The 70485-nt window shown below is 53.4% G+C and overlaps 4 protein-coding genes across 4 annotated transcripts; 2 read left to right on the top strand and 2 right to left on the bottom strand.

The window, feature by feature from the left end:
- The first annotated feature begins 10158 nt into the window (after positions 1-10158).
- On the top strand, positions 10159-11734 carry OTOS (otospiralin). The gene is made up of 4 exons (XM_062194022.1): positions 10159-10241; positions 11032-11114; positions 11208-11234; positions 11550-11734. Exons 2-4 carry the CDS (start codon positions 11057-11059, stop codon positions 11732-11734), a joined length of 270 nt encoding a protein of 89 aa, XP_062050006.1. The 5' UTR covers positions 10159-10241; positions 11032-11056.
- A 1810-nt stretch (positions 11735-13544) lies between these two features.
- On the top strand, positions 13545-17982 carry COPS9 (COP9 signalosome subunit 9). The gene is made up of 3 exons (XM_062194033.1): positions 13545-13641; positions 14829-14901; positions 17736-17982. The coding sequence occupies exons 1-3, from the start codon at positions 13579-13581 to the stop codon at positions 17771-17773; spliced, it is 174 nt and encodes a 57-aa protein (XP_062050017.1). The 5' UTR covers positions 13545-13578; the 3' UTR covers positions 17774-17982.
- A 24583-nt stretch (positions 17983-42565) lies between these two features.
- Positions 42566-43516, bottom strand: LOC133763753 (olfactory receptor 9S13-like). The gene has a single exon (XM_062197508.1). It carries the CDS (start codon positions 43514-43516, stop codon positions 42566-42568), a length of 951 nt encoding a protein of 316 aa, XP_062053492.1.
- Positions 43517-56231: 12715 nt separating this feature from the next.
- On the bottom strand, positions 56232-57182 carry LOC133763742 (olfactory receptor 9S13-like). The gene has a single exon (XM_062197504.1). It carries the CDS (start codon positions 57180-57182, stop codon positions 56232-56234), a length of 951 nt encoding a protein of 316 aa, XP_062053488.1.
- Positions 57183-70485: the final 13303 nt, after the last annotated feature.

The following is a 70485-nucleotide window of genomic DNA, read 5'->3' as shown; positions in this document are numbered from 1 at the left end:
GTCCTCCTAGCAGACCTGCCTGGCTCCAGGCCCCTCCGAAGGCCCCTTCCTGATGACAGTGGGTCCCAAGCAGAGCCCCAGGTCCCCTCCGGCCCCGTGGCCAGGGTGGGGACATCTGCTCCCTGTGTGCCGGGTGCATTGAAGCCCGCACAGGCAGCAATGCTGTGCCCCCACCCCCCCGGCCCTGCTGGCCCCGTGTCCTTCCTGGGGTCAGGTGGGGTCAGCTCACATGCCAGGGTCCTCCACCGAGGAACACAGGAGGCTGGACTGCGGCTCAGGCTGCCCGGATGCAGTCGATCCTCTGGGCCCTGCCTTGCCGCGACCACTCGGGGCAGCCAGCGGCTGCCTGGCCGACCCCAGCAGCTCAGCTTCCACAGGGGCCTGGCTGGACCAGGAGCTCTCTGTCACACCAGCCTGGGGCCACCCAAACCTTGCACCACGCACCAGAGCTGGGCCCTCGGCCGCCCCTCCCACCACGGGCACCTGTCAGGACCGGCAGGGGTGGGGTTGCCCGGCTCCCAGCTGGCAGATGCTCAGGTGCCCTGAGCCCCTGCGGGCGTCTCACTGTCTCCCACTGTCTTCTCGCCCACTTCCTGTCAGGTGGGGTGGCTTCCTGAGCCGAGACAAGGCCCGCCCAGGGCTGACGTGGGGGCCCGGGGCTCGGGGCGCTCACACAGGAGACACAATTCTCGTGGCTAACATGAGTGCCTCTACCTGGGACCTCACAGGGCGGCCCCGCCACACCACGCCTAGGGGGAGGCGGATGCACTGCAGAGACTTGGGCTCCACGGCCCCTGGGGTTTGTCACATGGGGGACGCCTCCATCAGATCAGCTCGTCCCTGTTTGCCTGGCATGCGCCGTGGTTCACGTGGACGGACTCACCTGGGACGGCCACTGGAAGCAGCTTCTGGCTGGCCACTCCCGGCCCCTGCACCTCGGGCGTGGCAGCAAGTGGCACGCGGCCCAGCAGAGGTTCACAGGCACTGACCCACGGCCGCTCGCCGGGATCCGGGATCCTGGCTCCTCACCGTGGAGGCTGCCCCAGGGGGCCTGTGTCTGGGGGTGTCTGGGCTGTGCTGACCCGCGATGCCGTGGGCCTCCAGGGGGCAGAGGCTGGAGATGCAACTGAACATGCTTGGCACAGAAGGGCTGCACCAGCGAACCGCCGCACCCCGAGACCCAGGGCGCCAAAAAGGACGAGGGACTCTAACACACAGGGGCCTGGCAGGTGCAGGACAGGGAGAAGGGAGAGGGAGGGGGAGGAGAGGGGAGGGGAGCAGGAGGGGCTGTGGGGTGGTGGGTGGTGATGGTTAGGCTTCCCCCAGGCTTGGCCTGAGAATGGGCGATCGTCCCCTGGGCAGCCTCAGGGTGGGTGTTCAGGGAGCCACCGGGCCTCTCACCGGGAGCAGCAGGGCCCCTGCGGGCCCTGCGCCACAGCTACAGTCCCTGCTTCCTGGATGAGGGACAAATCCAGAGTCTGGGACTGGCAGCCCGCACTTCCAATCCCCATTCCCACCAGGGCCAGCGAGTCAGAGGGAGGAGGGTGGGCGGGGTCTGTGGGGGGTGGAGAGGCCCCTGAGTCAGAGGGAGGAGGGGGCGGGGTCTGTGGGGGGGCAGGGAGGCTCCCTAATCAGAGAGGGGGGTCTGTGGGGGGCGGGGAGGCCCCTGAGTCACAGGGGGGCGGGGAGGCTCCCTAATCAGAAGGAGGAGGGGGCAGGGTGTTAGGGGGGTGGGGAGGCTCCCTAATCAGAGAGGGGGGTCTGTGGGGGGCGGGGAGGCTCCCTAATCAGAAGGAGGAGGGGGCAGGGTGTTGGGGGGGCGGGGAGGCTCCCTAATCAGAGGGAGGAGGGGGGCGGGGTCTGTGGGGGGCGGGGAGGCTCCCTAATCAGAGAGGGGGGTCTGTGGGGGGCGGGGAGGCCCCTGAGTCACAGGGGGGCGGGGAGGCTCCCTAATCAGAGAGGGGGGCCTGTGGGGGCGGGCAGGCCCCCAGCAGAAGCCCCCAGGGGGCGGGCAGCGCTGGGCTGGGGTGCGCTGCCTGGGCTGAGAAGCACTAGCAGCCCAGGTTCCCATCAATTCGGCTTTTATGCTCCGTGAATGGGGCGGACAATAGACCGGCTCCAGGCGGCCGGAACGGCCCGGCCTGGCCTCCCCGTGCAATTAGAGGCCTGGCTTGGCAGGTTCTGGAATCGGGGCCCTGCCTGGGGTGGGGAGGGGGGTCCAGTGTCTGCTGCCAGCCAGGCCCGGCCGACCACAGGGGGCGTGCCATTGGCAGTGCCAGCCGCCAATCACTCGGGGCCCCTCCAGCCACACCTGGCTTCTCCCAGCCCCACAGTGCCAAGAGGGCCCGCGTGGGGCTCCAGCAGACTTGGTCCCCCCAGGGTCACAGTCAGAGCCTGGAATGACCTTCGTGAGGCTCTGGCCTGGCCCCTCCTCCCCTGGGGGGGCGCGTGGCAGAGGCCTTGCTGGCTCCCTCACTCGCTGGGGTGTCCCCTGGCTGTTGGAGGGAGAAGCCAGTCCAGCCAAGCTGAGGGCGGGCTGGGGGCGTGGCCTCCCTAATGGACAGCACGGGTCTAGAGAGGGACACTCTGGGCACCAGGAGGTCACTCTGTGGCCCCGGAGGTGTCCAGGTGTGCACTCAGACAGGCGCACGCTGCCGTGAGTAAGCCCAGGATAGAGTAAACGGAGACGACGCCAGGGGCTGTGACATCGCCGACCCCATCCGTCCGAGCCACCTGCCCCTCTGCTGGCCACCCTCCTCCCCCACACTCCCCTCCTCCAGGTCACCCCAGGGCCCTCCCCAGCCCCACACCAGGCCTGGCGAGGCCCCGGGCCCTGGGGAGGGTCTTGTACCTCCTCCAACCCTGGGAGTCACACCTTCCCCACCGTATTCCAGGGAAAGCCTGTGTGTGTGGGGGGGAACTTTGAGACCAGGAGTTGGCAGAAGGCTGGGTTAGCCTGGGTGGGGTCTCGGGTGGGCGTGGTCTCAGTGTGGGTGTGGTCTCAGGGTGCCTGGCAGGAGGCAGGCTGAGGAGGGTCAGCCTGGGGAGAGGCTGTGTGTAGCAGGGCTCTGTGTGGCCGGACTGAGAATGGCCCCGACCTGCCCGTGCCCCGTGTGTCCAGGCACCGTGCCCCTGACAGGCGTCATAGTGGACAGGTCCAGCAGGGGCCCGGGAGAGCCAGGTGGGCAGACAGGGGGTAGGCAGCGGTGTGTCCAGTGGGCTGACTGTGGCCAGCCCCTCCTCCGCTTGTTCTTGGGAAGAGAGGTCGCCAGGGACAAACCACATGGGTGAGTGAGCGCACCTCTCACTTTTGGGGTCCCTGATGCCCACTTGCTGAACACCCAGGACTGGCCCCTCCCCTGGGGCTGCCTGTGAGCCTCTGCTGGGCTTGGTTGGCTGTGGAGGGGCAGAGCCCTGCACGGTGGGGGCTTCCCCGGCCAGATACCCCTGTGGCTCCCCGACCCCCACCCCCTCCCGGCTCAGTGAGCGGCCTGGAAGCTGCGCAGACCCAGCCGCAGGTGCTTTGAGTGACTGTCCGAGTGCCCTGGCCTCACTGCGTCTGTCTCCCCGCGGGTCTTCCCAAAGCAGCAGGTGGAGACCCCCGCTTTCCCGTGTTTGACGCCTGCGCAGTGGACAGCCCCGCCCCCTGCAGCCTCCCTGCCGCCTCCCCCCCCCCCCCACCCCGCTCACAGGGCGGCCCTGGGTGCACCTGCACCTGAGCCCCACAGCCCTGGGGGACAGCAGCCTTGGTGCTGACGCAAGGCCCCGCCCCAGGCCTTCCCAGGAGACTGGCAGGTGACAGGTGTGCACACCTGCTCTGTCCCAGGGGAGGGGTCAGCTACCTGCCCTCGGCCCACGCCAGAGGGTTGCGAAGGGCGGCATGGAGTCGCTGGGGGTCCAGGACACCAGGGAGGGAGGCATAGGCCATGGTGACACTGGAGCCCTGTCTCCAGATGAGGTGGGCACAGCTGGGAGGAAGCCCCAGAGGTGGGATGACCCCCAGTGAGCCCCAGACCCTGGGTCACCGACCACTTCAGGCAGACACGCATGGCAGAGCTGTGAGCCAGGGGTCATGCTGGGGGACTGAGGGCCGGACCTACCCTGGGATGCGCCGTGCCCACCTTGCTCCGTGGCCCTGGCTCCAGCCATGCTGTCCTGCCGATGCCCCCGCCCCACATGAAGCCTCCCTCCCCCACAGCCCCCGTTCCTCTTGGGCCCCTCTGAGCCGGTGCCAGGGGCCAGCAGGAGCCTCGGAAGGGCAACTGAGGCAGGAGCTGGGGGTCACACACCTGTCCCCTTGGCCAGGGCTCACATGCCCTGGGCCACGTCCAGAGGCAGGAGCCAGGGGTCACACGCCCGTCCCCTTGGCCGGGGCTCACAGGCCCTGGGCCGCGTCCAGAGGCAGGAGCCGGGGGTCACACGCCCGTCCCCTTGGCCGGGGCTCTCACATGCCCTGGGCCGCGTCCAGAGGCAGGAGCCGGGGGTCACACGCCTGTCCCCTTGGCCGGGGCTCACATGCCCTGGGCCGCGTTCAGAGGCAGGAGCCGGGGGTCACACGCCTGTCCCCTTGGCTGGGACTCACACGCCCTGGGCCGTGTCCAGAGGCAGGAGCCGGGGGTCACACGCCTGTCCCCTTGGCCGGGGCTCACACACCCTGGGCCGCGTCCAGAGGCAGGAGCCGGGGGTCACACGCCCGTCCCCTTGGCCAGGGCTCATGCCCTGGGCCGCATCCAGAGGCAGGAGCCGGGGGTCACACGCCTGTCCCCTTGGCCAGGGCTCACATGCCCTGGGCCGCGTCCAGAGGCAGGAGCCGGGGGTCACACGCCTGTCCCCTTGGCCGGGGCTCACAGGCCCTGAGCCCTGTCCAGAGGCAGGAGCTGGGGGTCACATGCCTGTCCCCTTGGCCAGGGCTCACATGCCCTGGGCCGCATCCAGAGGCAGGAGCCGGGGGTCACACACCCGTCCCCTTGGCCAGGGCTCATGCCCTGGGCCGCGTCCAGAGGCAGGAGCCGGGGGTCACACGCCTGTCCCCTTGGCCGGGGCTCACAGGCCCTGAGCCCTGTCCAGAGGCAGGAGCTGGGGGTCACATGCCTGTCCCCTTGGCCAGGGCTCACATGCCCTGGGCCGCGTCCAGAGGCAGGAGCCGGGGGTCACACGCCTGTCCCCTTGGCCGGGGCTCACATGCCCTGGGCTGCGTCCAGAGGTCCTTGCAGGGCCAGGACCACAGCCACAACACTTGCCTGCTCCTGCCTCCATCTGCTCTTCCCCAGCAGGGCACGTGCACAGGCAGACTCACACGTACACACAACACACATGTGTACACAGTACACACGTGTAAACACATGTCCATACAACATACCCCAGCCCTACACGTCACACATGTGCACATGCACAGACTCACACGTACACATGTGCACACAACACACGTATACACAGTACACACGTGTAAACACATGTCCATACAACACACCCCAGCCCTACACACGTCACACATGTGCACATGCGTTCACACATATACAGTACATATGTGCAGAAACACCACAATGCACACATGCACACCACATACAAAATGCAACACTCTACACACAAGCACAAATGAATACGACCACATGTGTAATACACATGTGTGCACACACCACATGCAAAACCCACCCAACATCCATGCACACACACAAATACATGTACATGCACAGGTAGCACCCCCTGCCCCTGCACCCATGCACAATACATACACACCACCCACCTCAGCATCAGACACACGCCACCCACATGTACGTATGACACACACACATGCCTGCACGCTATGCACATGGACGCCTACACACTGCACACACATGCACACGCCCAGGCCAAGACAGCACTGGTTGAGTCTTGTGACCGGGCAAGGAGCTCTGGGCACCCTGGAGAGGATGCTGGACGGGGAGCCCCACGGTCCGTGCCTCCTGCTGCTGCACTGGGGGACCGAGGTCTCTCCTGGCCCTGGTCCCCTTCCTCCCCTCCAGGCCACACCTGGGACCTGGGACCTGCATCACCAAGGTGCTGAGGCTGGGGCCATGCCGGTGGCCGGTGCTTGCTGCCGTGCTGGGCTTGAAGCCAGACCTGGGCGTGGAGCCCCCGACCAGGCAGGGCTGTGTGTCCTGGGTGGGGGGTGCCGAGTCTGTCGTTAAAGCCACAGGTGAAATGGGGGTGCAGTCAGCCTGGCAGCATCTGGGACACACGAACTGGAGACCCAGGTCTGGCGGGCACCGGCAGGAGGTCCTGGGGTCCCCTCCACCTGCGGCCAGGGTCCCCTGTCTCAGGAGAAGCCCCTCTGGAGTGCATTGGTTCTTGTCAGTGAAGCCGCCCCCCGCAACGCCTGCACCCACGTGGGCGCCTGTTCTAGTCCCGGCTGCTCCACTTCCGATCCAGCTCTCTGCTATGGCCTGGGAACGCAGCGGAAGATGCCCAAGTGCCTGGGCCCCTGCACCCACGGGGGAGACCTGGAAGAAGCTCCATGGCTCCCCGTGGCAGCCATGTGGGGACTCAGCTTGCACCAGGAGCTCCTTTTCCCCCTTCCTGTGACATCAAAGACCCCTCTGGGGGTGGTCCCACAGTCCCCAGAGTCCCGGGAGCCTGGCGCCCCCTGGAGCCAGCTTGCGGTAACGCGTGGTCCCAGTTCCCAGGCAGGCTCCTCAGGAGGGAGCCAGCGCCTGAGGCCGGGGCAGCAGGAGGTCGCCCAGCCCTGCGCTGTGGCCCTTCAGGCCCCTGAGCCAGAACCAGCCCTCGGCCCAGGCAGCCGGCCCTGGGGCTCCCGGCCTGCTGGCAACCAGCTCCCACCAGTGTTTCTTCCAGGTGCCGCGGCTTTCATGATATTCAATTACGTTCTTTTATTACAGCAGTGAACCTGGGGGTTGTGAGCAGAGGTGGTGGTACAGGATGGAGCCCCTCCCCTGTGGGGTCAGAGGGCAGGTGGCCCCTTCTGGGGCGGGGGGCAGGGCCACGGAGCAGATCAGAGTGAAGGGGGATGGGTTTGCGCGACCTGGGGTTCGGCCAGGACGGCAGGACATTTCCACACACAAACCTGGCCATGCACCAGCCCCTTGCCAAGCCCTGCCCACCCACGCCTGGACGGACCACGCCCGGGACCCCCAGGCGCTCGCAGGGAGCTGCAGGAACAGGGTCAGGCGGGATGTAGCTGAGACCAGGGAGCCAGGGCAGGGCCACAGGGCTGGGTGCTGGCAAGGAGGCCTCGGCCGCAGGGGGAGGGCGGGCGCTGGGTAGAGACCCGGAGGCCTCACAGGAGCTGGGCCCATCCTAGGGGCATGGTGGACCCTAGGGAGAGGTCAGCAGCCAGAGCCCAGGGCTGGGGGGTCAAAGCCAGGCCATAAGCCATGTGGACTCGTCCAGAACCCACACCATGGTGGGCAGCTGGGCTGATGGCGGCTGTGGGAAGAGGGCACGTGGAGCCCAAGTCCCCGGAGACCTGTGGCTTTAGGATTTTAAATCGGGAGTGGGCATCTGTGCTTGTTTTGGGACAGCTCAGAGGACAATGACCAGGTGGGCCTACCCTGGATGGAGAACAGAGGTGCTGGCTCCCAGGGGCTCAGAACAGGCCACACCTAGTTCTACCACCAGGGGGTGCCAGAGACCGCCTTATCTTTTCCAACACGGTGCGCCGCAGCCCCTTGGTCCAGCAAGACCGGCCTCGGGCAGCCTAAGCAGGAGCGTGTGCAGGGCAGGGGCCAGCCCAGCCTCAGGGCAGTCACCTGCGAGATTGCCCGGACCCTGGACCTGCTGCCTAAGCCTGCACCTTAGCGGGCTGGGCACGCCCCACCTTTGCGCGAGGACCCGGGTGCAGCCACCCCTGAGCTGTGGCTTCACACTCTGGCTCTCAACTCCGGCCCGGCCCACTCAGCCACCCTGCAAACGCGTTAGAAATGCAGATTCCCGGGCCGGCCCTCGAGCTCCCGAATGCGACTCTGGGTGAGGGGCAGACAGTGCCCTGTGTTTCAGCGTCATCGGGGGCCTCCGCGCCAGCCCAGGCTGAGACCTTTGTTCCTGCCGGGCCCGGGGCCAGACAGGCCGAGTGGCCAGGGCACTGGGACAGCAGTGGGGCGGGGGCTGCTGTGGAGCCGGGCGGTCGGCCCAGGATGGCAGCTGGGATGAGGAGTAATGGAGCCGTTGCTGCCATTGCCCTCACACAGACCAACACGGTAAGCCAAACCCTGGGGCCCGTCACACAGTTCGTGGGAAAATATCATTAGAAGTTAGGCTGTGGTGTGGCAGGTAAGGCCCCGCCTGCAGTGCCAGCATCCCATACGGGCACTTGGTTTGAGTCCCGACTGCTCCACTTCCGATCCAGCTCTCTGCTGTGGCCTGGGAAAGCAGTGGAGGATGGCCCAAGTCCTTGGGCCCCCACACCCAAGTGGGAGACCTGGAGGAAGCTCCTGGCTCCTGGCTTCGGCCTGGACAAGCCCAGGCCATTGCAGCCATTTGGGGGGTGAACCAGTGGATGGAAGTTCCCTCCCTCCCTCTCTCTTCCTCTCTTTGTGTAACTCTAACTTTCAAATGGATACATAAATAAACCTTTAAAAAATCCATTAAGTTTACTTTGGTGCAGAATATTTAAAATCTATGCAGATTTTCTCTTGGTATCCATTTTCCATGAACTTCAAAAACTTCTACCTGCTTATCTGAGAGGGAGAGAGACAGACAGAACTGCCATGCACTGGTTCGCTCCCCAAATTCCTGCAACGCCTGGGGCTGGGGCCCGGAGCCAGGGCTCAGTCCAAGCCCCCCCCCCCGCCCCCGGCCACCTGGGCATCACTGCTGCCTCCCAGGCCTGCGTCAGGAAGCTGCGTCAGACGCAAAGCCGGCTCTGTGGCGCGGCAGGCGGGCGCCTCGGCCGCTAGGCCCAACGGCTGACCCCCAGGACCTGGCTGAAGCCCCCTCACACAGGCATCTAACGGGAAGGAAACACATACACATACACACACACATACACACATGCACACATATATACACAATACATCACACATATACACATCACATGTACACACATCACACATACACACATCACACATACTCACATCACATACACATATACACAGACACACAAATATCACATACACACAAAGATACACATATACACACATCACATACCCATATGTACATACACATATACACACATCACATACACACATACATACAAACAAAAACACACATCACATACACAAATACACCCACATCACATACACACACATACATACGCACATACACACATACACACAAAAACACAATCACATACACACATACATGCAAACATACAAATACACTCACATCACACACACATACACACATGCGTACATACACACATGAGCACATACACACAACACAATCACATACACACATCGACGCAAACATATACAAATACACTCACATCACACACATACACACATGCGCACATATACACATGCACACATACACATGCACATCACACACATGCACACATAGATACACGTATATACACACATACATCACACATATACACATACACACGTACACATACACACATCACACATACACATATACACATCACATGTACTCACATCACACACATACACACATACACACATATACACACAAACCACATACACACAAAGATACACATATACACACATCACATACACACAGACACACAAACAACACACATCACATACACACATACACAAATACACCCACATCACATATACACATACATACACACAACACAATCACATACACACATACACGCTAACATACACAAATACACTCACATCACACACACACGTCCACCTCACACCATCACTGCCTACTACTTCCAGGATCCTGCGGAAAGCTGCATGGATGTGACATTTTAGTTCACTTTTCCAACACCACAGGTGTGTTTTCAAACCACCTTCGGATGCCTGGCTGCTAAGGGATGGACGCGGAGCGCTGGGAAGGGACTCTGTCCCTGGCTCTCCCCAAGCTCTGAGCGCCCGGGCTCCTCCCACTGAGCCATGGGGGGGTGGGGGCGGGGGAGGGTGGAGGTGGGAGGGTACGGGGTGGGGGGGTCTCGGTCCCCTCCGCTTGCAACACCGCCCCCTGGCGGGCGGCCGCGTGCTCGCACAGGTGGCCCCTCCCGGGCCTGGGCAACAGCGAGTCCCCATCACCGCGCTGGGCACGCGTGGGGACGCAAGATGAGGCCGGGGACTTTGGGCCCCGATTCAGAGAACGTGGGGGTGAGGAAGCCCCTTGCGCCCTTGAAGACCCTGGGGCTCCCTCTCTGGACACGGGGTGCCCGGACGGCCATGGGGGAGGGGACCTGGGGCGGGACCACGAGGCTGCACCTACTGGGAGAGCCCCTGGGCCCCGCACAGCCCCGCTGCTGGCTGCGGTGTCCCAAAAGACAGAACCCAGCTGGGCCCCACCGCGCCTGCTCGGCGGCCTGCGCCTGGGTGCAGGTGGTTCCCGGGGTGGGGGGCGTCCTGCTCCCCGCAGCTCCGGGGAGGGGGCAGCAGCCAGCCCAGCCTCCGGCTCCGACCGCGTCCGTGGGGAGTGGAAGTCGGCCGCGTTCCAAGCGCCGACACTGAACTCAGTCCAGCAGTCTTAGAAGCGGCCGTGAGAAGATGTTTTTCTCGTGCTCGGGTCCTGGCTCAGATTCCCAAAGGGCACGGGGTCCGCCGCCCCCAGTGGGCACGAAGCAAGCGGCCCCAGGCTCCAGCCACGCGTTTCCGTCCTGTCCTCAGCCCTGTATAAAGAGCAGCCTGCGCGCGGGCGGCCACCCCATCCGGGCCGCGGACGGGCAGGCGGGCAGCAGGGCGGCCCCTGAGAGGTGAGCCGTGGCCTGGGGCGGGCGGGCGGCCCCGGCCCGGGCTCTCACCCCTACGTGGGGGTCAGGACGCCGACACGGAATCTGGCAGCACCACGCCGTGTCCCCGAGTGCCCCCACGTCGGGGCAGGGGAAGGTGCTGCTCCGGGGTGGGGGGGTGCGCTCCCAGCCCTCGCCCCGGGTCGCCCCCTCTGCTGCAGGTGCACCCGATCACCACCTGGGAAGATGTCGTCCTGCCTGGTGCCTGGGCTGGCCCTCTGCCTCCTGCTGGGACCCCTCGCAGGTGAGGGGCTGGGCGGGGCTGATGGGACCTGGTCCTGTGCCCGGGCAGCGTGGTGCGGGGGCGGGCGGCTGACGGCCCTCCCTCTCCCCACAGGGGCCAGGCCGCTGCAGGAGCAGGAAGGTAGGGTCTTTCCGTGCGTCAGGGCTCTGCCCAGGCGGGGCGGGAGGATGGGGGCAGGGCGCCGGCGGCTTCCTACCCGGAGCGCAGCCGGCCCAGGGGGATCTGCACAGGCCCCCCAGCAGCGCCCCTGACCTCCACCCTCCGCCCTGCAGTCCAGCCCAGGGTGGACACCCCCCCCACTGCCCTGGACAGGCCTCCTCTCTCCCCAAGGACCGGAGCCGCTGTCCCCCCGCCCCCGCTGCCCCTGGCTGGCCCAGGAGGGCCCAGGCCCTGCGCTGGGCAGACGGCGGGGCCACCGCGCGCCCTGTCTTTCAGACCCCTACGCGGAGCCGCCGGCCATGCCCTACTGGCCGTTCTCCACGTCGGACTTCTGGAACTACGTGCAGCAGCTGCAGGCCCTGGGCGCCTACCCCCAGCTCGAGGACCTGGCGCGCACCTTCTTCGCGCACTTCCCCCTGGGGACCACCCTGGGCTTCCACGCCCCCTACCAGGAGGACTGAGCCGTGGCCGGCGCTGTCCACCTCCAGGGGCGCGGGACCCCTCCGCGGGCTGGGCCCAGCCTGGCACCCAATAAAGGCCACCGGGCGAGCGCGAGCGCGTCGGGGCTTTCTTTCCAGACACGGCTGCGCACCGGGGCCACGCACGGAGCCCTCGACCAGGGCGCCCGGCTGGCGGTGTAGCCCGGGGGGAGGGGGCGCAGCCTCCCCAGGGTTGAGACGAGGACACGGGGCAGCAGACGCCCGGAACCGCCAGCCTCATTGAGGTCGCTGTCCCCATGCTGGGGCGGCCTCGCTGGCACAGAGCCAACTGCAGGGAGCAGCAGGGAGCCGGGCGCTCAGGGCAGCAGGGGGAGGGGCCGTCGCCCCGGGCAGCCCTGCAGGAGTGGAGGGGTAGGGGTGGGGACTTGGATGGACCCCAGGGATGGGCTAGACAGGGCGGGAGCCCCCTGCACGCAAGGTGTGCAAGCCTAGCAGACCCTGGGAGCCTGCAACTCACACTCTGTCACTCACACCCATCACACACCCCTGCCATCAGACCCTGTCACTCATCCCGTCACTCACCCCTGTCACTCACACCCTGTCACTCACACCCTGTCACTCACCCCTGTCACTCACACCCTGTCACCCACACCCTGTCACTCAGACCCCTGTCACTCAGACCCTGTCACTCACACCCTGTCACTCACCCCTGTCACTCACACCTGTCACTCACACCCCTGTCACTCACACCCTGTCACTCACACCCATCACAACCCCTGCCACTCACACATCTCTGCCACGCAGACCCCTGTCACTCACACCCTGTCACTCACACCCTGTCACACCCTGTCACTCACACCCTGTCACTCACACCCTGTCACTCACACTCTGTCACTCACACCCATCACACACCCCTGCCACTCACACCCCTGTCACTCACAACCTGTCACCCACACCCTGTCACTCAGACCCTGTCACTCACACCTGTCACTCAGACCCCTGTCACTCACACCTGTCACTCAGACCCCTGTCACCCACACCCTGTCACTCACACCCTGTCACTCAGACCCCTGTCACTCACACCTGTCACTCACACCCCTGTCACTCACCCCTGTCACTCACCCCTGTCATTCACAGCCCTGTCACTCACACCCTGTCACTCACCCCTGTCACTCACACCCTGTCACTCACAGCCCTGTCACTCACACCCTGTCACTCACACCCTGTCACTCACCCTTGTCACTCACACCCTGTCACTCACACCCTGTCACTCACCCCTGTCACTCACAGCCCTGTCACTCACCCCTGTCACTCACACCCTGTCACTCACAGCCTTGTCATGCGGCCAGCTGGGGAGAAACTGACGCAATGGGTGGCTTCTCTTGGCCACCAGCAAGTGACAGTTCATTGACCGGCTCGGACACGGCAATGGAGCCACGTGCGTCACCAGGTGGCCGAGGCTCCCGCAGCCAGGGGCGTCCACTTCTCCTCGCCCGGCTCTGTGCCCCTGGCCACGTTCCCTGACCCCTGGAGCCACCCTGGCTCTCACCCCCACCCGACCCCAAGCTTACCTACGGCTCAGCGCTGTGCCTACAGCCCTGGCTGCCTCCGCGCTGACCACTTCCCTGGCCCAGTCTGTGGGCGACCCCCGCCCACCAGGAGGCCCCAGTAAACCAAGCAGGCGCCCGCCCTCCCGCTGCCCCCTCGGCCCCTGCGCAGCCCACTCTGATCGACAAGGGGGCTGGAGGCGGGGCCGGCCGGTGCGACCATAGAGTCGCGGTCCTCCGGCGCCTAGAGCTGCCGGGCAGGCGCGCACCGGATGTGGCTTGCGGGCCGGAAGTGGGCGAGAGCGCCGCAGAGCCGAGATGAAGCCGGCGGTGGACGAGATGTTTCCTGAGGGCGCCGGGCCCTACGTGGACCTGGACGAGGTGGGCGGAGGCCGAGCCCCCGGGACGCCGCGGGCCCGCGGGGTCCCTGCTCCGGGCGGAGACGCCGGCGGGCGCCCGGGGGCGGCGAGCGCGCTGCCGGGACGCGGGGGGCCTCCCGTGGGTGCTGAGGAGGCCGCGGGGGCCGTCGCCCCGCCGGAGGTCCCGCGCCTCGCCCCTGCCCGGGTCCCCTGTGCAGCCGTCCGGCCCCGCGGGGTCCCCGCGCTCAGCGGCCCGGAGGTGCTGGGACGCGGGGCCCCGCAGAGGTGACCCCCGCGGCTTGGGGCCGATCTGCCGCCCGGTGCTGGAGGACCGAGGGAGGCCGCCTGGCGGGAGCCCGCGCCCACTGGTCACTCGGGGGCAGCGGGAGGCGGTGGGCAGGGAACCGACGGAGGAGGGGCCTGCGGCGGCGCAGACCGGAGGGGCCCCTCGCACCCCGCTCAGCACGCGAGCGCACGGATCCGGCTTCTCCCCTAGGGAGCGCGCAGCCACGGGTCGGCGCTCCGCAGGGTCACTGGAGCGCGGGTCCGGGGGTGAGGGTGGACGGCGGGCACCCACTCAACCCAGTGGTCACCGGGGGAGGGGCTCGGAGGGATGAGGCGAGATGCCCAGGACCTGAGCACCAAGCGAGCAGCCTCGGGAACCGCAGAGCCGGGCCGAAGCAGCAGCGCCCTGGGCCGGGGGTCCAGGGAGGCCGGGTTCCACCGTCACTGGGTGACAAACCCGGATCCAGGTGTCCCGGCTTGGGTGGCCGCCTGGTTCGCCAGCCCTGGCGTTGTGGCCGTGTCGGGTCTTGTGAGGGGAGCCCCTCCGGAACCTCAGGGCTGCTGCTCAGAAGGGTGGGGGGTGGGGGCACCCAGAGCAGGCATCAGACTCGGGGCTGCTCCGCCCTTGACCTCTGGCGGCTGCACCGGGGCCTGGAGGTCTCAGGTTTAGAAGAAGGGGCACCTAGGGCCACGGCAGGCCCTTTGTAGGGGGAGAGGAGGCTGCAGGGACGCGGGAAATCAGGAGACTTTAATGTCCTCGAGGCCCCTGTCCCATCCCTCCCACGCCCACAGCGTCCTCTGCGTGGAACTGGCATTGACTCCAGCTCGAGCATGCTCCGTGCCAGCCAGTGACCAGCCAGTGACCGCTCCCCTAGGCGGTGTGGGCGCTGGGACACACCTGACAGCTTCCCACCTCCCCCGCAGGCCGGAGGCAGCACCGGGCTCCTCATGGACCTGGCCGCCAATGAGAAGGCCGTTCACGCAGACTTCTTCAACGGTAAGGGGCCCGGGCCCACGCGGGGTTTCTTCCACGCGGTAGTGCAGTGGGAAGCTTTGTGACGGGAGTATTGGGTGGGACGGCAGTGACGCCCGGGCCCTGGGCTGGTCTGGAATACAGCGCGGCGTGTGCAGTGACGATGCCAGCTGTGGCCCAGCCGGCAGCCACGTTTCCCCGGCAGACGTGGCTCCCAGTCCCATCCGTGGTGAAGTTCAGCAGGGGTTGGCATCGCCTGTGGACACCCGAGATCGCAGGTGGGGCCTGCAGAGCCCGGTCTGGCGCTCTGGCCCCTGCTGTCTCCTGAAGGCTCTCTTCCCTTCCTTTCCCTGGCCACACCTGTTTGCCCGCCTGGATTCTTGAACCCACGGCTGCCTCGGCACGGCCGCAGCTGCCCTCCAGCTCTCGTCCTGCCCCGACCTCTGGATGAGGCCATGGGACACACAGCCATCTCGGAGTTGGGGCTTTGGGGCTGGTTACAGGAGCGTGGGTGAAGTCTCACCACTCAGGCAGTTAGAAGGTGGACCTGTGTACCCTTCAGACACTGGAGGACCGCCTCCCTCCTCTCCGCGGGGTGTCGGGGCCTTGTCCCCGTAGGCGCGTCCACTCTGCTGAGGGTTCCGTAGGAGCGCACCGCAGGCCGGCTCCTCAGGACAGCAGTGGCATTGCTCCCCCTCTGTCGTACTTCAACCACCAGTGCTCGCCCTACAAACACCTTTTGTCGTTGGTTAGGCACAGCTGGGACGTGGTCTTGCCTCCTTGGTCTGTAACTTAGCTAAGACTCTTTAAAGCCCCGAGGCCTTGCTGGTCTGTCTGGCTGATGTCCGGGTGTCACTGCCCAAGGAGACAAGCCAGGCTGCTAAATTCGGGGCCATCTTCTGAGACAGCACCCTGGCGGCCACACCTGGCGTCAGAGCTGGGGGAAGTGACGTTGAGCTGAGGGTGTGGGGAGAAGGGTGTTGCGCCCGAGGGAAGAGCCTGGCACAGCGCAGTGTGCTCCAGTGCTGCCTTTGGGAGCGCCCGGGCCGGGCAGGGCCACCCGAGCGGCTCCGAGGTGGGCAGAGCGGTGTGATTCCCACGTGGCACGAGCGACACCACGACTGGATGGCCTTCAGCAGCCCTCTCTTCTCTGCCAGCCCCTCGGTTTGGAGGGAGCGGCCATTTCGAGGTTGGAGTCTTGTGATTTGCAAAGACAGCCCTGGATCTCTGATGGGAAGTGTCTGAGAGGACCCGGCCTGACCTGCTGGGTGAGCGTGCTCTGCATGGGCAGCTGAGGGGCGTTCCTGTCGGAGCAGCGGCCAGGAAGGGAAGGGATGGAGACGACTGGGCGGCTGCTGCCTGCCCGCTGGCCAGGCTCCTGCAGTGTGCTGTCCCGGAGGCCGTGCCAACCCCATGTAGAGGAAGCCGGCCACCCTGAGGGGTGGGGCTTCTGCCCAGGCCTCCGCTGGGCGCCGAAGCTCTTACCACGGGTAAGACCTCCTGTTCTCTCGTGTGTTTGAGCCGGTGGTGGCAGCTGGCAGCGTAGGACCACGAGGAGGGCCCGGTGGTGTGGTGGTGTTGGGCCTTGGAGCACAGCAGAGGTGCCAGCTCCCAGGGGTCTCATGGTGTGTGCAGTGCCCCAGGCGTGGGCTCTGGGCAGAGGTCAGGAGGCACGAGGGCATGGAGCATGTCCCTGTGCAGTGTCCAGAGACGGGTCAGGGACACTGCCTTCCCTGGGAGGGCTGGGGTGCAGGGCTGGGCGCAGACCTGGCCCTGCTCTGACCACTGAGGAGTCAGGCTCCCGCAGGGCTTCCGTGCACAGCACGTACAAATGGGCTCTTAGTTTTTGCTTTGCCCACTGTGAAAGGAGAACTTGCCCATGCCAGGGAGTTTGGAAGACAGAAAAATGGGACAGGGCAACACAGCTGTGGCCTTGCTCACCCGAAGCAGCAAGCGCACGGTGTTTGCTGCGTTTCCTCCGTGTTTCTCGAGCCTGGCTGTATCTCAGACTCCCTTCGAGGGCCTGTGACGTGACATGACGTGACGTGACCCGACACCTCTGCCACCTTCTCCAGGACCCCCCTCCCGAGGGCCTGTGACGTGACGTGACGTGACGTGACACGACACCTCTGCCGCCTTCTCCAGGACCCCCCTCCCGAGGGCCTGTGACGTGACGTGACGTGACACGACACGACACCTCTGCTGCCTTCTCCAGGACCCCCCTCCCGAGGGCCTGTGACGTGACGTGACGTGACGTGACACGACACCTATGCCACCTTCTCCAGGACCCCCCTCCCGAGGGCCTGTGACGTGACGTGACACGACACCTCTGCCGCCTTCTCCAGGACCCCCCTCCCGAGGGCCTGTGACGTGACGTGACGTGACACGACACCTCTGCCACCTTCTCCAGGACCCCCCTCCCGAGGGCCTGTGACGTGACGTGACGTGACGTGACGTGACACGACACAACACCTCTGCCGCCTTCTCCAGGACCCCCCTCCCGAGGGCCTGTGATGTGATGTGACGTGACGTGACACGACACCTCTGCCACCTTCTCCAGGACCCCCCTCCCCCCCTGCCCACCGGCATTTTCACTCCTGGAGCAGACAGGGCTGCCCACGAGTGCTGAGCGCTCAGTATCCATGTGGGCGGCCCCCACTCCCTGACATGAGTTTTTTCTTGATCGTCTACTAAGTAACGGCAAGATGCAAGGTGCACGGTCGGCAGCACTGCCCCCGGGCTCTGAGTCCTGCTTGTAAAGCTGTGCTGCAGAGTCTGCTTCAGTCCCTCCGAGCTTCCCGGGGACTCGCTGCAGCTCGTCCTGGGTGCCGTCACGTGTGACTCTGTTCCCTTGCCAGATTTCGAGGATCTCTTTGATGACGATGATGTCCAGTGAGCTTCTGTCCAGCAGCACGCGTGGCCACGCCTTGGAGCAGTGTGGTGGCCCTGCTCAGAGGAAGATTTCAGATGGTTTTAACGAACTTGTGGAGACCCCTTGTGATCAGGACGTGGTTAACCGGGGAGGAGAATGGTCGTAGCCCCCTGGCTGCTGCTCATCTTTGAAGCTCCTGTCCTTGTTTGTATTAAAACAGCAACATCATCGCATGCTGGGTAATTTTAATTCTTGGATTTCTGAGTGAATGTTGCAATCCCTAGGGGTATGTGTGTCCCACGCTGAGAGACCTGGCTTTGTCAGCACCACAAGCCCGTGTGCAGCACACCCCGTTGATGGCTGGTGATGTGTGTGTCAGGGCAGTAGTTGGTACAGCCGTGCATGGATGGTTCTGCCACAGCGCTCTGAAGAAAGACCCTGCTGTGGGCACCCCGTCTCCATGGGTCACTGTGTTCTGTACAGTCCTCACCCCCATAGCAGGCCTTGCCCTCACCCCCCCCCCCCAGGCTCCGTGTCGGGGCAGCTGCTGGCACAAACCTAGGGCCTGAAGAGTAGGGTGACTGGCTGTGACCTGGGGAGAGCCCTCCACATGTTGGCCCATTTCACAGGAGAATGTAATTTGTGGGGAATTTTTTAATAAGTTTTCTTTTTTGGCCCAGTTCTGTAATTGTTAATAGCTATAAAGACAAAGATTGCTACTGGATGTCAGCCTCCGTCTGAGACTGTTCTGTAGGCCGGGGACTGCTGGTGCCACCTGGTGGCAGCAGTTCCCATGCTCAGAGGTAGCTGGGCCCTTATAGAGAAGCAGGCTGTGCCACCTGCTGCTGGCGTGGCCTTGAGGCCATGTTACTGAGGGTTGGGTGAGACTGCACAGAACAAGCTGTGGTTCTGCCGCGGGTTCTTGTGAGTGCCCAGGTTTGCAGCACGGTGCCCTGGTAGCGCTTGCGTGGCAGCCGAGGGCCAGCCAGGAGGAGCCAGTGGTCCACTGTGGTTGCACTTGTGGCAGCCAGACTAGTGTCAGTGGGATGCAGGGTTAGGGTGGATACAGACTGCTATCTGAAGCCTGACTAGGCTGTAAGTCAAGGCCACACCTCTGTTGGAGACTCAGGTGGCCCAGATCTGTGGGTGAGAGGCACAGGGTTTTTAAACCCAGCTGCGAGGTTAGAGTGGTGGTTCTCAGTGCTGTGTCCCTGGGGCTGGTTCACAAGAGTAGTTTTATAGTTTCCTAAGTGGATTCCCCAAAACAGGCATAAAAGGCTTTGTGGGGAGCCACCAGGGATTTGGGTGAATTTTTTTTTATTTGTTTGAAAGGCAGAGTTAGAGGCAGAGAGAGAGAGGTAGAGACAGAGAGAGGTCTTCCATCTGCTGGTTCACTCCCCAGATGGCTGCAATGGCTGGAGCTGCACCAATCTGAAGCCAGGAGCCTGGAGCTTCTTCCGGGTCTACCACGTGGGTGCAGGAGCCCAAGCACTTAGGCCATCTTCTACTGCTTTCCCAGGCCATAGCAGGGAGCTGGATCGAAAGTGGAGCAGCTGGGACTCAAACCAGCGCCCATATGGGATGCTGGCACTGCAGGTGGAAGCTTTACCCACTATGCCACAGCGCTGGCCCTGGGTGAATTCTTGAGTGAGCAAGTGGACCGGCCACAGTTGTCCATCAGTTGAGGTTTACAACTAGAATTCCACAGGGTTACAGTGCAGTTGGTGGACAGTATGCCAGCTACGCAGATGCCAAGTGGGCTCAGATGCCCCACGTGCAGCGCCGCAGTGGGCTGTGGTCCTGCTGAGTTGGACGCACCCTGTGTGCAGTGTCACAGCGGACTCTGGTTCTGCTGTGTCACTTCCCTTCTTTAGCCTTGGTCTTCCCGTTTGTAAACAAGAAGAGTGGTCTGAGGTCTTTAGTTCTTGAATTTCCAGTCTTTGGCAGGGAAGAGTGATCCAAGGTGAGGGAAGGAGAGCTGACGCAGAGACTCGGCGGTGTCCTGGGCCTGGGGGACAGTCTCTCTGGCCAAGGCCTAGGAATGTTTGCTGGGAATTGTAATCTGCACTCCCGTGCAATGTCAGTGTCTTCACACAAAGGCAGTCTGCAAAGAGTTCATGGAAAATGCAAACTGCAAAAAAATTTGCATGGATTTCAAAATCTTTCTGCACCACAAATAAACATTTAATTCCATCTTTCCAGCAACCTTGACGTGCCCTTGGGTTAGACCCATGCAGCCCCTCTGTCTTCCCAGACACCTGTAGCTTCACCACGCTGGGGCCCAGGGACAGCACTCGTCTTTTCTCCGTGCCTCAGACCGTCAGGGGTTTACACCAAGTGGCAGTAGCTTTTGCTGCTTGTCCTCACGCCCTTGGCAAAGCTGTCGTTTCTAGTAGGTTTTCACCGACACTGACAAAGACATATCTTCCCACCTGTTGCACCTAGCTGCCTTGTCAGAGCCTGTGCACCATCCGCTACCACATGAGAGAGCTGTGGAAGGTTCTGCACCAGCAACCAAGGGTCTGGTTCGGGTGGGAGTGCCGTTTGGAAAAGAGCCAGCTGAGGGGAGGGCGCCTTCTGGGGGCTTGGAGAAGACCTCGCTCAGAAGCAAGGAGGCACTTACATCCTTGGAAGTGAAGCGAACTCATTGGAAGGCTTGTTACGGGAAGACAGCTGACCACAGGGCTCCTGTCTGCTTTGTTCTGTCTGCTGGCTGCTTTGATCTAGGTAGTCTTCACGGCAGAGAGCTTAGTTCTGGGAGTTCTCATGCTTTGGGATCCTGCTCCCTGGGGAGGAGTTGTGTGTCCCCTAGGAAACACTGCCTCCAGTCCCACCTCCTCACCAGTCAACAGCAGCTGAACTTTAGGGTGTTAAGAGACACGCCTCAATCAACCCCCATTGGGACGGGCCCTTTTCCTGCAGTGGGCAGGGGGCAAATGGGTGCCACCGTGAGTGGCTAGGACTGTTTATGTCAGTGATACTTTGTGCTAGCATGAAGTGGTTTGGGGGTCCTTGGCCAGTTTTTTTTTTTTTTTTTTTTAATGAATTACTTATTTATTTGAAAGAGTTACACAGAGAGGAGAGGCAGAGAAAGAGGTCTCCCATCCAATGGCTCACTCCCCAATTGGCCACAGCGGCCAGAGCTGCGCCGATCCGAAGCCAGGAGCTTCTTCCGGGTCTCCCATGTGGGTGCAGGGGCCCAAGGACTTGGCCCATCTTCCACTGCTTTCCCAGGCCACAGCAGGGAGCTGGATCAGAAGTGGAGCAGCCGGGACTCAAACCAGTGCCCGTATGGGATGCTGGTGCTTCAGGCCAGGGCATTAACCTGCTGCGCCACAACGCCGCCCCCAGTTCTGGTTCGTAGCAGCAAGAACACTAATGAAAACACGCACTTTCTAAATGGTGTGACGCCGGTTACACCAGATGTGGCTGTAGCGCTTGTGGATTTGGGGGTGACTGGAGAAGAGCAGTTGTTTCCATGGTTCCTATGCTTGAGCAAGGCCTTTGAAGGAAGCCTGTTGTTGCCCTGCCTCCAGGCTTCTTGCTGGGCAGGGCACCGATGCCCATCCACCCCCAGTGGCTCAGCACTGCCCAGCCGAGGGGAACTCTCGAGCTCTTGACCATAGCTGAGGAGTCAGCAGGGAGAGCAGATGAATTCCTTGGCCAACAAAGAGAAGCCAAACAGTGACACTGCCAACACAAGCCACGTTTCTGAGGAAGGTGACATTATTGCTTTTAAAAAATGCCACTGCTGTGATCATTGGTTGGGGCCACAGTGAGAACACACTGAGAAATGAGGGCTTAAAAAAGCCTGTTTGTCCCTCAAAAGGCCAAAGCAGGCTCTGCAGGAGCAGGGCCTTTCTTCCAGCTCGAGACCCAAGGAGTCTGAAGTTTAGACCTCAGCAAGGTGCAGGTGACCCTGGGTGCTTCTGGGGATGAGACGTCTAGCCCCGGTTGGTGTTCATGGGTTCTTGGGCAGCACTGAATGGTCATAACTACACCAGGCTCAAGTTTTGCATGAAAGAGTTTTACCCCTGATGAGTTGCAAAATGCTAATCTTAAATGTGGCCTTTGTGGCTTCTAATGGTTACTGGGTCATTTTTGAGAAGAATGAGAGTGCTGTCATTCTGAGGAGCAGCAGCAGTTAAGTCCAGGGGCAGTGACGAGTTGCTCAGGGGACAACCAGGCCCCTTTGTCCCCAGCATCAAGCAGAGCATCTGGCATGGCACATGGTGAGTGTTCAGTAAATGCCTGTCAAATGTGAGTGACAGCCTGCCTGATAGAACAGCATATCTGATACTGAAGATGACCCAGTCGAAGATCTTTCTGATGAAGATAGAATCCAACCCCAAGAGGTGCTGAGTGCTGCACACCTTGGTGACTAATTCCTGAGTACCTTGGCCACAGGGCACGGGTATCCTGCAAAGGCAGAACTGACTGGGGCATAGGGTCAGGACCCCCTGAATTGCTTAGTTCTGAGTGTGCATGATGCTTGGAAACCTGAGTTTGTTTCTGTTCTCAAGCCACATTTGGCCAGAGTTCTGCCCTAAAAGTCTCCTTGACTCAAAGACCCCAGAGTGGGGCAGGGCAGGTCTCACGTGGATCACGTTAGCTGAACAGGCACAGCCAGGCCATGCTGCAGGAAATCAGCTTGACGCGAACACGGCCGCCTTGACGTGACTGCCTCTTGTCCTCTGGTGGTCTCGGAGCCATTCCAAGCCCTTTGATGGGGTGAATGACAAGAAGAAACCTGCCCCCATACCTGAAGCTCAGAATGTCTCTCACCTGAGGCCTGGAATGTTAATATTTTTTTCCAAAAAGAAAAAAAAAAATCAAGTACATTCTGATCAGCACAGGCCCCTTTGTAAAATCCTTTGCCTCGTGGCATGGGAGCCATTGTCGCATGGCCACCAAGACTATGCTTCTCTGTAAACCCCCTCAATAAATCACTTTGTGTAACTCAACATTGTCTGCCTCTTCTTTGGTCTTGTAGTCCCTTTGGCAGCTGCTGCTTATACGTTGAGTTTTTGCTAAACAGGCCCAGCCACGCTGACCCTGACTGGGGGATGGGGCAGAGGCAGATAGGACCTGAACAGCTCTGGGCCTTGTCCCTGATTCCAGGATGCTCAGCAACACTTTCTAGAGAATTCCCCACTCCTGTTTTGCAGGCAACAGGCCACGTGGCAGCCCTCCCTGCTGCTCACCTCTGACACCCATGCAGGTCATTAGGTCCGGTTGATCCTGACCCAGAGGCTACATGAGCAGAGAGACAAACCTTGTGGCCAGAGCAGAGCTGCAGTGTTGGTGGGGCTGCTCAAGCCATGTGAAAGGTGAGTGACCAGGGAAACCAGGTTGTGGGTGAAGAAAGCAAAGGACAGCAGCTGAGCATCAGGGAGCAGCACCAAGAGCCCGTGCACCTAGAGCGGTGGCTGAGGGTTTTCCTCAGTGGAAGACCCCAGCTTGGTTATGTGCACTTGTATCCATCACACGAGCTCTGCTCTTACGCTTGACTTTCTCATTCTTTATTCTTAACACCTGTAGACATGCCTGCTTCTTGGACAGCATTATTTGTCCTGTGCCACTCAGAATTCCAGAAGCAGATACACCAGGCCCCTCCTGAAGCCCAGAGCTGCACTCCTCAGAGGTCAGAAACAGTGTTGGAAGAGAAGTAACAGATTGGAGAAAGTACTGACCACACAGGTCATAGGCAAAAAACTGAAGGAACACGGACCAGATACAGAGAACCTTTGCGAAGTGGCATGGATGAAGCAACATGAGAAAATGATCGGCACTGGATACTAAAAAATAGTTTGCAGAAGAGCCGATGTACGGTCAGCAAATATTTAGATCTCAAATCCTATAAAGTTGCTGAACTGTCAAGTAAGGCAACAAGACAGAACTTTCCACTCACCAGAAGTATAAGCAGTTTGAGTGGTGACTTGCAGCCGGCGCCGCAGCTCACTAGGCTAATCCTCTGCCTGCGGCGCCAGCACACTGGGTTCTAGTCCCAGTCGGGGTGCCGGATTCTGTCCCAGTTGCCCCTCTTCCAGGCCAGCTCTCTGCTGTGGCCCGGGAGTGCAGTGGAGGATGGCCCAAGTGCTTGGGCCCTGCACCCCATGGGAGACCAGGATAAGCAGCTGGCGCCTGCCTTCGGATCAGTGCGGTGCGCTGGCCGCAGCACGCTGGCCGTGGCGGCCATGGAGGGGAACCAATGGCAAAGGAAGACCTTTCTGTCTCTCTTCTCACTGTCCACTCTGCCTGTCAAAAAAAAAAAAAAAAAAGTGGTGACTTGCGGCCGGCACTGTGGGAAGAGCATGAATAGAGATTTGTCTAACAAATATGCAGTCAACAGCGTAGCACCTACATGTATAAAGCAAATGTTGATGGAGAAAGCAATACAATAGTAGGAGCCCCACGCCCAGTAACAGTAATGAGCGTATCATCCAGACAAAATCGGCAGATCAAGGGGATCAAGTGGACATCAGAACTCATGTGCTCCTCCAACACCAGGAGGAGACAGTCTGGAGGTAGCGTGGCACATGATGGAAACACCTTGTAATGCCACGTGGATGTTGCCCCTCCCCCTTTTCATGATGGCAGAACACAGAAATGAAAGAAATGCCCCTGAGCTTAGGAATCGATGGTGCCAATACCACTGGGACCCTGAGCCAGCAGTGAGCCGGAGCTGTGATACGGATGTGGGGGCACTCCCCATGGCCCTGGGATGGAAATGGTGGGTGCAGAGGTGTTACCTGATGCATTAGTACCTATGGACACACAAATAGGATGTACTTCACAGGTGAGTAAACATGCGGTATAGACACACAAAATACATACACAGCTCACCTTAGTCCACGGGCTCAGGTCCCATACCTGTGTATACGATCACACCTTTGTCTGTGCTTTTATGAAGATCACACTACAGCCCTGTGGGGAACGATGAAAAATAAAGAGCTGGTGTGAGGTCAGGTTCTCTGGGAGCAGGAGGCAGGCCCAGACCCGCTCTGGAGGAAGCACTTGGAGATGAGCCCTAGAGGGAGATTGGAGAGGAACTTCAGGAGAGGGTATACTGTCCCAAGGGAGGTAGAAGGGTGGGTGGCCAGCAGGTAGTCCCCCTGCGTGGGCGGCTGGGAAGACATGTTTAGGAGGCTCCTTTCCCAGACCTGAAGCCTGACCCAAGGTGGGATCTTGATTTTCTCTGGTTTTCTGTTCACAGCTGAGGCAGGGAAGGCAGAGCTGGACTTCATGCTCGAGGACCGTTAATTAGCACATGCTGTCAAACAGACAGATTTCCTGTGTCACCGCTCCTCTGAGCTTAGAGGCAGTGTTGCCAGTGTTCAGGCCCTGTCTGGGGTAGCTTGGGAGGGGGTTTGCCTGGAGAATAAGGGGCTCTGGGCTGTCTCAGGAATATCAGATGGTTTCTACCCTGCACATCAATGTTTTCTCAGCTGAGAATTTGCCTACATGATGGCAATATAGAGATGGATTTCTACAATTTCTAAGTCATTGTGGGTCTGTAGAAGACTTCCTGTGGGGCAGAGATCCAAGATGGTTTGTTACAGCCAGCAGTCCTTGTAATGTTTTTGTTTTTTCCTTTTGGCGACTGCAACTTTAAAAACTTAATTTTGCTAAGACTTAATTGTCTGTCACTTGGAACATTCACCTCCGTGTCCCCAGTTGCCCAGTGCATTTAAGTAAATGTTGAAAGAAACTGAACTCCTGCTGAGGCAGGAAAAACAAAATCTGCCAAGAAGATCACATTTGGAGCAGTCAGTAGATTTGTTATTTATTTAGCATCTTGCTGATGGTCATAATAATCCCCAAGGATTCTCTTCAGTGAAAGCCAGCACTGAGCCTAGCATTTATATTGTCATTTGGTTCTCCGGAGGACGTGGTGTGCTCACTTTGCAGATGAACCCACTGGAGCTCACCGAGAGAAAGGACTTGCCAGAATTGGCCCTGTGAGGACTGGGCAGAGTGGGCTGTGCCCTCAGCCAATGCAAGGCCATGTCCAAACCTGGGAAACAGGTTTGGATCACAGCTTCACTTTGTGGATGTATGACCTAGGGAGTTATCTAACCTCTCAATGTGAGTTTTGCTATTTGCACAGTTAAAGGAAGATTAGTGCTACATACCTCAAGAAAAAATTAAAATTTCTGTTTAGCAAATGATACTATTGAGGATATAGTCAGCGTTAGAAGAAATATTTACATATATCTGACAAAGGACTCATTTTGTCAAGAACAGTGTATCAAGAACTCCCATAAATAATTGACAAAACATGCAGCCTAAATAAAAAGTGGGCAGAAGACATTTCACTTATAATATTCATATTTATTCACAGCGGTAGGTGTTTGAAAACACAGCGGTAGCAGTTAAAAACCCTGGTTGGAATTCCTAATACTCATATTGGGGGCCTGGGTTTGAGACCTGGCTCTGCGGATTCCAGGTTCTTGCTAGTTCACACTTATGAGAGGCAGGTGATGGCTCAAGTCATTGGGTTTCACTTCCAGGACAATAATGAACTCATCTCTCAGACGAAAGAAATGTTTGGTAGGGGTTTCAAATCAAATCTGAAAGATCACCATATCAACCTAGTAGGCATTTGGACCATTTCCAGAAAACATTTGCAAGAATTAGTCCTGCGCATTTTTCTGGTTGATCCTTCTTTTCCCATGGGCACAATTCAGCCAACTGAAACCCTTCTCAAACCCCTGCGGACCATATTCTCTGCCAACTCTGTCCACTGCCTATTGTCATGTTCTTGGCTATGTCCCAAAACTCTTGGGAAAAAAACCAAAACAACTGATGACCTACAATAAACAAAAAAGGATGAACCAGTTTCTGACTAAAGGCAAAATTAGCAGTAGCCACATGGTGTCCAGACACCCAAAATGCTTGTCCTAGACTTCAGTGGACTCCACTCAGAAAAATCATTCAATAAAATTCATCTGTCTCTTCCTGATGAAGACCATGAATAAATTAGATATCAGAGGATCATGCTTCAACATAATGAAGGCTTAGATTCAGAGCTATCATCATGTAGGTTGGGGAAAAATTCAAAGTGTTTCTTTTATGATCTGAAGTCAGGGAATTCCACTGTCACCATTCTTGTTCAGTGTAGTGCTGGAAATTTTAGGGAAATTCGGCAAGAGAGTTGAAAGGCATAAAGGTGGGAAGAGAGGCAGTCAAGTTATCTATTTACTTATGATTCTGTATGTAGAAAAACCCGAAGACTCCAGCATGAGATTATTAATACTGATAAATGAACTCAGTAAGGCTTCAAGATAAAAACAAAAATCAGTAGCATTTTTATATCTCACTAAAGAACTTGCTGAAAAAGAATTCATAAAAGCAATCCCCTTCACAATAGCTACTAATATAGTGCTTAAGAATAAATTTATACAAGGAAGTAAAAATCTCTATAATGAAGATTACAAAGCACCAATGCAAAATTGAACACACAAACACACTCAAATGGAAGGACCTTCAGTGTTCTCAGATTGGAAGAATTCATATTGTTAAAAAGGCCGTATTACCGAAAGTAATTTACAGATTTAATGCAATCTTGAAAATATCAATGATGTTCTAAATAGAACTAGAAAAAAATTCTTATGAAACACAAAAGACCCCAAATAGCCAAAGCAATATTGAATAAAAACAACAAAGCTAGAGGCATAACAATACCTGATTTTAAGGCATACTACAGAGCAATAAACAAAACAGCATGGCACTAGTATATAAATAGATTAATAGAATTGGCTTCCTAGGTATAAACCATGCAGCTACAGCTGATTCTTTCTCTTAAAAGTAAACTTTATTTATTTTAAAGATTTATTTATTTGATGGTGCTCGTGCCATAGCTCACTTGGTTAATCCTCCACCTGCGGCGCCAGCATCCCATATGAGTGCCGGATTCTAGACCTTTCTGTCTCTCTCTCACTGTAACTCTACCTGTCAAATAAATAAAAAATAAAAAATAAATAAAAATTATTTATTTGACAGGCAGAGTTACAGAGAGGGAGAGAGGGAGAGAGAGAGAGAGAGAGAGAGAGAGAGAGGTCTTCCATTTGCTGGTTCACTCCCCAGATGGCTGTTACAGACAGAGCTGAGCCTATCTGAAGCCAGGAGCCAGGAGCTTCTGGGTTTCTCACATGGGTGCAGGGGCCCAAGGACATGGACCATCTTATACTGCTTTCTCAGGCTATTAGCAGTTATCTGGATTGGAAATAGAGCACCCAGGACATGAACTGGCACCCACATGGGATGCCAGTACTGCAGACAGTGACTTAACCTGGTATGCCACAGTGCCAGCCCCTATAACAGATTCTTGATAAAAGTGCCAATAATATACAGTAGGAAAGTATAGTCTGTTTGATAAACGGTGCTAGGAAAATTGGATATTGAAATGCAGAAAAAAATAAGCCTTTATTTCTTACTGTATGTGAAATTCAACTCAAAATAACCAAGACTAAATTTAAGAACTAAATTTGGTCGGCACCGTGGCTCACTAGGCTAATCCTCCACCTGTGGCGTCGGCACTCTGGGTTCTAGTCCCAGTTGGGGCTCCAGATTCTGTCCCGGTTGCTCCTCTTCCAGTCCAGCTCTCTGCTGTGGCCCAGGAAGTCAGTGGAGGATGCCCAAGTGCTTGGGCCCTGCACCCGCATGGGAGACCAGGAGGAAGCACCTGGCTGCTGGCTTTGGATTGGCACAGTGCGCTGGCCATAGCGGCCATTTGGGGGATGAACCAATGGAAGGAAGACCTTTCTGTCTTTCTCTCTCACTAACTCTGCTTGTAAAAAAAACAAAAAAAACAAAAAAAAACAAAAAACCAACCAACCAACCAAACAAACAAACAAAAAACTAAATTGAAATTACCAGAGAGGAGCAAGGAAAATATTTCAAGTCATTGGTATAGAAAATGATTTTATAGATAAGGTCCCAAAAGCACATGCAACCAACCCAAAAATAGGAATTTCATCAAACTAACAATCTTCTGCATGGCAAAGGAAACAATGAACAGAATGAACAAACAGAGAATGGGAGAAAATATTTTCAAACTATATATGTGGCAAGAGATACCCAGTATATATAAGGAGTTCAACAAACAGCATCACAACCCAATTAAAAAAATGAAACGATCTAATATGACATTTCTTAAAAAAAATACAAACAACAAATGTATGAAAAATTTTCAATATCATTAGCCATCAAGGAAATGCAAATCAAAACCACAATGGGGAACTATATTACTCCAGTTTGAATGGCCATTACTTTTAATTAATTAATTTGAAAGCTAGAGTTATAAAGAAATAGGGGGAGAGAGAGAGAGAGAAAGGGAGGGAGGGAGGGAGGGAGGGAAAGAATGAATCTTCTATTCACTGGTTCACTCCCAAATTGGCTGCAACAGCTAGGACTGGGCCATACCGAAATCAGGAGCCATTAGCGTCTTCCAGATCTCCCACATGGATGCAGGGGCCCAAGCACTTGAACAACCTTTTGGTGTTTTCCCAGGCCATTAGCAGGGAACCCTGGATTGGAAGTGGAGCAGCCGGAACTTGAATTGGCATCCCTAATTGGGATGTCAGAGTTGCACATGGTGGCTTTACCCACTACCTCACAACACCAGCCCCTAGAATGACTATTATTAAAAAGACCATAAATAACAAATACTAGTGAGGATGTGCATAAAAGTAGCTGATACACAGTTCTCAGTTGATGGGAACATAAATTAATACAGCCATTATGGAGGGAAGTGTGGAGGTTCCACAGAACACTGAAACATATTTACCATATGATTAAACTCTGCCAATTTCGGGTATATATCCAAAAAGAAGGCCGGCGCCGTGGCTCAATAGGCTAATCCTCCGCCTTGCGGCGCTGGCACCCCGGGTTCTAGTCCCAGTCAGGGTGCCGGATTCTGTCCTGGTTGCCCCTCTTCCAGGCCAGCTATCTGCTGTGGCCCAGGAAGGCAGTGGAGGATGGCCCAAGTGGTTGGGCCCTGCACCCACATGGGAGACCAGGATAAGCACCTGGCTCCTGCCTTTGGATCAGTGCGGTGCGCTGGGTGCAGTGCACCAGCTGCGGTGGCCATTGGAGGGTGAACCAATGGCAAAAGGAAGACCTTTCTGTCTGTCTCTCTCACTGTCCACTCTGCCTGTCAAAAAAAAAATTGGCAAAAAGAAATTAGATCAGCCTAGGAAAAAGGCAGCTGCACTCCCAAGACAGGACATTAACTGAGGTGTCTACAGACAGATGAAGAAATAAAGAAAATGTATATATTTACCGTGGGATATTCAAGCATACAGAATGAAATTCTGCCATGTGCAGCAACATGGGTGGAACAAGGGGGAATTAAGGTACATGAAGTAAGACAGCACAGAAAGACAAATACCGCATGTCCTCTCTCCTGTGTGAAGCCAGAAGAGAAGTTGATCTGAATGTAGACTAGTGACCAGGGGATGGGAGGGAGGTGGGGGGGAGGACAGAGGAGGTTGGATAATGGGAACCTTAACACATTTAGATAGAAGAAATGTGTCCTGGTGCTGCACAGCACTTGGGGGACTACAGTCCACCATAGCCTACTGTAGATTTTATGATAAACTAAAAAAGAAGAGCCAGAAGGCTGCAAACAGGGAGAAAGGAGGAGGAGATGGAATGCTGATCACTATGATTTAATCAATACCTGCTGGATAGCCTTCTTGAAATACAACATTGTACTCCATAAAAATGCAGTTATCACTTGTTAAGCAACCATATAAGAACTTGTGGAATATAAAAAATATATAAAAGAAATCTTAAAAACAGACACAATCTAGGCTAGGAAACTGCCAATCTAGCCAATAGTTTTCAAAATATGCCTCTCTGGAATAAGGAATATTTTCAGTTGGTTATTTTGAGACTCTTTTACAGGAAAAATTTACATCTGTAAAAGAAATTTCCATTGATTAGGGTGTCTGCTTTCTGCACCTGGAAGGCAGGGAGGGCTGAGTGGCTAAGAGCTTACACAGTGGGCAGGACAGAGACCTAACTACAGAACAGGTGCCCCTCTGACCACTGTGGCCTCACTGTGCTTCCTCCTTAGGCCTGATTTGTCTCAGCAAATAATGCTGAAATAAACCTGAATATAAACCTGAAAATAAACCTGAAACCTAAGTTCTGTGCCTTGAGTTAATAAATAATTTTATCATGTTTTTCCTAGGAGACATCCTTTTGGAAGTAAAAACTTAGGGTGGAAAATTTTTAGATCAAAGGGTTACTTAAAATATGGTGAATAAAATGAAATAGTGGTGAGATTAACACAAAGTTCTTTTTTTTAAAGATTTATTTATTTGAAAGTCAGATTTACACAGAGAGAGAAGGAGAAGCAGAGAGAGAGAGAGAGATCTTCTACCCGCTGGTTCACTCCCCAATTGGCCACAACAGCTGGAGCTGTGCCGATCCGAAGCCAGGAGCCAGGAGCTTCTTCCCAGTCTCCCACGTGGGTGCAGGTGCCCAAGGACTTGGGTCATCTTCTTCTGTTTTCCAAGGCCATAGCAGAGAGCTGGATTGGAAGTGGAGCAGCCAGAATTAGAACTGGCGCCCGTATGGGATCTGGCACTGCAGGCAGCAGCTTTACCTGCAACGCCACAGTGCTAGCCCCACAGAGTTCTTAATACAGCATTACTGAAGGTTGGGTGGACCAAAGGAGCTACAGGGCCCCAACTGGGATACTCTGCTTACCTTGGTTTGGAATAATGTAAAAAGCAAGGCAGAAGTTACAATGCACAACCCAGCTAAAATCACTTAGGGTTATATCAGGAGGGTCACCAAGACAGTGGCCAGGCACCCTGAATTCATCTCCCAAACTGTGACTGGCAGAAAACCTCAGGGATCTTCTCCAGCATGTGTGCCAGTGGGAACATCCAGACAATGGGTTGAACTGTAGGCAGAAAGGTTTATATTTGGGTTAGCCAAGCCAGTAGCAGAGGTGTCAAGTGACCAAAACCCAGGCTCCCACTCAACCAGGAGTTATACATTGTCCAGGGCTCGCTTTTAGGGAAGTTGCAATATTTATTAAGTTTGGGGCAGTTCTGAGATGGAGTATATATATGCAAAAGGGGCAGGTGCCTGTGTCCACTTCCAGGAGTTCATGTTCAACTGGGGGTGGAGATTTGTTGCTGTGGATTCGTTCTGAGAGGAGGAGTGTGGTGGGGGCAAGAGGTGCAGTGTCACCACAAAGACACCGGGAGTTGGGTGAAAGCGGGCCAGATGTGAGCAGCCTGCAGACTCGTTTATTTCAGTTGGTGCAGCAGCTTATATAGCTGAGGCAGCCAATCCGGTCAAGGGACAATTTATGCCCTAACCAATCACAGCCTGTTGACAGGCAGGCTCCGTTGCCATGTGGTTTCCGAAGCCATCCAATCACAGCTTGTTGCCAGGCAGGCTCCTTTGCCAGTGGCCATCTTGGCATGGCCTTCTCATTCCACCACAGAGATTTAAGCCAATGATGGGTTTTTTGGCTTCCTCTGTCACAGGTGCCGCTTATACACAGAATCTTTATCCAGCTTCAGGTGGGTCAGGGCTCAGGCTTCTCATCCAGGGGAGCTCAATGCAGGGATGTCTGCATCCAGTCAGTTGTGATGCGCATCCACCTTTGGGGACATCTGGTTGACTTAAACAGGATTAAAACAGAGTTGGGTCATTTTCTTTGGGGGAGGTGATGTTAGTGATGGAATGGGGGAAATGACCAGGGGGTGAAGTAAAGGGATGTCCTCAGAGAAAGTGTTTCTTGGGGAAGAAGGGATCCCTAGAAGAGCAGGTGGTGGCTTGTGATGATGTCTGTCTGGTGGACTTCTGACCTCCTCTGTGTGATAAGAGTTAGTCTTCAGAGGGCCGATGGTGGGATTTTGGTAGGATCTATAGGCAGATGGAAGGCAACTCAGAGGACCCTGCATTTTGCTCTTTTTCAAGTTCTTTCAGCTTGAAATAATCAACATACCAAAAATATGTATTTCTTGTACATATTTGTGGTGGTATTTCCTGAACTTCAATGGCTGGCTTTGTTTAATGAGCAATTCAAGCATAATCTTTAAGAACAAATAAATTGGGTGAATGTAAATGCAATAAAAAGCTTATAAATGAACTTGACTCAGTTTTGAAATCTTGTCAGCAGTTTGAGAAGTGCTGTGTTCTCAAACTGTGTAAAATTATATTCACTAAGTAATGGATCATAAATTATATATTAATTAATAAGTAATTCATAAATCATCTGAGCCATATATAAAATATTGAAACATTAACTTGATAAACATAAGTTTAATGTGTTAAGATGTTGACATTTTTATATGGTATAAAGAAACTGATCATTATGAAACAGAACATTTTTCTAAGAGAAAGCACATGTTTCTAAAAATTGTGTAGTGCTTTTTTCAAAAAGTGTAGATCTATATCAGACAGTTCAAAACTACTTTAATTCCTCACTTTTCACTAGAAATTTAGGTTATTACAAAGTTCTGGCTGCCAATCCTACAGGCACCCTGGCTGGGGGACACCGTCATGCTGGGAAAAACGTTCTGTATATAGAACTGAGGAGAGTGACTGAAGGAACACTTCAATAAAGTGACCAGACTGCAAATGGCACAAAGACTGAAAACCAGCAGATGGGGGAGAGAGAGAGAGAGAGAAATCATGCTACCATTACTGCCTGCAGCTGCTGCCCACCCCTCCTACCCTACCTCCCAGCTGGGAGATGCCATCTTGACAGGAAAAGGGTTCTGTATATAAAAAACTAGAAGTGAGGAGAAACTTCAGTCAGGAGGTGACAGGATCTGCAGATGGCACAGAGACTCTGAGGGCAGCAGAGAGGAACAAACAACACCTGCTTCCACTCCTTTCCCAACTCCCCTGCTGGTGGACACCGCCTTTCTGAGAAGAGGTTAGCAGAAAGTGCCATAGCCCCACCACTGCTGTCACAGCTCCCGCCACTGCTGCCATAGCCCCATTACTGGTGCCACAGCTCCTGCCACGGATGCCATAGCCCTACCACTGCTGCTACAGCTCCTGCCACAGATGCAATAGCCCCACCACTGCTGCCATAGCTCCTGCCACAGATGCCACAGCCCCACCACCGCTGCCACAGCCCCTGCCATGGATGCCATAGCCCCACCACTGCTGCCACAGCCCCACCACTGCTGCCACAGCTCCCACCATTGTTGCCATAGCCCAACTGCTGCAGGTGGGCAGCCCTAACTGCAAGAAAATCCCACAGTCCTCTCTGACTTTAAACCAAGTCTATATGGCTGACAGGAGCCCAAGTGACTACTGTGCTTGAGAGAGAACCCACATTGCCCTCCTTTGCCCCTCTGACTCTGGGACTGGGACAAGATGACCTTAACATATCTCAGGGCTGTCACTCAGGTCCTTGGTGCTATGAGCCCCAGCATTAGTCACACCCACATAGCAGGACCTGGGAAGGGACTTATCCACATCATATAGTCTGTGGTCCACAGCTACTGGTGACACAAGCCCCAGCATCCCTCACATTGGCCTGTCAGGACAAGGGTACAGCCCACTCTGTCCCATAGAATCAGAAACAAATCCACAGCCATCAAAAAAAACCCTATTGTGATTCGAAACACAGCTGTGGGGATTAAAGACATACTGTTGAGGGTTCATGCACACTTCAAAGTCATACTATTACCTCCACACACTGCTGCAGATTGACAACTGTGGCTCCTGTAGACTGCTGACACTGATCACTACTGAAGAAACCACTCAGTTACATTTGCAGGGCTCACCTAGAACCAAAGCCAAATCAACCCTAGTGATACCCCATATTACATCTAAACAAAAGTCTTTTCCAACAAAACCTACTCCATTAAAAAAATTAGGAACTATAGATCTACAGATATGTAGATGTCATCATAGGGCCCAGGAAACATGAAAAGGAAGCATGACACCTACAAGAGAACACAACACTTCTTCGGAAATAGATCCTGATCTGAATTAAATCTGTGAAATGGCTGAAAAAGAATTCAAAATAACATTCCTAAGGAAACTCACCGAGATGCAAGAGAATACAAATAATTTAAATGATTGAACAAAACAATAGATGACATGAATGAAAAAATCAATAAAGAGGTAGAAATCTCTAAAAAGAACCAAATTTTGAAACTGAAAAATCAATGGAAAAATTCAATTGATAGTTTCAAAGGCAGAATCAACAAAGCAGAGGAAAGGAGTTCTGATCTGCAGGGCAGACTTTTGAAATAACCAAGTCAGACAAAAATAAGTGGAAAAGAACTAGAATGAAGAAAGCTTAAGCAATGTATGGGATATGATTAACTGAAAAATTCATATTATAGGGATATCTGATGGAGAATAGAAGGAAAAAGGCATTGAGAACCTCCTGAATGTAATAATTATTGAAAACTTCCAAAATCTTGAAACAGATAAGGAAATCCATTTACAGGAAGTTCAAAGGACCCCACCCAGACTCAACAATAACAAAAAAGATCTTCTTCAAGGCATAATACAGTTAAACTGCCAAAAGTTAAGCACAAGAAGAGAATTTTAAAGACAGTAAGAGAAAAATGTCAACTTAGGTATAAAGGAAAGCCAGTTAGACTAGGAACAGATATACCTGCAGGCCAGAGAGGGTGGGATGATGTATTCAAGGAATTGAAACAAAAAAACTTCCAACCAAGATTATATCTGGCAAAACCATCCTTTAGAAGTAAGGAATAAAAAAAAATTACCCAGAAAAGAAAATACAATTAATCAGGAGACCTGTGTTATAAATTCCTGAATGGAGTTATCCATCGAATTAGACATGAAGATACATGACAGTGCCAAATTCACCAACAGAGCAGATGAAATCAGTAACCAAGCAATGAAATGTCAGGAGTTAGTTCTTATATGTCAGTGTTAACTGTGAATGTAAATGGATTAAATTCTCCAGTCAAAAGATATAGTTGACTGAATGGATTAAAAAAGACACAAGACCCAACTACATGCTGCCTACAGCAACCCACTTCACAGGTAAAAATACACATGGAAAGTGAAGGGCTGGAAAAAGATACACCATGCAGATGAAAACCAAAAATGAGCAACAGTAGCTTTATTCATATGAGATAAAACAAATTTTAAATAAGAAAAAACTCTAAAAAGATAAAAACACTCAACATAAGGCTATATATATATGCAAATATATACGTACAAATATTATGAGACCTAAAAGTGAGAGATAAACTCCAAAACAACAATAGTGGGGGACTTCAACACCCCACTGTCATCAATGGACGGACCACCCAGACAGAAAATTAACAAAGATACATCAGAGTTGAACAGTACTATTGAGCAAAAAGACCTTACAGATATTTACAAAACATTTTACCCACGCATCTATAGAATACACATTCTTCTTATCAGCACATGGAATATTTCTAGGATATACCATATATTAGGCCACAAATCAAGTCTCAGTAAATTGACTTTTTAAATTACTGCTTTAATGTGTTATGGACCTGTTTAGATTCTCTATATCTTCTTGATTTAATCTTGGTAGGTTATATGTATCCAGGACAAGTAATCTGAATAGCCAGTTCTCAAAAGAAATAGAAATGGCCAAAAATTCATGAAAAAAATGCTCAAAATCACTAGACATCAGGGTAATGCAAATCAAAACCACAATGAGAAAGCGCCTCATCCCTGTTAGAATGGCTATTCTCAAAACAGGAATAACACAGGAGGATATGGAGAAAGGGGAACACTAACACACTGTTGGTAGGGATGTAAACTAGGGCAGCCACTGCAGAAAACAGAATGGGGATTACTTTAACAACAACAACAAAATAGAAATGCAGCTTCCATATGATCCAGAGTCTCACTCCTGGGTGAGCCGTGAAAAGATATGGTATTAAAGAGATACCTATGGGCCGGCACCATGGCTTAACAGGCTAATCCTCCGCCTTGCGGCACCGGCACACCAGGTTCTATTCCTGGTTGGGGCGCCGGATTCTATCCTGGTTGCCCCTCTTCCAGGCCAGCTCTCTGCTATGGCCCGGGAAGGCAATGGAGGATGGCCCAAGTGCTTGGGCCCTGCACCCGCATGGGAGACCAGGAAAAGCACCTGGCTCCTGGCTTCGGTTCAGCGAGATGCGCCGGCTGCAGTGGCCATTGGAGGGTGAACCAACAGCAAAAAGGAAAACCTTTCTCTCTGTCTCTCTCTCTCACTATCCACTCTGCCTGTCAAAAAAAAAAAAAAAAAAGAGAGAGAGAGAGATACCTACTCCACCATGTTTATAGCAGCATGGTTCACAATAACTAAAATATGGAATCAGCCAAGGTGTCCATCAAAGGTGAATGATAAAGAAAATGTCCTATATAGACACAATGGAATACTATTCAGTGGTAAAATAATGAAATCCTGCCATTTTCAGCAAAATGGACAGAACTGGAGAACACCATGGTCAGTGAAATTACCCAGACACAGAAAGACAAATACTGCGTACATGTGGGAGCTAAATTTTTAAAAAACCCCTATCTGAACACAGAATGTTGATTACTAGAGACTGGGATGGATGGGAAGGATAAAAGTTTTTTTTTGGACACAAAAACAAGGAAGCTGGTTGTGGTTCATTATTTGTGACAAAGATACTCATATGAGATATTAATAGGGGACATGGGGTGAGAGGAATATGGGAACTCTTGCATTAGTATCTCACAATTTTTGTTTTGTAAATTTAAAATGATTCTGAAGTGAAATGTTTTTAAAAGTTTGCAGAAAATGTAAGCTTATTTTGGTGCAAAAATGAAACCCGTGCATACAGGGGGTATTCACAAATTCATGATAAATATTAAGAAACAAACTATATGACCTACAATTTTTTTTGCCCAAAACTGACTCTCTCTCTCTCTCTCTCTTGAAGTGTGACAGAGAGAAGAGAAAGAGAGACAGAATGCAGAATGAAATTTTCCATCCCCTGATTCACTCCCCAAATACCCACAAAGAACTGGGGCTTGGCCAGGCTGACCTCAGAAGCCCAGAAATCCATACAGGTATCCCATGTGATTGGCAGGAACCCAAGTACTTGTGCCATCATCTGCTGCCTCCTGGGAACATTATCAGTATCTGGATTAGAAATAGAAGCCAGGGGACTGGCGCTGTGGCATAGTAGACTAAGCCTCTGCTTGTGGTGCCAGCATCCCATATGGGCACCGGTTCATGTCCCTGCTGCTCCTCTTCTGATACAGCTCTCTGCTAATGTTCCTGGGAGAGCAGTGGAGGATGGCCAAGTGCTTGAGCCTCTGCACCCACGTGGGAGACCCAGAAGAAGCTACTGGCTCCTGATCAGCTCAGCTCTGGTGTTGCAACCATTTGGGGAGTGAAATAGCAGATAGAATATCTTTATCTCTCTCTCTCTCTCTCTCTCTCTCTCTCTCTCTAATGCTCTCTCTCAAATAAATAATAAAAATTAAAAAAAAAAGAAGTACAGGTGGGACTCAATTCGAGGCACTGTGACATGGGATGCAGACATCCCAAGTGGCGGCTTAACCCACTGTGCCACAACACCTGCTCCAAACTTATCCTTTAATTCTGTTTTACAAACAACATTCTGAAATATCTTCAGACTACAGAGATGTGAGGAACAAGAGAATCCCCCTTAGGGGCATCATGACTTAAATGGCATGAAAGAGCATAAAGCAGGATTAATGTGAGGTTTTGGGAAAAAACAGGAATTGTTAAATGCCCCAGTCATCAAAGGAGAAGGAACTATCAAAGAACAATGGGCTACCAATACCCACGTTCTCTTGAAGACATTGCTGATAAAGGCTGGGACGTGTCCTGAAGATGCAGAGACGGGAGCAGAGTCGAGTGTAAAGGGGTGGGCGGCACAATGGAGAACTGAGTGTGCAGTCCTAAGACATCTATGAGGAGTGAGAGCGATGCTCCGATTACAGAGCTGTATGAGCTGAAAAGAAGAAGAGATTTGGATATACTTGGAGCCTGACGAGAATGAATCAGAAAAGAGAAAAGTCAAAATTAAACAAGAGAGAGGATGGTTGTTGGCCAAGAGTCAGGAAGGAGCTTGCAGGAATGGAAGTGGTAGAATTCCGATCCCATCCTGTGGAGCTGGGAAAAATCCGGGAAAGGTGAGCTGGTGAGGACGGAACAGAGGTGTTCCTGTGTGAGGGCCTCATGTTGCTGTGGACGAGTCAGTCTGGGCTGGGTGATTCTGTTCAGTTCAACACTTAACTGGGGGCACTACAGGAACAACTGACATGTGATCTCTGCACTGAGGTGTGCACACACACAGCACCACCACCACCACCACCACCACACACACACCACCACATACACACACACCACCACACACCACCACCACCACCACACACATACCACAACACACATACCACAACATACACACACACTACCACCACACACACACCACTACATACACACACACCACCACCACCACCACCCACCCATACACACACATATCACCCACATATACACCACCACCACCCACCCACACAGCACCACCACCACACACGCACACCCACACACCACCACCACCACCCACCCATACACACATCACCCACACATACACCACCACCACCCACCCCCATACCACCACCACCACACACGTGCACACACACACCACCACCACCACCACACACACACCACTACATACACACCACCACCACCACCACCCACCCATACACACACATACTACCCACACATACACCACCACCACACACGCACACCCACACAGCACCACCACACACATGCGCACACACACACACAAACCACTACATACATACCACCACCACCACACACACATACTACCCACACATACGCCACCACCACCCACCCACACAGCACCACCACCACACACGCACACCCACACAGCACCACCACCACACATGCACACACACACCACCACCACCACTTTAACATGGGAAATGCACCTGAAGTGTCTGCAGTAGAGAGACATTATGGGAGAAGATCAGGGGGCTGATACTGGGACTGCACTGGAGACGATAGAGAGGAACCTGGTAGAGGTGTAGGCTCAGGCTGTGAAGAAGTTCTGGGCATAACTTTAGAGTTCTTACAAGAGAAATGCTGACCTTTGTGGAAAGAAAGGACTATGACTGCCCAGACAGAGCGAGCCCCCTCTGAGCCTAAGGCAGAGATGCAATTAGAAGACCTTTACAGAATGTCAGATAAACACCCTGGTAGGGGCTATAGCAGCCACAGGAGGCAGAGAGATGTGGTGGCCAGGGGCACTGAGGAGCAGACTGAATGGACTTTAAGGAGCAGAAAGGTCAGGGCTCATCTAGGGTCCACGCATCACAGGTACTATTGTGCCCTTCAGTGTGGAATGTTGCAGCTACGCAGGGCATATCCCTTTTCCTTGTTCTAATTTTTCAGGATACTTTGATTATTCTTAAAACAGACTCCTACACAGAAATTTCAGAATCAATTTATCTTCCAGTTCTATTAAAAATCCCGTTAGGTCTAAGATATCATTGATTGTATCAGCTAGGTTGTCATCAGGATCTTTATAATGTTGAAATCTCTCATCCATGAACATGGTATGTGTCTCCATTTATTCAGTTCTTGTCTTTTAATAACTTTAAAATTTTTATTTCTTTCTTGCTTTCTTTCTTTATTTGACAGGTAGAGTTGTAGACAGAGAGAGAGAGAGAGACAGAGAGAAAGGTCTTCCTTCCGTTGGTTCACTCCTCAAATGGCCGTGATGGATGGAGCTGCGCCAATCCAAAGCCAGGAGCCAGGTGCTTCTTCCTGGTCTCCCATGCAGGTGCAGGGGCTCAAGCACTTGGGCCACCCTCCACTGCCCTCCCAGGCCACAGCAGAGAACTGGACTGGAAGAGCAGCAACCGGGACTAGAATCCGGCACCCATATGGGATGCTGGCGCTGTAGGCAGAGGATTAACCAAGTGAGCCACAGTGCCAGCCCCTAAAATTTTTATTTCTATATTTATTGCACATAATTATTGTATGTATTCATTAACAATGAAGACTTTATGACATTTTACTTTTTAAAAATCCAAGAATACACAAATAGAACAGAATTAAGACTCAAGAAGTAGAGCCACTTCTGTAGAGACACTTGGATTATGACAATGTGATATTATATAACACTGGGAAAAAGATATCTAAAAAGTCAGTAGGGTAGCCATATGAACAATATGAAATTTAACCACTACCTCGGAAGAACAGAAAAATTAATTGCATTTGAATAAAGACACAAATATGAAAGACTAAACAAATGATCACACACTGAGAAGGATGTGCATATCTCTCATAGCTGCCATAGGTAAATATTCCCTGAACATGCCGCAGAATGGAGTATCCATCAAGGAAGTGACCAATAAGCTTACCTTAGTGAAAATGTTTAAGAAATCGTTAATAAAATCCTAAATCAATACGAATATGGAAGCTATATAGTGGGAGGTATATTTGAAAATCATATAACCAAAATAGGGATCATACCAAAAATGTTTGAAGAATTTCTGCAATCCATATGAGAAATAACAGAGTAGAAAAAAATGGAGAAAAATATATACTTCCCCCAAAAGAACATTCAAATGTCTCTTAATATTTAAGCTCATTTGCAACTGGGAAAGGGAAAATGAAGATCACAGTAGCAATGACTTGATGCACAGCAGAATGGCTATGATTTACAAAACAGGCAACATGGCTTGTACATGACAATGTGCAGAAACTGAAATTCATTCACTGTTTCTGGGAACAAAAATCTCTACAATATTTTGGAAAACTATTTGGAATTATCCAGAACAATAAACAGGGTGCCGGTTCATGTCCAGCTGTTCCACTACCAATCCAGCTCCCTGCTAATGGCCTGGGAAAAGCAACAGAGATGGCCCAAGAGCTTGGCCCCTGCCATCCATGTGGGAGGCCCCAGATGGAGTTCCTGGCTCCTGGCTTCACCATTTGGGGAGTGAACCAGAGGAAGATGCTCTCTCTCCCCAAGTCTAGGGACATGGTGCCAGGCCTCACGTTCTGTGCCATGGTCCTCAGGAAACTGCCTAATTCCTGTCTGTGGTGTGATGGAACAGAAGGAACCCTGGCACGGAGGGCCCAAACGGAACCTCCATATTTTTCCCAGACCTCCTTGTGAGAGGGGCACTGTGGTCAGGTCTGGGCCACTCACAGTCAACACCATTCCTATTATACGGAACTCATTCTGGGGAAGCTGTGGCCTGATTTCAGAGACTGTTTCCGTGGGATTTCTTTGGGATGGTGAGGAAGAAGAGCTGAAAAGGGGCACAGATGGAGGCAGTGGCCTTTCCAGTCACTGCTCATGGTGGGCCACCAGGACAACACTCAGCCACGTACCTGGGAGGAATCTGGTATATTTGCAGAGACGTTATTTTCCTGACACGTTTGATCAAGACGTACAGGTATCTGAGCTCTCTGATGCTAACTCGTGGGGTGGCTCAGAGAGCATGAGGACTCAGAGACAGCAGCACTGGCCCCGGCGACACCAGGATGTTGCTTTGCCCGTAGTCTCCACATGGCGGCTGCCACTGCTCCGTGGGACTTCACAGGCAGAACACAGTCCTGCACTTTACATAATAGCATATAATAGCATCCCGTCCCATCTCACACAGACTGCCTGGCCCAAATACACCTCAAGAAAGGATTCGGTGGAGGACAAACCGATTTCTGAACACACACCTCATGTGGAAGCAAGAAGGGTGGAAAGCCAGTCAGTGCCCAGGGTCTCTCTCTCTGTCTCAGACCTGCTCTCCAGCCCCCTGGGCTCTGTCACAGCCACTGTCTCATGTGGCTGTGCATCTCTGTCCCAGCCTCCCCAGGGCTTCCTTCACATCCTGGTTCCGCAGACTATAGATGAGGGGGTTGAGCATCGGGATGACGAGGGTGTAGAAGACAGACACCACCTTTGCCTGCTCCATGGACTGCACAGCCCCTGGCTGAGCATACATGACAAAGACAGTCCCGTAGAACATGGACACAGCCGTCAGGTGGGAGCCGCAGGTGGAGAAGACCTTGTGTCGCCCCGATCCAGAGCGCATCCTGAGGATGGTCACTGTGATGTAGCCGTAGGAGATGAGGACTGCCAGAGTAGTGCCCACGATGATGAGTCCACACATGGCGAACATGACGAGCTGGTTGAGGGCCGTGTCGGCACAGGCCAGCCGCAGCAGAGGGGGCACATCACAGAAGAAGTGGTCAATGTGGGTGGAGCCGCAGAAGGGCAGCTGGAAGGTGAGGCTGGTCTCCACCAGGGAGTTGAGGCAGCCCCCACCGTAGGCACCCAGCACCAGGCGGGCACAGGCCGAGGGGCTCATGGTCACCGGGTAGCGCAGGGGGCTGCAGATGGCCATGAACCGGTCATAGGCCATCACGGCCAGGAGCAAAGCCTCAGTGGTAGCCAACAGGGAAAAGAAGAAGAGTTGAGTGGCACAGCCGGTAAAGGTGATGACCTTGGAGGAGGAGAACATGGTGGCCAGGGCGTTGGGGGCAATGGCCGAGGAGTAGCACAGGTCCAGAAAGGACAGGTTCTTGAGGAAGAAGTACATGGGGGAGTGCAGTCGGGCATCCAGGCTGATGACCACGATCATGGTGAGGTTGCCCAGGACGCTCACCACATACAGGGCCAGGAACACAGCAAAGAGCAGGGCCTGGGTCTGCTCATCTTCCCCAAACCCCTCTAGCACAAACAGCCCCCAGGATGCCGCGGAGAGGGTTGTGTTTCTGTGCGTGGGCATGGCCCTGACTGGGGCAGCTGCAGAGGGAATGAGAGCAGTGAGAGGATCAGGCCATAGTCCCTCAGTCACTTGGCCCAAGGAGCTAGGGACCTGCTGGAGCCACGCTGCCTGCTGAGAGCTGCCCACTGTTCCTTCCATGGACTCAGCCTGGCCTGCAGAGGGAAAGTGACCCTGACTCACTGGACCCATGGACGTGGTGGGGCAGACTGCACTGGGGCTCTCGGGGGCTCTGGGGAGGCAGCAGTGAGTGACTTGGTGAGGGCAGCCTCCCAGCCTCCCTGTCCTGCTCCTCAGACACCTGCTTTCCTGCCCCAGGGCTGCTCCTGGGCTGGGCTGTTTGCACTCCTTGTTCCTTATCTCACCCCATCTCACGGCAGGACCCTGGTCCTCTTGGCTTCGCCTACCCCGGCCTGACCACAGCAGCATGTCATCCCAGCCCCCTGCACCCGAGTATCTGGAGAAGCCCCTCGTGTCTGCATGTTGGTCAGCCAGGGGTCAGCTGAGGCTCCTGGACTGAGAAAGTCAGGATAAGCCCACGCAGGTTTATAGGATGACCGTGCCCTCCTGCAGTCTACCTGTCCTGTGCCCTGTGCCCTCCCCACTCAGGGCTGGGGCTCAGCCAGGGTCAAGCCCACGCAGGTTTATAGCATGACCGTGCCCTCCTGCAGTCTACCTGCCCTGTGCCCTGTGCCCTCCCCCTCAGGGCTGGGGCTCAGCCAGGGTCGAGCCCACGCAGGTTTATAGCATGACCGTGCCCTCCTGCAGTCTACCTGCCTGCCCTGTGCCCTCCCCCCTCAGGGCTGGGGCTCAGCCAGGGTCAAGCCCACGCAGGTTTATAGCATGACCGTGCCCTCCTGCAGTCTACCTGCCCTGTGCCCTGTGCCCTCCCCCCTCAGGGCTGGGGCTCAGCCAGGGTCGAGCCCACGCAGGTTTATAGCATGACCGTGCCCTCCTGCAGTCTACCTGCTCTGTGCCCTGTGCCCTCCCCCTCAGGGCTGGGGCTCAGCCAGGGTCGAGCCCACGCAGGTTTATAGCATGACCATGCCCTCCTGCAGTCTACCTGCCTGCCCTGTGCCCTCCCCCCTCAGGGCTGGGGCTCAGCCAGGGTCAAGCCCACGCAGGTTTATAGCATGACCGTGCCCTCCTGCAGTCTACCTGCCCTGTGCCCTGTGCCCTCCCCCCTCAGGGCTGGGGCTCAGCCAGGGTCGAGCCCACGCAGGTTTATAGCATGACCGTGCCCTCCTGCAGTCTACCTGCCTGCCCTGTGCCCTCCCCCCTCAGGGCTGGGGCTCAGCCAGGGTCAAGCCCACGCAGGTTTATAGCATGACCGTGCCCTCCTGCAGTCTACCTGCCCTGTGCCCTGTGCCCTCCCCCCTCAGGGCTGGGGCTCAGCCAGGGTCAAGCCCACGCAGGTTTATAGCATGACCGTGCCCTCCTGCAGTCTACCTGCCTGCCCTGTGCCCTCCCCCCTCAGGGCTGGGGCTCAGCCAGGGTCAAGCCCACGCAGGTGTATAGGATGACCGTGCCCTCCTGCAGTCTACCTGCCTGCCCTGTGCCCTCCCCCCTCAGGGCTGGGGCTCAGGCAAGGCCTGCTCTTTCTTTTTCAGACAGCAGAGGGGGCTCTGCCCAGTTCCATCTGCACACTCCTCACCCATCTCCCCTCCTGTCATTGTCACCACGCTGAGCTGGGCTCTGCTGGTCACCAGCAGAGAGGCCCGAGGCCACTGTGTACAGAGCCTGGCTGGGCGGGGGCTGCTATGTGCTCCAGGCAGTGACTGGGTGCCCTGGGTGGGCGGGCACAGCTGCTGCACCCCTCGGCAGGGCTCACCTTCACACGTTGGAGGGTGCTCCACCCCACCCTCTACCCAGCAGCTTTTCCCACTGTGAGCTCACGGGTTTGAATGAAATGGTCTGGTACTTCTTACCCTGGGCAAGGCTTTCTCATGTCCCGTCTCAAAATACTGACCACGCGAGTGTCCTTGCGATGGGTTGAAAACGTAGAGAATCCACCCCAAAGCCAAGGTCTAGAGTCTGAGTGTGAGGAAGAACGGGTGGGGCCCCTGCTGTGAGAGGCTCAGCTGCTCCCTGGGTCCCTGCAATGAGAGCTCTTGGGCAGCTGCAGCTTCTGCCTCACCTGGCCCTGCCCGCACTCCTGACCTCCTGCTGGACAGGGAGCCCTCAGCACCTGGAGTGGTGAGTGCAGGGGCTGCTCCCTGGCCCCACCCTGCACTACCTGCAGACTCGGAGCCTGGGCTTCACAAAGCACCCTGAGGGGTGGCCTCCACGTGGAGTGCAGAGGCTCTGCTCATGGTGACCATAAGTCCCAGCCAGGCCAGCTGCCTCCCCTGCTGAGTGCAGGCCCTGAGTGCTCACTGTATACCCCAGCTCTGCTGTGTCCCCATGGAAATGGCCGCCTTCAACCCTGGGGGCCCTGACGGGTGAGCCCCTTGGTCTTTCCTTTCCCAGGTGATGGTCAGGTCTCACCCAAGGCCACACAACCAGGTCCTACCCACCCAGAGTCCCTTGCACTGCTGACGTGGTCTATGCTGAACTGAGTGAAGTGGGCACCAAGGCCCTCTGTCCCTCCTCTCTCCAGCTGAGACTTCCTGGTAGGGAAAGGACTGGGGGGGGGCAGAGGTGGGCACAGGAGTCCCAGGGAGAGTTGCTGGCATGCAGTTCTGGTTGCCTGAAGCCCCTGGGTCTTTGACAGGAGAGGGGACAGCTTGCTCACCTCTGCCTCCTGGCCTTGTCCTGCCAGCGGGGCAGCCGGGCAGCTGGGCAGTGTGCGAGTCTGCTGCCCTTGGCCTCACTCTGCCAGGGAGGACTTTGTGCACCTGGCAGGGCTGGGACTCAGGGCCTCCCATGGCCAATTAGGGGTGACTGGGCCCTTGCTGTGCGCTGGGACTCCCAACTCCCTGGGCCTCTGGAAGCTGCTGTGCTGTGGCCAATCTGTGTCTGATCATTATCCCTTCCAAAAGCCGCTGTGAACTCACATTCCCCAGGGACCCCTGGAGTGGCTGCAGGGCCCAAAGCGCACACATTTGGAGAGACCAGCGGCCTTCACTGGAGAGGGCTCAGCAGGGTGAGGGCAGCTGGGACCTCCTGGACATCCACCGCCTCCCTGTGCTGCTCCAGCCCTGGCCTGTTGGGTGAGGATGGTGACGGGGCCACCCGTTCCACCTGACCCCTGATGCACCTGCCCAGGCGCTGACCACACACATCATCACCCCATGTACAGTCGGGCAGTGTAAGGCACCCGCCTCTAGATTTCCTTTCTGAATCTGTCCGTCTCTCTCTCCCTTTCCTATTAAAAATCAAACACACACATGCCTGGTGATTCCATCAGCTTGGAAGTGATAAGTACGGATGAAGCTCTTCTCTCTGAGCCCCTTAGGAGTTTTCTGTGTGCTCCCTGTGAGCCTGTACTCTGTGGGCTCTTGTCCGTGTCTCCACAAGCCAGCCCACCTGAGCCTTGGCTGAGCTGGGTCTCCCTGAGCATGCATCCCACATCTTCTTGCTCACGTGTGGGTTGGACGTCTCTACCACTTCCTGTGTGTGGAACATGACTTTGCTCCCCTGCTCTCCCCGCGGAGGCTGCTGCCTTGAGTTCTCGTCTGCCACCATCTTTAGGGTCAGCCTCCCACAGTCTCAATACAGCCAGGTCCTCTGCCTCCATATAGGAATGATGGCTTTGGACCAACAGCAGACAGAATCCTCATTGACCCGTGAGGCCACCTCAGTATAGCCTTCACTCTGCGTGCTTCTCCCAGCTTTCTGCAGAACTGCCCACAGCACCCTGCTCACAGTATCATGGCTCCCTCTCATCTGCCTGCAAAGCCCTTCCAGCCTGTTTTCAGTCAAGCAGTTCCAAGGTCTCCCCTGGCTTTTCCGGTGGTGTCAATGGTAACAACCCCACACTGCACTGTGTTCCATTACTTCAATTAAAACCCCAAGTGCAGCCACTCAGTGAGGAAGATGGTTTCCTTATGCCTACAGTTTGGAGGTGCACAGTCCAAGGCTGGGTGGCCCCATTGGCTCAGCCATCTGGTGAGGCTGAAGGATGACCACCGTTATGGGCATACAGTGACCCAGGAAGCAGAGAGGCACAGCGAGCACCCTCCGCGTGCATCACCGCCTCACGAATGGCCCCAGGCCCTTAAAGTCCTCCTTGCAGGCCCAAGTCTCAGGGGCCACGATTAAAGCGAGTCTCCACTGTTGATCCATTAACCACTGATGGAAGAATTTGGAGTCTGAACATCTGTGTGGGTGTGGGGAGACAAATCCTGCCCAACTCATGACACCCAGTATCAACAGGATAGAGAAGAATCCATGTTCCTATCGCTCAAGCCAGAAGGGACATCTGGAAAAAGCCCTGCTTCTGACCACATGAAAACTCCTGGCAAAGCAGAGAGAGAAGGACTTCAACTCGATAACATATGCAAATGACCTACAGGCAGCATCACAGTTAACGGTGAAAGACAATGTTTTCTACCCCAGACTGGGAACAGTCTGTCATTCTTTGACACAGTGCTGAAAGTTCCAGCCACTGCAATGAGTTAAGGAAAATAAGATGCACATCCGTAAAGGAAAAGATAACCTATGTCCCTATGAAATGACTTGGTGGCCTAGACAGAGAGATATCCCAGCTGGAAACATGCACACAGAATGAAATTCACCAGGGTCTCAGAAGTAACATGGACATCACGGGACCCTATTCAAACACACAGTAACTTGGATGGATTCCAATGGAATTCTCAATTGAAAAATGCCACTCTCAAACTGTTACATGCTATATGATTCAATTCATAAACCATTCGTGGGGTCAATGGTGTAGTGTAGTGGGTTAAGCTACCACCTACAACACCAGCATCCTATATGGGTGCTGGGTCATGTCCCTGCTGCTCCACTTACGTTCCAGCTCCCTGCTGATGGCCTTGGGACCCTGCACCCATATGGGAGACCCAGATGAAGCTCCTGGCTCCTGGTTTTGGCCTGGCTCAACCCTGGCCATTGTGGCCATCTGGGGAATGTACCAACCAAGGCTCGCTCGCTCTCTCTCTTTGTCTCTCTCACTGTCTCTCCCTCTATCTGTGTAACTATTATTTTTATATAAATAACTCTTTAAAAATAATTCTTGAAGTAGTAAAAATCATAGAGATGAAGAAGAGCGTAGTGGTTGTCATGAGTTAGTGGAGTTGAGACGGAGGAAGATGGCTCTCGCTACAATAGGATATCCTGGGAACAGATGTGTTGTGTATCTTGACTGTCAAAGCTATAACAGAAACCACAAAATAAATGCATGTAAAACTGGTCATTACTGAATAAGATGTGTAGTTTTTAATAATGTCAATTTTCTGCTTGTGATAATGTCCATCAGTTTTGTGAGATTTTACCACTGCTGGAAAATGTATGAAGAATGTGTTGGACCTCTGTATATCCCTTCTCTGTGTGTGTGTGTGCAAACAAAGTCTTTATTTATTCTATATTCAATATATCAGGGTAAATGACAAGCCCATGTGAGAGACACAGAGACTCAGGAGTGTGGAGATCCCTTCAGGTTGGGATTGAGCGAGAAAATAAAAGAGGAAGCATTTGAGGTGATTCTTCATTTTCATTGGTCAATGTACTTACGTGCTTTGCACTGAGCACACAGCTGGGACTCTGTGGGGACAACGTGAGAGTTGGTGCATGTGCTCACATCAGGGTAGGTCAGCACGTCCAGCTCCTCCGGCACTGATCTTCCTTTGTGAGGAGAACCTTCACTTCCAGTCCTCCATAAACCATGTACTACACTGCCGTAAGCTGAGGTCTGGTGTTCTGTAGAACCCTAGAGCTCAGGACCGCATCCCAAAGCTCCCTCCACCCACCCTCCCACCCTTCCTATCCTCGGGATCGCCACTCTACTCTTTACTTCCATGAAATCAATTTGGTTGGTTTCCAGAAGTGAGAACATGCAGAATTTGTCTTCCTGTGGTTCATCTCACTTAACGTTATGCCCTGCAGTTCCATCCATGTCTCCCTAGCATTCTTTCATGGATGAACAGCACCCCGATGTGTTATCTGCCCCTTCCCGTCAGGCATTCACTCACTGGCGAGCACCTCAGTGGATTCCACACAGTACTGGCCATTGTCGGCAGTGCTGCAGCGAACACGGGAGTCTGGGTAGCTCTCTGAGGGTCAACCTCATCTTTTTGGATATACTGTATCGGTCTGTTTCCTGTTGCTGTAGTGAAATACCCGAGGACAGGTAACCTCCTGAAGAAAAGAGGTCAATTAGCCCACAGTGCGTGTGGCTGGCGTCAGCTCAGCTTGGGTGAGGGCCTCATGACAGCTGATGTCGTGGTGGGGGCACCTGTGAGAGGGGGAGAGCCCAGACAAAGCCAAAGAGACTGGGGGCCCACAGTCCCTTTCAAGAGCACACGTGTCTGTGTATATGCGCTCCACACGTTACACACATGCATGTTGCATATACCCACAAGCAGAGAAGGTGGAGCGGATGAGAGTGAGGTGGTAAGCATGGTACTGCTGAAGAACCAAAGTGACTCCATTTTAAAACAAACAAAAAAAGAAGCAGCCTCCGTTTCCCATAGCAGACCCGGATCCTTGTAAAAGCAGGCATTCAGGCATTCTGGAGATATCACAACTCACCAGGGACAGCTAGCTCGGTAGACCAAGGACAGCACAGTAGAGATTGCTGAACAAAGTAACTCCCTGTACCCAAGGCTTCCGTGCTGTGAGCCCCCGCTGTAACTCCCTGTACCCAGAGCCCCAGTGCTGTGAGCCCCCCTGTAACTCCCTGTACCCAGAGCCCCAGTGCTGTGAGCCCCCGCTGTAACCCCCTGTACCCAGAGCCCCCGTGCTGTGAGCCTCCGCTGTAACTCCCTGTGCCCAGAGCCCCCGTGCTGTGAGCCCCGCTGTAACCCCCTGTGCCCAGAGCTTCCATGCTGTGAGCCCCCCTGTAACCCCCTGTGCCCAGAGCTTCCATGCTGTATGTAACTGTTTTTTTCCTGCTGATGGAGCCCTTTTTCCCTTTCAAATCTCTCCCAAACAAAGACCGGGGCCTCACTCCTTCCTCCGCTGTGCCGGTTGGTTGGATGGGGTCCCTGTCATGGCTTGTACTCCCGCATAAACCTTGCTTTTGCAGTTCGGTGTGATCGACTCTCTGGGGGTCTCTGCGGGGATCTAACGACCTGGGCACAGCACTACCACAGAGAGAGCGAGTCAGCACAGACTGCTAAAATTGTGTGGTTTAAAATCAAGCAACGTGGCACACCACACCAACAGAATGGAGGCACAACACGTGACTCTAGATCCAGGAAAAGATTTCATAAATTCAACACCACTTCAAGATAAAGGCTCGCAACACACTGGGAACAGAAGGCAACGACGTCAGCTTAGGAAAGGCCGTACATGAAAAACACAACTGACATCGTTCTAGACGGTGAGAGGTGATACAACATTGTCCTCTAGGGTCAGGAACAAAGTAAGGATGCCTGACCTCACCGCTTCTATTCCTCTGGGCACCTGACGTCCTGGCTGCCACCACGAGGCCAGAAACGGAGCCGGGGGTGGTGCGAGCTGGAAAGGAAGACGCCAACCCTCCCAGGTGCAGCTGACATCACCCTCTTGTCAGGAGAATGGACGACGGACTCGTAACCGAGACAGCAGCGTGAGCTGAGGTGCTCCTGAGAGCCCCGTAGAGGGGCCCCTCACACCAGGCCGTCTTGGGGTCTTCCTGGGAACAAAACATCCTGCCTCCCTGTGCCCCAAGCCTGAGAACACCGCCTTGGCTGGTGCCCGCAACCGCAACACCTGCAAGACGCTGTTGTCAGCTGGAAGCCCCCAGGACCGGTGGAGACACCCTGAACCCTGTCACTGCTGCCGCCCCGCGACGCACAGCCCTTCTCTGTGACGTCAACCTTTCCGTCCCACCCACCCCGCCCCAAGTCGAACTCTGCCAATAGACGAGTGCTAACCAATCTTGGTTTTCGGCCCTGGGCTAATCCTCCGCCTGCAGCGCCGGCACGCCGGGTTCTAGTCCCGGTAGGGGCGCTGGAGTCCCATGTGCCATTGCCTGTTGAACACCTGCCACACGAACAAAATTCTAAACATTCCATGAAGAGCCGTTAGGACTGCTGTGCTAATTTAGCCAAGTTCAGGATACACAGTGGGCACACAAAACACTGCATTATCACATGAACGACGGGAATGCCAGAATGGAGACAGCAGTGCCATTTACAAGGATATCAAAACGGGCACTTAACCAACCAGAGACGTGGACACCAACAGCTGCCAATCATCGCCAAAGAGCACCCACACGAGTGAGAGGTGTCCCGTGCTCAAGGGCACGTAAGCCGTCACCAGCACCCCGGGCAGCGTGCGAATCTACGGTCCCCCCTGAAACCCCAGGGAAAGACAAGGGAAGCCCGCCCTAAAACTCATAGGGATTTTCAGAGGATCCCCAAAGAGCCGAAATAACTGTGGGAAAGAAGAACAAATGTGGAAGGCTCATACGTCGTCTTAAAACACAGCACGGAGCTACGGTAAAGCAAACGGTATGGCACCGGCGTCCGGCGAGACGACAGCCCAATTAACGCCGCGAAACGGAATAACCGTCCAGGTGCGGTCGGAACAAGACCACTCAGACAACGCCCGCCGTGGGGCTGGAGAAGGTGGGTCTGCACACGCTCGCCCTCACCGTGCGCACTGAGGAGCCTCGGCGGGCCTCGGGCCGGAGCGCAGGGCTCCTCGGTGAGGTGGGACCAACCGAGCTCCTCCTCTGCGGGGGCACCGGAAGTGAGCACCCGGCGCGACCCCTCACAGGCTCCCTCTGGCGGAAGCCATTGTTAATGCTGGCGATGGTGGGCACGCGACACCGGAAGTGAGTGCAGGGGGGTGGGCACCAGAGGTGAGCTCACCGGAAGTGAGCACATGGGGTGGGCACCGGAAGTGAGTGGACCGGAAGTGAGCGCCCGGCGGGACCCCTCACAGAGGGTGGAGGCGAAGTGAGCCCGCACACCAGACGTGAGTGCCCGCGGGCACCGGAAGTGAGCCCATGGGGGTGCGCACCGGAAGTGAGCGCAGCGGGCGCCACCTCTGACAGGATCCCTCGACGGAAGCCCTCATCAGTGCTGGCGAAGGTGGGCACGCACACCGGAAGTGATGGACGGTGGGCACGCACACCGGAAGTGAGCGCGCGGGCTCCGCCCCGACAGGCTCCCTCCACCGGAAGCCGTCTCCGCGGGGTGGGGGGGGGAGCCGCCGCGCCCTGACTGCAGGGTAGCGCGGGCACCACAGAGCTGGCGGGAAACCAGCGGCTCGGAGGGTTTGCCCTCAAAGATGCAAATGGCCGACGGACAGGAAGCCGGCCCAGGTCCCAGCCCTGAGGGAAGCCTTGCCCGGCCTGGGCGCCCTCGCTGCCACCGTGGACGTGGGGCGGGCCCAGGCGCGTGTGGCCGGGAGCCGGGCGAGTTCCCCACAGCCGTGTGTGGTGCCCACGGCGGGACACGGCCGCGCAGGGTGGGCCACCTCGGGGAGCAGGAGCCCTGCCATGACGGGGCTCGGGGAAGGCAGCCATGGGACCGCGCACACGCCACGCCAGCCCGCAGGCCAGGAGAGGCGCAGCTCGGCCACCACAGGTGCCCAGGGGCTGGGCCGAGGGTGGGCGTGGCCATGTCAGTACTGAGGGTGCTGGGGCAGAGGGGTGGGCGTGGCTGTTAGAACTGAGGGGGCTGGGGCAGAGGGTGGGCGTGGCCGTGTCACTACTGATGGGCTGGGGCAGAGGGGTGGGCGTGGCCGTGTCACTACTGATGGGCTGGGGCCATGGTGGGCGTGGCTGTGTCAGTACTGAGGGGGCTGGGGCAGAGGGTGGGCGTGGCCGTGTCACTACTGATGGGCTGGGGCAGAGGGTGGGCGTGGCCATGTCAGTACTGAGGGGTGCTGGGGCAGAGGGGTGGGCGTGGCCGTGTCACTACTGATGGGCTGGGGCAGAGGGTGGGCGTGGCCATGTCAGTACTGAGGGGTGCTGGGGCAGAGGGGTGGGCGTGGCCGTGTCACTACTGATGGGCTGGGGCCATGGTGGGCGTGGCTGTGTCAGTACTGAGGGGGCTGGGGCAGAGGGTGGGCGTGGCCGTGTCACTACTGATGGGCTGGGGCAGAGGGTGGGCGTGGCCATGTCAGTACTGAGGGGTGCTGGGGCAGAGGGGTGGGCGTGGCCGTGTCACTACTGATGGGCTGGGGCAGAGGGTGGGCGTGGCCATGTCAGTACTGAGGGGTGCTGGGGCAGAGGGGTGGGCGTGGCCGTGTCACTACTGATGGGCTGGGGCCATGGTGGGCGTGGCTGTGTCAGTACTGAGGGGGCTGGGGCAGAGGGTGGGCGTGGCCGTGTCACTACTGATGGGCTGGGGCAGAGGGTGGGCGTGGCCATGTCAGTACTGAGGGGTGCTGGGGCAGAGGGGTGGGCGTGGCCGTGTCACTACTGATGGGCTGGGGCAGAGGGTGGGCGTGGCCATGTCAGTACTGAGGGGTGCTGGGGCAGAGGGGTGGGCGTGGCCGTGTCACTACTGATGGGCTGTGGCAGAGGGTGGGCGTGGCTGTGTCAGTACTGAGGGGTGCTGGGGCAGAGGGGTGGGCGTGGCCATGTCACTACTGATGGGCTGGGGCAGAGGGTGAGCGTGGCCATGTCAGTACTGAGGGGGCGGGCCGAGGGTGGGCGTGGCCATGTCAGTACTGAGGGGTGCTGGGGCAGAGCAGGCGTGGCCATACCAATACTGAGGGGCGGGCAGAGGGTGGGCGTGGCCGTGTCACTACTGATGGGCTGGGGCAGAGTGGGCATGGCCATTTCACTACTGATGGGCTGGGGCAGAGGGGTGGGCGTGGCCGTGTCACTACTGATGGGCTGGGGCCATGGTGGGCGTGGCTGTGTCAGTACTGAGGGGTGCTGGGGCAGTGGGCGTGGCCGTGTCACTACTGATGGGCTGGGGCAGAGGGTGGGCGTGGCCATGTCAGTACTGAGGGGTGCTGGGGCAGAGCAGGCGTGGCCATACCAGTACTGAGGGGGCGGGCAGAGGGTGGGCGTGGCTGTGTCACTACTGATGGGCTGGGGCAGAGGGGTGGGCGTGGCTGTGTCAGTACTGACGGAGGGCTGGGGCGGAGGGTGGGTGTGGCTTTCCGTGCTGCACTGCACTGGCTGCACTGCACGTGATGAGCTTAGCCATTCCAGGCAGTGCGCTAAAAATGGTGAAGATGGCGAATTTTATGTGGTATGTTTTTTGCACAAGTAAAAGTGAAATAGTTCTCAAGGTCTAGCATTGAATCAGTAAAAAGCCAACAAGATGGCCTTTGAATGTTAGGAAGTCTGCTCTCTGCCTCACCTCATCCACTGCTAGACTGCTAGACCCGTGTCAGAAACCACAGATGGAGTCCGAATTCCCCGGGTACTGGCCGGGAGGCGACAGCACAAAGACACCACTTCTGATGCTGAACCGTAATGTGCCCCAAATCTGAAATGTAGGTAAAGCAAAAGGAAAATAATGTGTAGCTTTTGAGGGCCTGTTTTTTTTTTTCTCTTGTCTCCTCCAGATTCTTGGAGAATCGTGTAGTGTAAGAAAAGTATTCCCGACAATTCTAAGTCGAGATTAATGCTCTTATCCTGAGGACTCTTAACACATTCTTGTTTGTACATCAAATTCTACAACCTGAAGGAAAATCTACACTTGAGCAAGGAAGAATGTTTCAGTATTTTCTGCTTCCAGCTTCATATTATGATAAACAAGACAGACATCTTTTTCCTACTAAAAACACAGGGAATGACAGAAAATATGAATCTGAGAGAAAATTTGAAAAGAGGGAAAGGGAAAAGAACATGGCTAAACACCAGGGGATGTCTTTGGTGGAGCACAAAACCGAGGAACTACTAAAAAAAAATAGAGAAGACGAGGAGGAGAGAGGACTTGGATATCAGATGAATAAGGGAAATTAAACAGGAGTAGCAATGACGTTGCAGAGTGCCACGCTGAAGTGAGTGACACACGAAGCAGATGGGACCTTGGGGGATTTTCCAGCACATGAGCAGGGTAGCAGCACTCAGAGGGCCTGTCCGTCCCCTCCACGCTGGAGCAGGTGTGTCTCAGGTAGGAGGAAGAGGCGTGGTGCTGCCCTGCGGGAGGGGTCGGCATCACGGACAGGCGGAGGGGAGGAAGCAGCCGTGCTGGGCCATGGGGGAGGAGGAGGGGTCTCCCTCAGTCTCTAGGATTAGCTGTAGGGACAGCAGGATGCAGTAAAGAAGGGTCTGGCCCCATCCTCTCAAGCTTCCTGTCCTGAGATGATCAGGGGCTTCCATGAGATTCAGTGATATGGGGAGAACGTGACACGGAACGTCTGATCCAGGCACTGTCATGGAGAGAGGTCAACACCGGCTCCCATCCTCCACTTCAGGACAAGCTGCTCCTAGCTCTGCCCCTTGCTGGTGCACTAAGTGACTTGAGTCTCGCTCCAGCTGTGGACCCTCAGATTCCTGAGGGCAAAGAACCTGCCTGATTCCTCTTTGCCCCTCACAAGTAGTATATGTCTGGTCTATAACATGATTTCAAGAATGGCTGGATGAGTGGTTGAAAATGGATGAATGAGAGGATAAAAGAATGAATGATTCAGACTACACCAAGTGACTACCACTGTCCTCCCTTCCAGCCCCCTGGGCTCTGTCACAGCCACTGTCTCACGTGGCTGTGCATCTCTGTCCCAGCCTCCCCAGGGCTTCCTTCACGTCCTGGTTCCGCAGACTATAGATGAGGGGGTTGAGCATCGGGATGACCAGGGTGTAGAAGACAGACACCGCCTTCGCCTGCTCCACGGACCCCACACCTCCCGGCTGGCCATAAATAACAAAACCAGTCCCGTAGAACATGGACACAGCCGTCAGGTGGGAGCCGCAGGTGGAGAAGACCTTGTGTCGCCCGGATCCAGAGCGCATCCTGAGGATGGTCACCGCGATGTAGCCATAGGAGATGAGGATCGCTAACATGGCACCAACAAGGATGAAGCCGCAGATGGCGAACATGACGAGCTGGTTGAGGGCCGTGTCGGCACAGGCCAGCCGCAGCAGAGGGGGCACATCACAGAAGAAGTGGTCAATGTGGGTGGAGCCGCAGAAGGGCAGCTGGAAGGTGAGGCTGGTCTCCACCAGGGAGTTGAGGCAGCCCCCACCGTAGGCACCCAGCACCAGGCGGGCACAGGCCGAGGGGCTCATGGTCACCGGGTAGTGCAGGGGGCTGCAGATGGCCATGAACCGGTCATAGGCCATCACGGCCAGGAGCAAAGCCTCAGTGGTACCAAGAAATGAGAAGAAGAAGAGTTGAATGGCACAGCCGGTGAAGGTGATGACCTTGGAGGAGGAGAACATGGTGGCCAGGGCGTTGGGGGCAATGGCCGAGGAGTAGCACAGGTCCAGAAAGGACAGGTTCTTGAGGAAGAAGTACATGGGGGAGTGCAGTCGGGCATCCAGGCTGATGACCACGATCATGGTGAGGTTGCCCAGGACGCTCACCACATACAGGGCCAGGAACACAGCAAAGAGCAGGGCCTGGGTCTGCTCATCTTCCCCAAACCCCTCTAGCACAAATGGCCCCCAGGATGCCGCGGAGAGGGTTGTGTTTCTGTGCGTGGGCATGGCCCTGACTGGGCAGGGGACAAAGTGGGTGGTGGTGGTGGTGAGAAGAGCAGACCACGGTTACTCGGCTCAGGGAGCTGGTGCCACGCTGTTTACTGACTTGAGGGGCCGCCAGCCACCCACTGTTCCTTCCATGGACTCAGCCTGGCCTGGAGAGGGAAAGTGACCCTGACTCACTGGATCCATGGACGTGGTGGGGCAGACTCTGCACTAGGGCTCTCAGGGGCTCTGGGGAGGCAGCAGTGAGTGACTTGGTGAGGGCAGCCTCCCAGCCTCCCTGTCCTGCTCCTCAGACACCTGCTTTCCTGCCCCAGGGCCGCTCTTGGGCTGGGCCATTTGCACACCTTGTTCCTGGCCTCATCCCTCCCTTCCTCCCTGTCTCACACACAGCAGTGCCAGCCCTGCCCAGGCTGAGTCAGGTGGGGCTGACTCTGTCTCTCCCCTGCAGGACCCTGGTCACCCTAGCTTCACCTGCCCCAGCCTGACCACAGTAGCATGTCATCCCAGCTCCCTGTACCTGAACATGGTGCTCAGAAGCCCCCTTCATGTGTGCATGGTGGACGCGTATGGAAGGTGCCAGCCCAGCCACTCTGGTCTGAGGATCAACCAGATAGGGGCCAGGGGATGGTCAGGAGGTGGATGTGCCCTCTCTGGTTGTTTCTGCCTCACGGCTCTGTCTGCCTCCTCCCCAGACCCACCCACTCCCCTCCAGGGCTGGCTGTGCTTTACGAGATCATAGCCACTCAGCTCTGCAAGGCCCCTCTCTCTGAATCTCCCTGGACACGTGCAGTCCTGGGAGCAGGACGGACACTATCTGCAGAGGGCCAGCATCATCCCGCGTGTGTCCCCAAGGTCATGGGGGCATGAGTCAGGCTTGGCCAGAGAGACACGGGGCATCACAAGAGGTGTGATCTGATTCCAGAGCTGAGCCCATGTTCCTGGAGGTCAGCTCAGCCATCCGCTGCAGCTGCATTCAGTGAGTGAGCTGAGAATGGAGGCAGCACTGGTGGGTGAGTGGGTGATGTGCAGGAGGCTCTGTCCCCAGCCCCTCAGCCCTCATCCCTGACTGGGTTGATGACATCCCAGATGCCCACATAGCAGTGAGCACCAGGGAGGGGGTGCATTGTGTGATGTCCTCTCCTGGTGAGACTGTGATACCCACCCTGGAAGGGCAGCAGAGGGGACAGATGGAGCTGCAGGGCCCAGGCAGGGGCCCTGGGAGCAGGGGACTGGGGTTGGGGAAAGGCTACACTGCACACCCTGGACAGCAGCTTCAGTAACCCCTGGCCACAACTGCTTGTCCTGGGCCACCATTCCTGGCTCAGGCACACAGGAAGGGCTTCTTACTATAGTGACCTCCCACATCCCACCACAGGGTCACCAATTGCACTCCTACCCCCAGAGTTCTTAGCTTTGTGGCTCTGGGGCTCTCTCCTAGGCCAGGGGTTCCCATCAGGGTCCCCTGGCCATCCCCACCCTGACTACCTGGGTGCCTGTGCCAGCCCCCGAGAAGTTGCTGGCATCTACACTCTGGCAGAGCCAGGCTCACTGTGTTGTTGGGCACAGTAGCACTCTGCCTCCTGCAGGGGCACAGGAGGGCAGACGGTGGTGGGGTGGGTGGGGGTGGGGGGCTTTTACCTGGCCTGAGCAACCCTCTTTGGGTGACACAGGTGTCCTCTGTGGTGACTCCATTCCTGGAGCGTGGCCTGCAGCTTGCTAGAAGGCAGTGTCACACTGACCCCACTAACACCAAATCTATACATTGTGCCTGCTTTTTCCATTCACACTGGGACCCAGCGCTCCAGCTCTGAGCCCTGTGCTGGCTGTGCCATGCCTGGCTGCCCACACTGACTCCTGTTGTCATCCTGAGTGAGCTCGGCTCCCTGAAGCCTGTGCCCTCCAGCGTCTCCTGTGCTCTGGTCTGCTCTGTGCTGAATACAGTGAGGTGGGTGCCGGGGACCCCTGCTCATCCCCTGTTCAGCCCTGGCTTCCAGAGCAGGGCAGGAGACTGGGAGGGGGCAGACGTGGGCACCTCAGGTAACAGAGTCACCAGGTGTACACTTCTGGCTGCAGTGAGCTCCTGGGTCTTTGGTGGGAGAGGGGGAGGACGGGCTCACTCACCTCTGCCTCCTGGCCTTGTCCTGTCAGCTGGGCGGCATGTGAGGCCATTGCCCTTGGGCTTACTCTGCTAGGGAAGGCTTTGTGCATCTGGCAGAGCTCGGCCTTGGGGCCTCCAGTGGCCAATTAGGTGGGGCTGTGGGCCTGTGCTGTGTGCTGGGACTCCACTTCCCCTTGGGTGCCCTGCCCTACCCTCATCCAACTCCTCCTCACCTGTGAGGCTGGGACCAAGGCCCAGGAATTCCTCAGGCTCTGAGGCATGAAAAGGAGATGTGAAGAAAATCACAAGCCAGACCTAGTTGGCCTCAGGGCACTGTCCCCGCAGGCAAGTGTGAGCTGCAGGTGCAAGGTCCTCTCATGGACCACCTGCTTCTGCCCCACCCCCACCTTTTTGGTTGAGAAAGTGACCTGATGGGAAGAGTTCTTGCCTCGAGGACCCAGACCCCTCTGCTCCACAACAGACCTCGGGCACAACCCCTCTCATGGCAACAGAGCCCCCAGTCACATGAGGCCACCTCACATTTCCTTTGCACAGATTTTTATTGGCTGTGAACACACTTACAGCTCTGTACTTTTTAAAAATGAGCACCTGTTTGAAGACGGGAGCAGGAAGGCGGACCTGCGCCTTTGGCCCTCTGCACCTGAGCCCTGGGAGCAGTGGGAGCAGTGGGGTCAGCTGTAGACGAGCTTTCCTTTTGTGCTCTCTGAAAAGTGCATAACGTTTGTAAGGTCCGCAGCTCAGTGCCACTCAGCTCCATACCACGCACAGCTCAGGGTCTCTTCCCTTGCGAGGGTCATCACGCTTTATTTACATACAGGAATGGACCTCACGGCTGTTTCTCCCAACCATAAACAATACTGCATAGTGTTCACATGTCACCCGATGTTCCTGTAGGCCAGCAGCTGGTTTTCATGGTGATTCCCTGTTGCCCTCATACAGTTGGTACCTGCAGCTGTGCATTTGTCTCCGCTTACCAGGAAGTAAGAGCACCGATCTCTGTGTGTTGACCCTAGAGTGTGATGGTTAATTCTGTATGTGACCTCCACTGAGTCACCGGGTGCTGGCCTCTGCAACAGCATCATGATGGGTTGAAATGTGTGCGAATGAGTTTAAAATTCAAATCCACACCCTGGTGGAGTTGATGACTTTCTCTGTGTGTGAGGGCTTCATGTGACTAGCTGATCTCTGGTTCTCCCTGCATAAGAGTGAGCTCTTCCTGCTGACTGCCTTGGAGCTGGGACCTTGAGCTCAGTTTTCCATGCGTCCACTTGCTTGTTTTCCTGCCTTTGAATGTGAGCAGGAACCTCTGCTCCCAAGGTCTCCAGCCTGTGGGTGCTCCCAGGGCTCCAGCTGGTTGACAGCAGGTCTTCAGACATGTCAGCCTCCACATTCACATCCCCCATTCCTGGTGACCAGCATCTGAGCACAGACACACCAGAGGACAGATGTACATGGCTCTCAGGGCTTAGGACACGGGTTTCGCTGTTAGGAGCATGCTTCTCAGTGGGGCTGACCATTTCCTGAAGGCTGCTGGCTACCTGTGTCTCTGGCTCTGCAGCCTACTCCCCCACACTCACACTCCCCATTCGATAGTGATGCCTGGAGCCATGACCCAAGCCAGACAGGCCTGGTGTAGACCAGAGCCCAGGCACAATAGCTCCATACTGATGGGGTCAGAGATCTTGCAGAGCTGTGTTCCCACCATGGCGTAGAACTCTCCCCACTGATTTTAATTTAGGCTTTGAAAATCTTACCTGGCCTCATTATGTACAGGTTATAGACTTCAGCTTGGGTGCAGTCCCCTGCTGGGCAGGGAACATTTTCTGTACAAGGTCCAGTCTTGTCCCTGATTTTCTACTTCTGCTTTACAATATCTCACTTTCCCCTTGGATTGTTGTGCTTCCTCTTGTTGAGTATTAGGAACTCTTTACATGTAATAGACCAAGGATCTCTTATGTGTGCTGCAAGCACCTTTTCCAGTTTGCTGCTGACCTTGGTCTTGTCTCCAGGACTCTCATATGACTGTCCACAGGCACATCCTGCTCTCTCCTTGAGAACGTTGGGGTTTCTCCTGGGCAGACCGTGCGTTTGACCACACCCAACATGAACAAGCACACCCATCGTAGAGCCTCTCTGAAATCCTCTACTCAGACTTCTGGGGGGTTTACTCTTTCAACAAATCACTGACACAGCTGGAGTTTATATTGTCTGTGTTGTGAAGTGGGTGTTAATTTTTTCTTGAGCAGAAAGCCATATTTTTGACTAATTTGCCCTCTTCATAGTTACTTTATTTTGACTTAATACAGAAAATTACAATGAAAAATTCAATGATGCAAGCTATCATTTAACTTTAAAATAATAGAAATAAATAACAGAAGATGTTCCAAGATGGCAGAGTAGGGAGGGAGCTTACTGCTGTAGTCTAGGAGAAGATAGTTTTAAAAAAGAGTAGAGAGAGTGCAGTCTCAAGGAAGAGATTAGGGATAAAATGGCATAGGAAATGCTACACAAATTAGAGGGACACAGTGGATCTATGTGGAGGGCAAGAGTGCCCACAGCTCGGGACTCCAACAGCCAAGAGCCTATGCGCCAGAGAGTGAGGTGAGACCAGACTGCAGCAGCCCAAGCCATTGGTGACAAAGCTGTAGGAAGAGACTAGAGGGAACCCAGCTTGGATCCCCATAGGGGATAGTGTACCTGTCAAACTAGAGGAGGAAAAAAAAGGAGGGACACATTTCTCTCTTCCTGTTCACCATACAATGGCATCCTGTAACAAGCTGATAGAGTGGGCACCATTTTGAACATACATAACAGTTGCACCAGCTTGTACCTGCACCCAGCAGCTAGCCAAGTAGAGACTCCTGGCTCTGGTGAGGGGAACTAACGGGGCTGGGTGCTCATGACTGTGGGAGGCTTATGTGCCAGGACTCTGAGAAAAACTGAGGCTGTGTGGTAGGACTCACAGTGTGGCTGGGACTTTGGGCAGTCACTGTGGGAGGCTCAAGGATTCCTGGTTACCTGGTGAGGGACATAGCTGGAGAATCTGAGCTTATACTGAGGACTGCACAAATCCTTTGTGTGGACCTTGTGGCAGAGTGGAAGACTATTAAATCCACTGAGGCTAGTGTTCAGGCACTGGTCTCCTTTGAGGAGAGGAGCTCAACTGGGCAGAATAAACCTCTTTTCTGATGAAAAAAAAAAGAGATTTACCATTCCAAACCTGGGTGTATCACCTTACACACACCCTTCACCCTGGAGAACTGAACAGAGCTCCCTGGCCACACCCACCACATGCTGCTAGATATTCACTGAAAGAAGACACTACACTTATCTACAGAGTCATAGTACAAAGATAAAAGCCAGCCACCACAGCAGGAAAAAAATGAAGAAACCAGTGAGTATCTCCACAAATGACAAATAACAAATGCACCAATTCAAGAAACAAGAATAAGGAAGACAACAAGATGCCCCCAAAAGAACGTGACACTTCAGTACTAGATTGTGAAGATGATATTGATGAAATGCCAGAAATGGAATTCAAAAAACTGATCATAAGATTGCATAGAAGTAATCAGAAGCAATTGCACGAACTACTGAAATCCATACATAACATGAAATAAAATTTCTCTCACAAAATTGTGATCTTAAAGAAAAATCAAAATGAATGAATGTTTCAATAGAACAAATAAAAATGCAGTGGAAAGCCTTAACAATAGAACCAGTGAAGCAGAAGAAAGAATATCCAACATAGAAGACAAAGCCCAGGAATTTATACAGTCAGGCCAAGCACAAGAAGAGAAAATTAGGCTGGCGCCATGGCTCAATAGGCTAATCCTCCTCCTGTGGAACTGGCAACCCGGGTTCTAGTCCTGGTCGGGGTGCTGAATTCTGTCCCGGTTGCTCCTCCTCCAGTCCAGCTCTCTGCTGTGGCCCGGGAAGGCAGTGGAGGATGGCTCAAGTGTTTGTGCTCTGCACCTGCATGGGAGACCAGGAGAAGCACCTGGCTCCTGGCTATGGATCAGCGCGGTGTGCTGGCCGCAGTGGCCATTGTGGGGTGAACCAACAGAAAAAGGAAGACCTTTCTCTCTGTCTCTCTCACTGTCCACTCTGCCTGTCAAAAAAATTTTAAAAAGGAGGAAATTAAAAAACACTGTTGGGAATCTATAGGGCACTATCAAGTGACCCAACATATGGGTTCTAGGAATTCCTGAAGCCATGGAAAGAGAGAAGGGATTAGAAGGCCTTTTTAGTGAAATAATAAGAGAAAGCCTCCCTAATTTTGAGGGGAAAAAAGGGACATCCAAGTACAGAAAGCACATAGAACTAATAGACATGACCAGAAAAGATCTTCACCACAACACAATGTAATCAAACTCTCCACAGTAAAGCATAAAGAATATATTTTAAAATGTGATTGAGAGAAATGCCAGATTATTTTCAGAGGATCTCCAATGAGACTCACAGCGGACTTTTCATCAGAAACCCTATAGGCTAGGAGAGAATGGTGGGCTACAGTCCAAGTCTCAAGAGAAAAAAAACTGTCAACCCAGAATACCCTGCAAAACTCTCATTTATGAATGAAGATGAAATAAAGACTTCCACAACAAACAGAAATTAAAAAAATTTGTCACCACCCATCCAGCCCTACAAAAGATGCTTAAGGATGTGCTGCACACAGAAACATGGCCATCACCATGAGAGAAGCTAAAGGGAGAAAATCTCCCAGTAAAAAATCAAAGGAAATTCAAAATGAAAAATAGGATATTTTTGGAAAAATGGCAGGGCAAAGTCATTACTTATAAATAGTCACCTTGAATGTAAATGGCCTCAACTCTCCAGCTAAAAGACACAGACAGGCTGAATGGATTAAAAAACAAAACCCATTTATTTGCTGTCTACAAGAAACACATCTCAGCAACGAAATGCATGCAGACTGGAAGTGAAAATATGGAAAAAGATATTCCATGCCAGCGGAAACCATAAAAGAGCTGGTATAGCCATCTTAATACCAGGCATAATAGACTTTAACACAAAAATTGTTAAAAGAGAAAAAGAAGGGCACTATGCAATGATTAAGGGATCACTTCAACAGGAAGATGTAACTATTATAAATGCATATGCACCTAATTACCAGGCACCAGGCTATTTAAAAGAACCATTAATGGATTTAAATGGAGACATAGACTCCAATACAATAGCATGGGGGACGTCAATCCCCCAATTTCAACAATGGACTGATCAGCCAGACAGAAAATCAGCAAGGAAATAGCAGAGTTAATGAACACTATAGACAAAATGGACCTGACATATCTACAGGACTTTTCATCATACAGTTGCAGAATACAATTCTTCTCAGCAGTGCATGGAACTTTCTCTGGGAGTGACCACACACTAAGCCATAAAGCAAGTCTCAGCAAATTAAAAAAAAAAATCAAAATTATACCATGTATCTTCTCAGACCACAATGGAATGAAGCTGGAAATCAGCAACTCAGGAATCAATAGAGCATATGCATGGAGACTGAACAACATGCTCTTAAATGAACCGTGTGTCATAGAAGAAATCAAAAGAGAAATCAAAAACTTTATGGAAACAAATGAAGACAACTATACAACATATTAAAATCTATGGGATACAGCAAAAGAAGTGTTAAGAGGAAAGTTTACAGCAATAGGTGCCTACATCAAGAAATTGGAAAAGCACCACATAAATAAGCTATCAGTGCATCTCTGGGATGTAGAAAAACAACAGCAAATCAAACCCAAAACTAGTAGGAGAAAAGAAATAATTAAAATTGGAGAAGAAATCAACAAAATTGAATCCAAGAAAACAATACAAAAGATCAGCAAAACGAAGAGCGGGTTTTTGAAAAAATAAGCAAAATAGACACACCTTTGGCCCAATTAACCCAAAAAAGGAAAGAAAAGACTGAAATCAATAAAATTAGAGATGAAAAAGGGAATGTAACAACAGACACCATAGAAATAAAAAGAATCATCAGAAACTACTACAAAGAGTTGTCTGCCAACAAACAGAAAACTAGAAGAAATGAATAGATTCCAGGATACACACAACCTACCAAAATTGAGCCATGAAGACATAGAAAACCTAAACAGAAATATAGCCAAGACAGATATTGCGTCAGTAATAAAGACCCTGTCAACAAAGAAAAGCCCAGGACTGTATGGTTTCACTACTGAATTCTACCAGACATTTAAAGAAGAACTAACTGCAATTCTCAAGTTATTCAAAATAATGGAAAGGGAGGTAATCCTCCCAAATTCTTTCTATGAATCCAGCATCGCCTTAATTCCTAAACCTGAAAAAGATGCAACAGAGAAAGAGAATTACAGACCAAGTTCCCTATGAACATGGACACAAAAATCCTCAACAAAATTCTGGCCAATAGAATCCAACAACACGTCAGAAAGCTCATCCACCCAAAGTGAGATTTATCCCTGGTATGCATGGATGGTTCGACATTCGCAAATCAATCAATGTGATACACCACATTAATAAGCTGCTGAACAAAAACCATATGATTATCCAATAGTTGCAGGGAAAGCTTTTGCGAAAATACAGCACCCTTTCATGATTAAAACACTAAGCAAATTGGATATAGAAGGGACATTCCTCAACATAATCAAGGTAATTTATGATAAACCCATGATCAGTGTCCAATTGAATGGGGAAAAGTTGGAAGCATTCCCATGGAGATCTGGGACCAGACAAGAGTGCCTACTCTCACTATTGCTCTCCAGTATAGTCCTGGAAGTTTTAGGCAGAGCCATTAGGCAAGAAAAAGGAATCAAAGGGATACAAATTGGGAAGGAGGAAGTCAAACTATCCCTTTTTGCAGATGACATGATTCTATGTATAAGGGATCCCAAGGACTCCACATTAAGAGTATTGGAACTCAATTATACAGCATTAAGTGGGGAAGAGGACCATCAGTACACACAGGTTGGGAGTAGAGCCATTGGTGGTAGAGTAGAGGTTATGATTACAAAGGAATGAGGCCCAAGTACGAGTTTGGTAAAGTAGCAGACTATAAAACCAATACACAAAAATTAACAGCCTTTGAATACACAGACAATGCCATGGCTGAGAAAGAACTTCTAAGATCAATCCCATTAACGATAGCTACAAAAGAAATCGGATACCTTGGAATAAATTTAAGGATGTCAAAGATCTCTATGATTAGAAACACAACATTAAAGAAATGGAAGATACAAAAAGATGGAAAAACCTTCCATGTTCATAGATTGGAAGTATCAACATCATCCAAATGTCCATTCTTCCAAAAGCAATTTACAGATTCAATGCAATACCAATCAAAATACCAAAGACATTCTTCTCAGATCTAGAAAAAATGATGCTGAAATTCATATGGAAACACAGGAGACTTCAGATAGCTAAAGCAATCTTATATAACAAAAACAAAGTTGGAGGCATCACAATACCAGATTTCAAGACATACTACAGTGAGTTTATAATCAAAGCAGCCTGGCAGTGGTACAAAAACAGATGGATAGACCAGTGGAACAGAAAAGAAACACCAGAAATCAATCCAGGCTTCTACAACCAGCTTATATTTGACCAAGAGGCTAAAACTAATCCCTGCAGCAGCATGGACAATCTCTTCAACAAATGGTGCTGGGAAAACTGGATTTCCACATGCAGAAATATGAAGCAAGACCCCTACCTTACACCTTACACAAAAGTCCACTCAACCTGGATTAAAGACCTAAATCTATTACCTGATACCATCAAATTTTTAGAGAACATTGGGGAAACCCTGCAAGACATTGGCACAGGCAAAGACTTCTTGGAAAAGACCCCAGAGGCACAGGCAGTCAAAGCCAAAATTAACAACTGGGATTACATCAAATTGAGAAGCTTCTGTACTGAAAAAGCAACAGTCAGCAAAATGAAGAGGCAACCGAGAGAATGGGAGAAGTTATTTGCACATTATGCAACTGATAAAGGATTAATAACCAGAATATATAAAGAGATCAAGAAACTCAACAACAACAAAACAAACACCCCACTTAAGCGATGGGCCAAGGATTTAAACACATATTTTTCAAAAGAGGAAGTCCAAATGGCCAACAGACACATGAAAAAATGTTCAGGATCACTAGCCTTCAGGGAAATGCAAATCAAAACCACAATGAGGTTTCACCTCACCTGGGTTAGAATGGTTTTCATACAGAAATCAACTAACAATAGATGCTGGTGAGGAGGAAAAGGCACACTAATCCACTGTTGATGGCAATGCAAACTGGTAAAGCCACTATGGAAGACAGTATGGAGATACCTCAGATATTTGCTTATAGCCCTCCATAAGACTCAGCCATCCCATGCCTCAGAATTTACCCAAGGGAAATGAAATCAGCAGATAAAAGAGCTATCTGTACCTCAATGTTTATTACAGCTGAATTCACAATAGCTAAGCCATGGAATCAACCTAACTGACTGTCAATCAAAGACTGGATAAAGAGAGTATGGGATATGTACTCTATGGAATGCTACAGAACGGTAAAAAAAAAAAAAAACACCGAAAACCAGTCATTTGCAACAAAATGAAGGAATCTGGAAAACATCATACTGAGTGAAATAAGCAACTCCAAAAGAGAAAAATATCATATGCATTCCCAGATCTGTGCCAACTAACTGAACACCTAAAAGGAAACCTGTAGAAGTGAAATGAACACTATCAGAAGCAATGATGTGATCAACCCTTCTACTGACTGTCGAGAAACAGCTTACTATTTTATTCTTTTTAGTATTTTCTTTTCCTACTTAATACCATTGGGTGAACTCTTTACTTAACACAGAATTATTCCTAGGTGTTTAAATCCAATTGAAAATTAATCCCTGTTAAAAATAAGATTGGAAGTAAGTGAGGGAGGAGATGTATAGTTCGGCATACGTTCCCAAAGACTTATCTCTAAGGGTAAACTAAGAACTTGCTATGGGACTGCAAATCCCATTAAGTTGGCAGGTACCAATGCCATCTTACTAAAGTGATCATTTTAAGTGCATAACTGATCATAATGATAGGAATACGTGTCAAAGGGGTCACATAAATAAGTGTCTGCTAATAACAATAGATAGAATTAAAAAGGAGAGAATGATCCAACATGGGAAGTGGGCCACATAGCAGACTCATAGAATGACAAATGTCCTAAATAGCACTCTGACCTCAGAATCAGCCCTTAAGATATTTGGATCTGGCTAAAAAGTCCCTGAGAGCATTTCAGGCATGAAAAGCCAAGACACTGTGGCAAAAATGACCCACATGAAGGATCCTTGTGAGTGAGATCCCAGTGGAAAGAAGGGGCCATCAAAGAAGGAGGTATTTTTCTCTGAAGGGAGGAGAGAACTTCTACTTTGATTCTGCCCTTATCTAAATAAGGTTGTAGTTTGTGAACTCAAGAAGCTTCCGTAGCTTTGGCAGCTCATGACAAGAGCCTCGGGTGATTACTGACATCATAAATGAGTGTCAATTGTTAAATCAACAACAGGTATCACTGTGCACTTACTCCCCATGTGGGATCTCTGTCCTTAATGAGTTGTACTATGAGAATTAATTGTAAAACTTGTTTTCAGACAGTGTTTTATATTTTGTGTGTCTGTGTGGGTGCAAACTGTTGAAATCTTTACTTAGTACAGAGTTGGTCTTCTGTATATAAAGATAATTAAAAATTAATCTTAATGAAAAATGGGATGGGAGAGGGAGTAGGAGGTGGGACAGGAGTGGCATGGGAGGGTGGGTATGGTGGGGGGAGAGCTGCTATAATCCAAAAGCTGTATCTATGAAATTTATATTTATTAAATAAAAGGTTTCAAAAATAAAGAAAAGGAAAATGTAAGAGCTAAAGTGTGTGAGGCTGTGAAAGAGGTGCTCTGTGCATGTGAGTCCTCACCTGCATGGTGCTGGTGTGTGGAGATGACACCTGTGGGAGATGCCTGGGGTTGATTAGCTCATGGGGAGGGGCTTTCATGATGCAACCAGGGCCTTAATGAGAAGAGGAAGAGACACAGTGCCTGCTGCCGGCACTGTGGAAAGTCTGGTGAAGACACAGCCACGGCCAGCTGTCCACGCAGGAAGAAACAATACATTTTGGAAGAGCAAAGGAAATAAAAAATAAGCAGAATTAAGGAACACACAAGTATGAGAGAAAAACTGGAATTCAAAACAGAAAAAAAAATAAAAAATCATCAATACTAGAAACTGATTCTTTTTTTTAAAAAAGTCAATAAATTAATAAGTATCAAAGGATGCTGAGTAGGAAAAAAGAAAAATGACACAAAATGCCCATGTCAAGGATGAACAAGGAGACATAATTAAGGGTCCTACCATCATTAGCTGATAAAGAAATACTCTATGCCCATAAAATCAAAAGAACTTAAAATTTACACTTTCTTCAGACACAAGCTACCAAACTTTAGTCATTAGTCCCATTTCTATTAAATTAATTGAATTGTTAGTGAAGCTTCCTATAGGGAAACTTCAGGCCCAGATGAATTACCGTCTAGATTCTGCAACACATCTTGCATGGCTGGAGAACCTTTTCTCTACCAAGAGCCATTTGGATATTTGTAGCATCATTCACAGCCATATAAAATTATCAACTTAAAAAGTAGTCTGTGGGCGGGTGCCGTGGCTCAATAGGCTAATCCTCCACCTTGCGGCACCGGCACATCGGGTTCTAGTCCCGGTTAGGGTGCCAGATTCTGTCCCGGTTGCCCCTCTTCCAGGACAGCTCTCTGCTGTGGCCCGGGAATGCAGTGGAGGATGGCCCAGGTCCTTGGGCCCTGCACCCCATGGGAGACCAGGAGAAGCACCTGGCTCCTGGCTTCAGATCAGCATGGTGTGCTGGCTGCAGTGTGCCAGCTGCCGGTGGCCATTGGAGGGTGAACTAATGGCAAAGGAAGACCTTTCTCTCTGTCTCTCTCACTGTCCACTCTGCCTGTCAAAAAAAAAAAAGTAGTCTATGTTACCTTTGTTATACATTGATTGAATTTTTAGTTTCACCTGTGGGTTGCCTTGGCAGGGCCAGAATAAACAATTTCTTTGTTCCTTGAGTACCAACAAGAAAAGGAAAAAGGAAGTTAGACAAACATAGGCAGGCAAAGGAGAAGAAAAGTAAATATGAAAAGCAAGATTCGTGGAGA

This window comes from Lepus europaeus, chromosome 1 (assembly GCF_033115175.1).
Source record: "Lepus europaeus isolate LE1 chromosome 1, mLepTim1.pri, whole genome shotgun sequence".
Classification (NCBI taxonomy): Eukaryota; Metazoa; Chordata; class Mammalia; order Lagomorpha; family Leporidae; genus Lepus; species Lepus europaeus.
Note: the sequence above shows the minus strand (reverse complement) of the source record. Positions and strands in the feature narration are given on the sequence as shown.

What these genes read in the sequence shown, in the direction of transcription:
- OTOS (XM_062194022.1), top strand. Translation starts at nt 11,057, where the DNA reads ATGTCGTCCTGCCTGGTGCCTGGGCTGGCCCTCTGCCTCCTGCTGGGA. An exon ending in CCTGCTGGGACCCCTCGCAG is followed by an intron (nt 11,115 to 11,207) that starts GTGAGGGGCTGG and finishes CTCTCCCCACAG; the next exon opens with GGGCCAGGCCGCTGCAGGAG. An exon ending in GCCGCTGCAGGAGCAGGAAG is followed by an intron (nt 11,235 to 11,549) that starts GTAGGGTCTTTC and finishes CCTGTCTTTCAG; the next exon opens with ACCCCTACGCGGAGCCGCCG.
- COPS9 (XM_062194033.1), top strand. Translation starts at nt 13,579, where the DNA reads ATGAAGCCGGCGGTGGACGAGATGTTTCCTGAGGGCGCCGGGCCCTAC. An exon ending in CCTACGTGGACCTGGACGAG is followed by an intron (nt 13,642 to 14,828) that starts GTGGGCGGAGGC and finishes CCTCCCCCGCAG; the next exon opens with GCCGGAGGCAGCACCGGGCT. An exon ending in TCACGCAGACTTCTTCAACG is followed by an intron (nt 14,902 to 17,735) that starts GTAAGGGGCCCG and finishes TTCCCTTGCCAG; the next exon opens with ATTTCGAGGATCTCTTTGAT.
- LOC133763753 (XM_062197508.1), bottom strand. Translation starts at nt 43,516, where the DNA reads ATGCCCACGCACAGAAACACAACCCTCTCCGCGGCATCCTGGGGGCTG.
- LOC133763742 (XM_062197504.1), bottom strand. Translation starts at nt 57,182, where the DNA reads ATGCCCACGCACAGAAACACAACCCTCTCCGCGGCATCCTGGGGGCCA.